We start from the raw sequence: 72,089 nt of genomic DNA, 5'->3' as shown, positions 1-72,089 counted from the left end.
TATCTTAATTTTGAATTCCGTAGCTCGAGTTATAAGTAATTTAGTGACTATGACTCAAATAGACAGCTTTGAATAAACTATAAATAATAATAGTAGAATTATAGAGAATGTTGCATATGAACATGAAATGTATTAAATTGATAATTAAATTTATTTATTTAGATCCAGAAGATTCAAATACTAAGCTAGATCGTGGAAATGAAAAAGTTCGGGATTAGTAGATTTTTTTTACAAACAAGTATCAAGGTAAGTTCGTGTAACTTGAATTATATTCTTAAATGCTTGAGATTGTATGTTATTGATGTGAATATGATTTGAATGTTCATTGTATGAAATTTATGAAACATTGATATATTTGATAAAATGGGAAGAAATCCCGGTTGAATGAAAGGAAAATTTGATGGATCTCTGAAAAGGAATTGACGGTAAATAGGATCTAGCCCGGATTGGTGATCCTATCTTGATATAGCCCTCTCGAAGAATATGTGTAAAATGGATTTAGCCCAGACGGGTAATTCGAATTAGGGTCTGAATTTAGCCTGGACTGGTAATTCAGATCCAAGCTCATTAGAGTAATTGTCGTTGTAGGATTTAGCCTCGACTGGTAATCCCGGCAATACTCTATGAGTTTATATTGCAGGGGATTTAGCCTGGATTGGTAATCCCGCTGCAAGGTTGAGGTTCGCGAGAGTGTGCTCTCTGAAATGGAAATGTGCGCACATGAATATGAATTGACGGACCCGGAATTGTACACTAAAAGTGTACCTTTAAAAATCCATCGAAATTCCAATAAATTCAACGGGATAAATATGGAAACATAACAAGGAAATTGAAATCATGGTATTGATGAGCTCATCAATCATGGTATATATTATTGGTACATGGAAATTATTGTAACAACCCGTTTTTAGGGTTAATCAGAACAGTGGTTTTGGGGCCACTAAATCCGATGAGTAGGTTTGTAAATATTATATTTAATATTTATGAGTTAATTGTGAGTTTAAAAAAGGTTTTTGATATTGTGATTTTTGTTTTATAAGCGATTTATTAAGCTCAAGTGGTATGACCCTAAGGTCAAGTGGGTTTAGAAAATGAGGTATCGAGACCTCATTTCTATAAACCGAGTCGTAAATATTTTTATAAATATTTACGGAGTGGCAATAAGATGATATTAAAGTTTCGTTGAAAAATTTTATTGTTTTGATAGTTAATTAAGCAAAAAGGACTAAATCGCGCAAAGCGTAAAAGTTGTGTTCTATAAGTTAAAGATATTAAATAGCTATGGAATTAAATAGTGGGAGTCCTTAAGTGGTAATTATTCCATAATTGTTGGTAGTGGAATTCCATGGCTTGGTATAATGGAAATTATTAATGTATATTAAGGTTAAATATGGTATTTGGTAATTATAATAAAATAAAATAAAACAAAAGCCAAATTACATGCTATCATCTTCATCAATAGCCGAATGTGAGAAAGAAAATAATGTTCTCAAAGCTTTGAAGGTTCGGCCATGGTTGTTCATGCATGTAAGTCCATGTCATCTCGGTTTTAATAATTTTTACGTTTTGAGATCGTTGCTTCGTAATCTAGTGGCCTGCACCTCTAATTTTAAAATTGTTAAAGTATTTGGATGATGCCATTATTGAATGTTTGAGTATCTTGTTGTTTGATGATGAGTAATAAATCTTTGATGTTTGATTTTCATGTTTGATTAAGTGATTTTTTGATAAAAATGTGTATTAAGGACTAAATTTAGAAATTTGTAAATTGAGGGGTCAAAATGTGAAATAAATAAAAGAAATGGGTTGCTAGAGACCTAAGGTAAATTCGCCTAACATGGGTTTGATGAAATTTTGAGTAATTTGTGTTATTTTGAAATAGGGATTAAATTGTAAAAAGTGAAATGTTAGGGATAAAATGCAAAATGCCCAAATTATGTGTCTTTAGATAAAATTTAATGAAATGTTGAATAAGTGAGTTAATTTTGATATTAATTAGATTGGAAAAAGTAGAATTCGGATTTGGATCGGGGGGGAAATCAAAATGGTCGATTAGTCGTCTCGTTCCGATTATCGTCTTCCGAGATAAGTCTTTAAGTAATTATATTTGATTTGCTGCGCGCTTAAGATTATATAATATGATAAGTAATTATTTGATGTTTACAAGTTCGAATTGCAATAAGTATATTGAATTTCGGCTATAAAGTCGAATATGAAATGGATGATTTATGTATATAATGTGGCCGAATGACTATTAAGTGATGATGTGAAAGTGTGTAATATGTGTATACAATTTTATTGTACTTGTTTGTATAAAGTCGAATGTGAATTGAATGGTATATATGTGGTGATGAATAGCTATTATGAAACAAAGTCAAAGAATGGGATATTTGTATAATAGATGAATTGTGACTATTGTTCCTACTTGATCGAGGTTGTGTGTGAAATAATTTGTGAGTATGGCATATAGTAGAATGGTTATTAAAAGTGAAACTAGGATAATGAAAAGATTATGTGTTCCTTGTGTATGATTATTGAACCGAAAGTTAAAAGGTAGGTGTACATTTTGTGCTTATATTGAATGAAGCAATTAAATTGCTAATGTGAAATGTTATGTGAAATGTGTTAACATGTGAATAAATATGCAAGACATCGAAAATGTATCCGGCTAAAGTCCCACAAAGCTTCGTCTTTGAAATGTATCCGGCTAAAGTCCCGCAGCTTTGTGTTGAAATATATCCGCCAAAGTCCCGTGAGGCTTCGGTTGAAATATATCCGCCAAAGTCCCGCAGCTTCGTCTTTGAAATATATCCGGCCAAAGTCCCATGAGCTTTGTGCTGGAAATATATCCAGGCCAAAGTCCCGCAGGCTTCATGCTGGAAATGTATCTGGACTAAAGTCCCGCAGGCTTCGTGCTGGAAATGTTTCCGGGCCAAAGTCCCGCAGCTTCGTCTTTGAAATGTATCAGGTTAAAGTCCCGCAGCTTTGTGCTGATAATATAATTTCGGTTTTATACCTAGTGGGCCAAGTGCCGATGAATTTGATAAAAGTATACAATTACAAGATCCTACACTAAGTTGACAAATTGAAAGTGCATTACATATTAAGTTGGCTGTATGTATCATGTACTCTGTATGCGATTTTGATTTGAATTAAATTATAAATATATAAAGTGATGCATCTGTGAATAAGTGTTATGACTATAAATGTGATTGTGATATATTCGGTAAATATGTGAAGTTATGTGAAGTGATTCTATGTTTATATTCAAATATAAACACTTGGTCCTTGTGGAAAGGTTTGTGGAAGTATATGATTTTATTTTTAGGTGATTACGATCTTGGAAAATTAAATGTGAATATGATATTGTATTTCATTCATTTCAATTGAACTAAAGCTGACAGTGAAGCATTTTAATGCCTATGTTATATGAGTTCGATCTTGAATGACATGATATACATGTTTAGATAATTTGAATGCAAGGAATGTGTGAAAGAGCAAATTTGTAATAAATCTGCTTAGGACAGCAACTGTAGCGTAATTTTGAAAAATCACCATAAATTGTGGAAACTGAATTAGAAGCTGAATAAATTATGAAATTAAAGCTTAATGAGTCTAGTTTCTTATAAAAGAAACCATGTAAGCAAAAGAATTTTATATAATGAGATATTTGAAGTGGAGTGAGACAAAGTCAAAATGACTTTGAAATCCCCTGTTCTGTCTTTAGAAAATCATTGGAAATTGTACAATGATGATTATAAAATAAAATTTATATTATTAGACTCCTTAATGAGTATAGTTTCAAATGAAGTAAACGATAACATATTTCGTATTCTGTATAATGAGAAAATTGATTTGTAGTGAAGAGTGGTCGGAATAGTCAAACAGTGAAACAGGGGAAACTTCAATAAAAATCTGGTATTGATTGGTCAAACCAAAAATTCTGAAAATTTTATGGATGGAAGATATATAAGTCTGTTTTCAGGAAAAATTAACGGAACTTTATTTGGAGTTTCTTATCTCCAGTTATAAATAATTTAGTGACTGTTGCTCAGGAAAACAGCTTGTAGTGAATTTGTGATTTTGTTGCAAACATGGTTAAAACTAGTTAATGAGATACTTTTCGAGTTCTTATGATCTTATTTGTGATTTCAATATTTGGTTTTAATTGAGTTCAGATTCAAGTGAGGTGAATTTGCTAAATATGCATTATGTTCATGGATACTTGGCCGAAATGGCAATTACCTAGGAATGATTTCTTGAAAATTTGAAATAATCGAGCTATAAGTAAATTAATTGTTTGCATTGCTTAAAACTTACTAAGCATTGAAGCTTACTCCGTGTTCTCTTTTCCATTCCTTATAGGTTTATCCTTTAGTTCGAGTTGGAAGAGCCGGAGATATCATCACACTATCGAGTCATTATGTGAGTTGAGAAGATGGTATATCATCATGATTTAAGGCATGTATAGGATAGACTATAGGTAGAATGATATTTTGTCTTTGTATACATTATAGCCATGCGAAGATGGCTCGCTTATTTTGTTTAGAGAAGCCTTATAATTGAACTAATGTGTTGAAATGTTTTAGTTATAACTTGATAGTAGTTAATTTGTTATTAGATATTCGGTTATGTTTTGATAGTTAGTCATTTTGGAAATTTATAAAAGCTCTTATGAAAAATCAATGAGACAGGTTGCATTGTTGATAATTTATGTCTGGTAAATATCTTTGACCTTATAGAAGTTTTGTTCAGTCAAGTAATACCTCATAACCTTATTCCGGCAACGGATACGGGTTAGGAGTGTTACAATTATTGTACTAACTTGAATGTTGAGTTTGTGCATATTAGGGTAATAATGCATTGAATGGATATATGAATGTTTATTATATTGTATTGAAAATATTAGGTAAGTATAATTCTTGTTACATGAGCTTATTAAGCACAAAGTGCTTACCCCGTTTCCTTTTTCCCTGTTTTGTAGTGTTAAGAGCTCGGAGGTCGGATTTGGTCGGAGACACATCACACTATCAACCTCAGGATTTCGATATATAAAGAAACTTTATTTTGGAAATAAATGGCATGTATAAGCTAATAAAGTAAATGATTCTGTGAAATGAATGTAGAGTTAGTCATTGGTATAGCTAACAAATCTTGGTTTTGGGTATGTGATGACGTTATTTTATAAATATGCATGAATTTATCTTGAAAATATGTTGAATTGGATTGGTTGATGTGGATTGTTTTTAGTTTAAAATTTCAGGAAAGATTAGATATCTATAAAGAGGTTATAATGAGTTAAAAAAAATTTAATTCGTAAACTCCGGTAATACATCGTACCCTATTCCGGCAATGAATACGGGTAGGGGTATTACAGCTTCTTTGCCTTTAGTTTTTTTTTTTTGGGAAATTTTTTAAATTTTTGTAATTTTTACTTAAAATTAGTAAAAAAATTAATTTCAACCCTGAATACTTTTTAATTTTGATTTTTTTATCTCTACCTCGATATAAAATTTAAGTTTATTAACCTTTCAATTGTGAGAAGTGTTACAAAATTGTTGGTGTTTGACATAAAGATGTTAAAGGGAGTTTATTTTTTTAATAATTGTTTTTATTTATTTATAATTTTAATAGTTTTGTACTAATTTAAAATGAATCTAGACAATAATTTATCCTGATTCATTTTAATCTAGACAATCAATTATTCCTATTCATTCTAAATGCATTTTATTAATTTTTATAATTTTTATGAGGCTTATATATAAAAAAGCCCATAAGAAAGTGCAAAAAAAAATCAATTAAGCCCTTGTATTAAATTCACTCAATTAAGCCATTGCCGTTAACTAAAATAATAAATTAAACCCTCTATTAATGGTTTCCGTCATTGACCATGTTGAATATTAAAAGAAATTGATGACCAATTAGATGGTGATACGTGGCGTTTATGGTTTAATATAATATTTTTCTTGAAAATCATAAAAATTATAAAAATAAAAAATAAAAATATATTAAATATTAAATATTAAATATTAAATATTAAAAAATTAAAATTTTAAATTGACATAAACTTATTAAAATTATAAAACTTATACATATTATAAAATCATAAAATAATATAAAAATTATAAATTTAATAAAATTTATTTAAAATATTTAAAATTAAAAAAACTTGTTAGAATTATTAAAAATAAAAAATATTAAAATTGATATAAACTTAGAAAATTATAATAAAAAATCAAAAAACTTGAAATGGACTAGCTAACCTGAAATCGAAAAAGGTATCGGTCCAGGGAAAGTTATTAGACCAATTGACCTAAAATTGGACAATTGAACCGATTTTTTATTTTTAATATTTTTATCAAACCAAAATTTCATCATCCAACTATTAACATATGTCAGATTAAAATATTCTAATCAAAGTTTTCAAAACTAAACCAGTGATAGAACCAATCAGCTTGTCGATTTGTCAGTTTGACTGATCCTTCTAGTTCAATTAAATAAAATTTTAAAATAAAAATTATATATTAAAAATTTTAAAAAATGGTTCAACTGTTTGGTTCTCATGTCAACCGTCTAATGACTTTCTTCAGATTGATACTCTTGTTGATTTTCATCTAATCAGTCCAACCGACTAATCTGGTCCAATTCATGTTTTTATGATTTTTTTTTTACTTTTATAAGTTTATATCAATTTTAATACTTTTTATAATTTTTTTATATTTTTATGATTTTTATAGAATTTTAATGGTTTTAAAATTTTAAATATGTTTTATTAATTTTATTTTTTAATTTATTAGATTCTTTTATATTTTTATAATATTTAGAATTTTTATATGTTTATATTAATTTTCATATTTTTAATTTTTTAATATTTAATCATTTGTATAACTTTTGATAATTTTTTCTAGTTTTTTTTTTACATTTTAATGACTTTTAAGAGAAAATATTAGATTAAACATAGGTCACACTTGGGATAATGAACACCTTGACCATCATGCTAGCACACAATGTTCAAGGCTTAATGCACTTTAATCTATCAAGTATACCATTTTTCTCGCTTTAGGATGTAAAGTGTTTTTTTCACCCACTTCAGCCTCTAATATTATTAATCATTTTCAATTTAGTCTGATGTTAAAAAAATAATGATTGAAATGTCAATTAATCATAAAAGTGTCCCGTGTTAAATTATGATGTCATCATTTGAAAAAAAATAATTTTTTTATAAAAAATTATGAAAAGTACAAAATGATATTTAAAATATTAAAAATTATAATAGAATAATAAAATAAAAATCATTAAAAAATATAATAGGAGCGTTCAACCAAAAGACAAACATAAACCAAACATGTAATGACAGAAGCAATGGTATGAGTTGGAGTCTCAGCCAAAAACCTTCCTTCCATCATCATCTTCTCCATTGTTTTTCTTGATTCAACCAAAAAAACTTGAACTTTCTCACTTCATGCCAACACCATTGTTCTAAAAAATGAAAGCTTTGCAGTGAAATTGACGAACCCAATTGGCAGAAAACGAAAGATCCAGAAAACAAGGAAGTAATTAATAAAAAAGATTAACAATAGGTCATTTAATTGTGTTGGAACATGGGGAGTTACTATTTATTTGTTTGTTGTTTGTGAATTTGCAAACTGACGCACCTTCGTTTCTGCATTGAAAATTGATTTTAGAATTGCAATTGTAATAATCTGATTTTTGCCTGAAAAAGATAGTTTCAGGATCAAATTTATTAAATTGAATCATCTGAAATTTTAATCGAGAAGTTACGAAACAAGAGACGAGAAATAAAATTTTCTTTTAATAATGAATTAGTAGAATACTAAATATAGAATAGGGACTAAATTACAGAGTGACCAAAACAAGTGGAAATTGATTTAGAATCTTGCAAGGCCTAAAGCAGCAATTGAACCAAAGATTAAATTGTGGGAATTATAGATGGATAGAATATATTATGAGGGACTTGACTTATATTTAACCAAGTACCTATATGATAATTAAACCATGGCCATATTATTCTAGGTGGAGAACCATGATTTCTACCGTAGATGTCCATTAGTAATTGCCATGTTATATGATGCCCATTGGTTTTAAAAATTAGAAAAAAAAAAAAAAGGAAAATGGGTAAAGGAAAAAGGAAAAGCTTCACATTTCTCCCATGGATGCCGTGTACTTCTAAGGGTTTTAGGTAAAGTTTTACTTCAAATTCTAGTTAAATTCTTAGCTTAGTATGCTAATTAATTATAGGCCAACACAGATTTTTAAATGGTCAAGTGTTGTTTATGTTATCACGATTTAACACTGAGAAAACCTAAAATTAGATTGAGTTTGAAATCATTCAATGTTTGGATGTTGAACTTGGTTCATGAGAAAAGCACGCTAGAGATGAATTGGGCTAAGTAGAAATAAAGATCAATCAAGTTATATGGTTAATGGTTGATTTTTAGAGACCTATTTGGAAAGGTGAAAATTTTTGGATTGAATTTTAATGGTTAATTTTGGTTTATGTAAAAGCATGCTAGTAGCTAGTGAACGTTGTTTAGATGGAATTTGACTAACCTTTATTTAAGGAAACCATTATTGTGTCATTAGGGACCAAATTGAAAACAGTGGAAGCTGTTGAAAGTAAATGTTATAGATTGATAGTTTGAGGTCCTCTAAGAATAAATATGAAGTCTAATTTTAATTCAATCTAGTAAATCATGAAACACGAGCATTTTGGACATTAAAGTTAAAAAAGGACTTAATTGAAAAGTGTACAATTATACTTGGTTATTGGTTAAGCCTTCATTGAATATGAACTAATGTTATTCTGTAAATGAATTAATGTACGTAGTTAACAGCGAGGCGGGAATTAAAATCATAATTGTGGAATTAAATATACTTTCAATGACTAGTTCGTTGATTAGGTAGTTGACATAGTCAAATGTGGAATTAAATATCAAGGTATCTACTTATATACTTAGAGGCTTTGAGATGACGAATTTGATATTGTGATTATATGAAATATGTTATAATTGATTGATACTCTTATATGTTTATACGTGCTTAAATCATAAATGATGACACTTTAATATTAACAATGATGATGTGCATTCTAGTATCGCATTAAAAACTTTGGTAAATGATGATAATTGATGATTTGTGTCTGATATGGTAAATAAAGATAAAAGGTAATTTTTTTTTATAAAGATTGGGCTGTAATTTTATTCAAATAAATCAAAAGTGTAAAAAAACAAAACAAAACTAAACAAAACTAAATGTATTGGCCTAGGCCAAAGAGCCCAAACCCGTCCTAAATAAATCAAGACCTAAACATTTAAAAAAATTATTTCAAAATAACCCCTAAAAAATCCGTCATCGCAGCCAGCCACCATTGCAGACGGTCTCCCTTCTTCTTTTTCGTTTCTTCTTTGCAGTGCTCCTTTAAGCAGACCATTATGATTCTTAATTTCTCATCCCTAGGAAAAGTACTTCCATGATAAGTGAGTTTTCTCACTATATTGGTCACTTCTCAATTGGATCGACACAGTTCTTTGAAATACCTTTCCATTTTTTACATCCATATTTCTTTAAAATTCCTGAACTCAATCCCTAATTTTTTCAAAGAGAAATAGCCATCCTCCATTCCTTCTACAAATTTCATCAGAGAAATATGCTTAATTAGTGCCTTGCTTATCAATTTCAATGGCCTTTGCAACCGCACTGGAGAAGCCAGAACTAAGACATGCGTTTTCATTTTCCTTTAAGCCTTCTTTTGCTAGTAGGTGAGCTACTTTATTCATTTGTTTCCTTGCATGTTGAAAATCACAAGTAACAAAGTTACTACATAATCGTTTAGCATCAACAATATACGTTCTAATTTATGATCCATCTTCCTCCCGACTTTTTAATTTTCTGATGACAATTAACGCATCACCCTCTACTTCAACTTGTAAGAATCCAGATTCTGCCCAAAATCGAACTGCCTGGACGCATGCGAGAGCTTCTGCTGCAAATGCTGTTGGTATGTGTTCGTTCTTATATATTTTTGTTTTTAATACTTGACCCAAATAATTTCTTATAACAATTCCTGTACACGATCTATTATTCTATTTTTCAAATGCATCGTCAAAATTGATTTTGACATTCGAACCGTTCTGTAACAGCCCGATTTTGGGCCTAGTTGGAACAGTGGTTTCGGGACCACAAATCTGACGAGGAAAAAAAATATTTTTATTATATTTTTATGGTTTATGGTTTCACGAAATGATTTCTTGAGACTTTCGTTCGAAAATTTCGACGTTTGGGCATTCAATTTAGTCAAAAGGACTAAATTGTAAAAAGTGCAAAAGTTGAGTTCTACATGTTAGAGTGTCCAATTGTTATGAAATTTTAAATTGGAGGTCCTTAAATGGTAATTAGACCATTGATTAATTTTTTGGACAAAAATGGACATGAAATATGTAACACCCCTTACCCATATCCGACGCCGGAACAGGGTACGAGACATTACCAGACTTAAACATACACATTCATGCAAAAATCGGGCCATAAAATCTCTTTTATTTCAAAACCTTTCAAACACATGCATGTCGTCCCTTATTTGGGTCTACGAAGCCTAAAAAATTCATCAGAATTAATTCGGGACTAAACCGAAAACTTTGAAAAGTTTCAGGAAAACTTAGGAAATTTTCCCATGAAACAAGGTCACACGCCCGTGTGCCTTTGGCACGCCCATGTCCTAAGACCGTGTAACTATTTGTTTATGACGTCAGCATATACATCGAACCACACGGCCGGGCCACACGCCCGTGTCTCTAGGCCGTGTCCCTCACACGGTTGAGACACACGGCCGTGTCTCAGCCCGTGTGGCCAACACTTAGGCTATTTTCCAAGCCTTCATGTTACCCATAATCTCTTACAACCTTATGCACATCAAAATCGCAAATCATGGCATCATTTTAGTGATTAAACACTCTTTATTAAGATATATCCTTAACATTAACAAGTCCTCTTACAAGTAATGCATCTACTCATGCAATACCAAGTCTAGATTCCTTACTTCACATTCATAAGACTGGTCATTTTGATGACCATTTTTACCATTATACTATGGTTACCAACTTATCCATCAAGCACTCATGTTCAATCATTATCACGTTGTGTATATAACGTGCAATTGCTACATGGCTATGACCACCTCAATTGGTCATAAAGCATACATCCAACACACATGTCATATTACTAACTATGCATGGCAAACAAACATAATCACATTATAAACATTAGACATGACATGAATAGCTATGTTTACAAACAATAATCAATATGAGCCGCATCTCATGGTCATATGCATATAACTCAATATAAGCCAACACATTTGGCCAAAGCAAAATAATGCATGTCAATCAAATAGATCCCTATACATGCCACTCGCTTGAAAATTTCTAATATATATACTTCATTTTTTTTCCAAAGGTTGTGACTTGATAGTGTGATGCTGCCTCTGACGATCTCCAACTCCGAGCTAACCTGAAAACACTAAAAGAAAGGAAGGGAGTAAGCTTTATAGCTTAGTAAGACCGTATGAAAATAATAAGTAACTTATCAACTTGCTTCTCATGGTAATACAACCCTATTTGCATTTTTACTCATGTTCCATTCAAGTTGTTTTCTCGTGTCACAGTCACTAAATTATTTATATCTGGAGCTACAGAACTCAAAATTAAGTTCCGATAATTTTCCCTAAAACTAGATTCACTTATCTTCTTACCATAGAATTTTTAGAATTTTTGGTTCATCCAATTAGTACATTTTATTCTTTAAAGTTACTATTTTTTTGCTGTCTGACAATTCTGACCCCTCTTCACTAAAAATTAACTATCTCATAATACGGGACTCGGATGATGTTCCCGTCTATTTTTCTTGAAAATAGACTCATTAATAATTATAATAATATAAATTATAACTCATAAATATTTTTGTAAAATTTTCAATGATTTTCTCAAATCAGAACAGGGGATTTCGAAGTCATTCTGACTCTGTCTCACAACAATTTAAATATTTCATAATATGAAACTCTTTTGCTTACACCGTTTCTTCTATGTGAAATTAGACTCATTAAGATTTAATTTCATATTTTATTAAGCCTATAAATCAATTTCTACAATTTTTTGTGGATTTTCAAAGTTGGACAATGGTTGCTGTCCAAAACAGTTTTAGTGTAAATTAACGATACTAAGTTTATCACAACATATTAATTCACTTTTACCACATTGGTAAGGTTACATATTCATATATCATAATTATAGACCTATAATCACAAGGTCATCACAAAATCATTCATAAGCATGAATTACCTATTTACATCTTCACTAAAGGTGCATCATAAACTAAAATCATTTCTCATGAGCTTGGCATACATACCTGTGTTACTCAACATGCTCATTTTTATTTCTTACTAATCATATAACATGAATTAAATTCATATCTCATCAATTTCATATAAGTACATGTACCACTCACAATATGGTCATAACCTTTCTCGTTTAGCTTAAACCATAACTCTCATCGTTGAACCATTCGGAAAGCTATCGGATATTCGTTAAGCCTCAAACATAGGGTATAATGCCAATGCCATGTCCCAGACATGGCCTTACACTGGCTCATCCATCAAGTCAATGCAATGTCTCAGACATGGTCTTTCACTAACTATCAAAATCGAGGCCGACGCCATGTCCCAGACATGGTCTTACACTAGCTCTCACATATCCGTGCCGATGCCATGTCCCAGACGTGGTCTTACACTAACACATCTCGTAGCTGATGCATATCCTAGACATGTCTTACACTGGCTTACATCTCGAGGCCGATGCATGTCCCAGACATGTCTTACACTAGCACTCATCTCAATGCCGATGCCATGTCCTAGACATGGTCTTACACTAGCCCACTATAACCCATACGTCATGGCATGAATATCCGATTTATTCTCTATGGTTCAAAAGGGAATTCTACAATCTCAATTATCATTATGCATTCTCATTTCCACAATCAAGCATTCATGCTATATCAATTCAGCACATAATAATAACAATGTAATTATATTATTTACATACGACTTACTCGTTTCAATGGAATATCATATTCCATCAAATCTCCAAGCATATTCAATCAACACATAAATATCATTTACATTTGACATCACTTTCTCCTATACAATATCATCAACATAAACTTTAATACAATCATGACAAGATAGATTTTCAAGTATAATAACAATAGCATAAATATCATGCTCATTAAATCACACGGACTTACCTCAAATGAAATTTCGGGTAATTATTCTCTTTTTATCTTTAACCACGCACTTTCTCGATTTAAGCCCAAATCTCAATTTTCTTGATCTAAAATAATAAAAATCACTCATTTAATTAATGTACTAATCATTTCAGACCTAAAACATATTTTGGCAAAATTCACATTTTTGCCCTTAAACTTTTGCATAATTACGAATTTACTCCAAGGCTCGAAAATTGAAATTTATTAGATTTCTATAAGATTGAAGACATGCTGAACATTTTTCTCTTCTATGGAAACCTCAAATTCTCACTATTTCATGCTTTTATAAACATTAACAACTTTTACTAATTAACCTGTTTTAACCATTTTCAACGAAAATCACTTAACAAAAATCGTTCTCCTAACCTCAACCATCCTTATTCTACCATTAAACATCAAAATGCACAATTATCTATCATGGGTCAATTTTTTTAAACTTCATTTTTCATGCAAATAAATGGTAGAAATAAAAAGGTTAAGCTTTTAGGATCTCAAAAATACGAAAAACATTAAAAACGGGGCTCAAATGCACTTACAATTGAGCTTTGAAAAGCTTGAAACCCTAGCCATTGAGTCATGTAAATTTTGGCAGCCAAATGAAGAAGATGAGCAGATTTTTGGGCTTTTATTTTGTCTTTTATGCCTTAAAACACCCAAATGACCAAAATGCCCTTTTTGCTAACCCTTCAATTTACCCTTCCATTTCTGGTTTTGTCCATACCAAAATATGATGGTCTATTAACATTTAAAGACCTCTAGTTTAAACCCCCATTTCAAACAAGTACTTATATTCTAGAACTCATATTTTGCAATTAATGCTATTTAATCCCAATAATAAAATTGGGCACTTTATCAATAAAATTTACTTAACAAAATTTGCACACAATCACTCAAACATATCATGGACTCTAAAATAGTCATAAAATAAATATTTTTACTTCAGATTTGTGGTCTCGTAACCACTGTTCCGACTAGGCCCTATTCAGGCTGTTACAAAATAGGTGAAATAGAATATTTTTAAGTTAAGGGCATTTTGGTCATTTAGTAATTAAAATGAATTAAAAACAAAATTAAAAACCAATTTTTGTCCATCTTCAAGCCCATGGCTGAATTTCACAACGGGAAACCATGGCTAGGGTTTTTCAAGCTTCCAAGCTCGATTGTAAGTCCGTTCTAGCCCCGTTTTTAACGATTTTTACATTTTTGAGATCCTCCTAACTCGGTTTAGCTATTTCTACCATTATCTTGAGCTAGGGTTTGTGTTTAAAATTTACCATGGATGAAATACATGTGTTTTGATGTTTTATGGAAGAATATGAAAATTTGGAGTGTGATAAACAACTTTTACTAAGTGATTTTTGATGAAATTTCATAAAAGGTCCTATTTGTAAAAGTTGTAAAATATGTGTAAGAAATGTGATTTAGTGAAAAAAATGGGCCTCTATAAGAGGGAATATGAATCGGCTAGGCTTGGGTATTGAGAAAAATGGATACATTTCATTTTATGAGCCTAGGGGAAAATTTGTAAATATGTGAAACTTTAGGGGCAAAAATGTAATTTTGTCATAATATGATTTTTGGACTGATTTGAATAGTATAATAATTTAATAAGTCAAATGTGATATTATAGATCAAGAAAAATGAAGTTCAGACTTAGAATAGGGGAAAAATGAGTATTGGACGATTTGGTCCTTTTCGCCATTTTAGGTCGAGGTAAGTTCGTATGTTAATAAAAGTTACTGATTTGTGTTAATTATGAAATATTATTATATATTTTATTAAATTTGGAAAATTAAAATAAACATTCGAATTGAGTAAAAACGCAGGATTGATCACGATCGTTGTGTAGTGAAATATGAATTGACAATAAAAGACCATGGTTAGACCATGGCAATGTGCTAAGTGAAATAAGTGATTCGCATGTAAGACCATATCTAGGATATGACATTGTGCTAAGTGAAATAAGACCATGGCATCTAAGTGAAATAAGTCCATGGCAATGTGCTAAGTGAAATAAGTCCATGACATCTAAGTGAAATAAGTCCACTGCATTGTGCTAAGTGAGAAATTTCCCGGTTGAACCTTAGGAATAAAATAGCTTTGGACACAAGGGTGGTACTATGTGAAGGCCACTTTGTGAATAAAATAGCTTTGGACACAAGTGTGCTACTATGTGAGGGCCACTTTGTGAATCAAATAGCTTTGGCTACAAGGGTGGTACTATGTGAAGGCCACCGTGTATCTGTTATTCTTCCGATGTGTTCAATGGGAAATGACTAAGTGTAAACGAATATGACTATGTGATGATTAAATGTGAAAGAATTATGAACCAATAATATTATTTGATGTTGAATTGAAATAATGTGTTTTCGTTGAGGTTTAAGTGTATCAACTAACATAGCCAAGATAAAAAAGAAAAGAAAAGAAAGTATAACTGATTTAAGCAATACAATACGTACGAAATCTATGTGAATGTTGAATAAAGTTAATACAAAGAAAACGTGAGAGAGTAAAATTAGCAATAAAACAATTTTGGACAGCAGTAGTTGTGTGATTTTGAAAAATCATAAAAAATGATGGAAATCGAATTAGAGGTTTAATAAGATATGAAATTAAAGCTTATTGAGTTTATTTTCACATAAAAGAAACGATGTAAGCAAAAGAATTTCATATTACGAGATTTTTGAATTTTTGTGAGACAGGGTTAGAATGATTTTGAAATCCCCTATTCTGATTTTGGAAAATCATTAAAAATTGTAAAAAAATAATTTTGGGTTTTAACTTATATTCTTAAAATCCTTAATGAGTCTATTTTCAAAAGAAACAAATGAGAACATCATTAAAATCCCTTATAAGGTGACAATTAATTTTTAGTGAAAAGGGGTTGGAACTATCAGACAGCGAAACAAGAGAGACTTTAAAGAATAAACTGTACTTATTGGCTAGACCAAAAATTCTAAAAATTTTATGGTAAGAAGATATGTGAGTCCAGTTTTAGGAAAAATTAGTGAAGCTTAATTTGGAGTTCTGTAACTCAAGATATAAATAATTTAGTGACTGTGACTTGAGTAGATAGCTTGAGATGAATAAGAGTAAATAGTGGAACTATGTGCAATTATGATTGTATTATCTTGAGAACATATTGTGAGAATTGGTAAAAGCATGTTAATAAATTTCTTATTATTTACATACAAACTTACTAAGTTATACAGCTTACTCCATTTATTTTCTGTGTTTATAATGTCCTCATGTTAGCTCGGGTTGGAAGTCGCCAAAGAACCTATTACACTATCAAACTAACAAATTGGGTATTGATAATTCTTATACTTAAGGTCATGGCATGTATAGGGGACTTGGTTATTTTTGTATGTGTCATAATTGTTTTGGTCTAAAATGTTGGCCTATGCTATTTGAAAGTTCATTGTTGTGTAAGGCCATTTGATGTTGGTATATTGGCTATATTATAAGTCCATGATGATGCATTTCAATGATGTGTATGCTTACATATGTGGATGAATGAGTGGTGATATCTATGTGTGACGTAAATTTGTTCGCAACGACAAGTCAGATTAGTGCATGGGCTAGGGACATGGCCATGCGAGCCACACGGTCGTGTCCTAATATCACACGGGAGTGTGCCTGTAACAACCCGATGTAGACCCTAGTCGAAATGGTGGTTTCAGGACCATAAATCTGAGTTAGAAAAATATTTAAAAATTATTTTCTGTGTTTATTTTGTGTGAATTTATATCTTTGAAATTCTCGTAATTTAATTTTGTCGTTTGAGTGTCTGATTAAATAAAAGAACTTAATCGCATAGAATGAAAATTTGATGGTTAATTATAAAAGGGCCAAAATGAATGTGTCTTTATAAAAATAAGTGTTTATGTTACAATTATGCCATTTATTTTGTGGGTAGACGACAATGGACATAAAATAAGTGATAATATAATGTTTAAACAAAGGTTAAATTTGTAATTATGTAAAATGATATTATAAGTTATAATATAACATAAAATAAAGTCATGTTCATTAATTTTCTCTTGGCCAAAACAAAAAGAAAAGAGAAAGAAATAGAGAAAGCTTGGGGTTCGGCACTTTTGGAGCTTGATTCAAGGTTCGTTTTTACTCGATTTTTGATAATTTTTACGTTTTTGAGATCGTTGCTTCGAGTACTAGTAAACCCATGTTTGAATTTTTGATTTTGGTGAATATTTTGAGTTATGCCATTGTTGAAAACTTGTGATTTTTGTTGTTTGATGATGAAATATGAAAGATATGTTTTGGGTTAACATATTTTGTATTGGATTTTTTGATGATTTTGAGTAATTAGGACTAAATCAAAAAAATAATAAATTGAGGGACTAATATGTGAAATAAATGAAATATATGGACTTGTATGGACACTAGGAACATTCGACCAAACATGGGTATATTGAAATTTTGCATATTTTGTGTTTTGTGCAAAAGGGACTAAATTGTAAAAAGTGTACTATGTTAGGGGTAAAATGGTAATTTTCCATTTATGTGTTTTTGGACTAAATTGAATGAAAATATGTTTGAATGAGTTTAATTTGAATATGTTTAGATTAAGAACCAAAGAAATCAGATTTAGATCGGGAGAAAACTAAAGTTGTTGACTAGTCGTCCCGTTCCGTTTTTCGTCGTCCGAGGTAAGTCTACAAGTAAATAAGTGTTAATAATTTTGAATATATATATATATATATGTTTTAAATGCTGAATTGGGTTTTATGATTTTATATACTTAATGACCGAATGTGTATATGCTTGAGAATTAAGTTTACGAGTTCGAATCGATCGAGTTACGACATCCGAAAGCCCCGTATGAACATTAAGAATAGCTAGGATACATATGTCATGACATAGGATTCCGATATGTGATGTGCGAGTAAGACCATGGCATCGATATGTGACTCCAATATATGTGTGCGAGTCAGACCCTATCTGGGACAATAGCATCGATATGTGATTACATGTAAGACCACGTCTCGGACGTTGGCATTGTACAATATATGTGTGATTATCCAAGTGTCCTATCGAATTCCGAATGGTTCATCCGGCATCGATAAGTTGTGATCGAATGTGCAAAAAAAAAAAGAGTTAAAATAATCAGGTATGAATTGGTTTATTACCTATTTGAAATAAAGTGAGTAAGTTATTTTATATTTGTTGCAAAACATGCTTGAATTAAAGTAAGAATATACGTGAATGTGAAAAATGTATTCGGCCTTGTGAATAAATAATATGAATATTATTGAAATGATTTTTGAATATATACAATTGATGGTATATTTGGCCATTGATATATATATATATATATATATAATTGTTATACTTTGACTTATGAGTATATGCATATAAGTGTATGTGTATTTGGTATGATAATGATGTTTTGGCTTAGCCATTGAATGATAGTTTGTCAATGTATCTTTATATAGGTAAGTGTTCATTCGGTCATTGCTTTGCTTATGCATAAGAAGCTATATTTTAATTCATGAGTATATGTATATGTGAATACATGTACGTGGTCACTTAATGATTGAGCTTTGAAATCGAAAGATGTTTTGATATATATATATATATATATATATATATATATATATATATGTACAGCCATAAATAAGTTATGTGTGAAAGTATAAGATAAATGTTAAATCATAAGATTGAAGTTTAATTTGATTATGATAGTATAATTTGGTATAGTTTAACTGTATAGATTATGTCCTTAAATAGTTTATTTGCTTATGACTTACTAAGCTATAAAAGTTTACTCTGTGTGTGTATGCTTGTTTTTGTTCTATAGATTTTGGATTCAAGTTATGAGCTCGGGAATTGTCAGAGAAACTTATCACATTATCGACTGTCTTCGGTATCTTTGAAGTGAACTTTCGAATCTGTGGCATGTTTAGGCTGGATTTTACTTTTGTGTTCGGTTGTGATTTTGGTGGTTCAGCCTTATATATTTTCATGTGAGCCAAGGTCGGATATAATGGTCATAAAATGAATTAAGGTATTTTATATATTAGTTACGTAAAAATCAAGATATGTACACGAAGTATATACGGTGTTCTTTCATGGTCAATATTAGTGATATATATATAATTTATGATTGGTTGTTATGGTTTAAGTTTATTTGGATATAATGTTATGTGTCAAGGATGGAAGGTATTTGTGATATGTGTTTCATAAATTGAATGCGGTTGACGACTTTGGATATGATTAGATTGAATTGGTCATGGTATATCTACAAATATGTTTTAAGCTTGATATGATATTTGTGGTTGAATGATTCGGATATAGTGCATGCATAGATAGACATGTATGTGATTTGGTACCTAAGATTAATTGGCTATATTTTAATGTAAATAAAATTTATTTTGGTTCAGGTAATATATGATATGTTTATATTTGAGAATGGTTTACTAAATTTGGCTTTGCATTGAAGTGAAATGATTATGATATGTATATATGTTTGAATGGTACTAGTTATTTAAATTCAGTGGCCATAGTACTATATAATCATATATACATATGTGCATAAGTCATAGTTATTATCCTAATGAATTGGCCAAGTAGAGACAAGTTGGATATGCTATTTAGACTTAGTTATATACTACTTTGTGGTTTGGAAAATGTGATTAAGATAGGTCAATATGCCACTTGTATGCTTGTGTTATAATTAGGGTTAAGTAATATGTATTATAAGGATTGGTAACATTTGATAAATGAAATGGACATTGTGATATATGTTATCTATATGAAGCAAAATGATGTATGATTTTATTAATTAAAGTTGGTGCGTATAAATTTTAAGTTGATAGATTAATTAGTATGTAAACCATTCATATACTTTTAATGTTAAGTTTGCATATATGATTTGAGTATGAAACAAATTATATTGGGTTATAAGCTAAGCATTTAATTTTTATGATTATTTATTTATATTGTATTAGCAATAATTTGAATAATTAGATAAACAAGATGATCGAAATAGGTAAATTTGTTTTTTTTAAATAAACTTATTAGATGGTTTACTTTGTAATGAAAGTCTATTCTAAATTGTCATATGAACGGTAATGCCTCGTAACCCCATTCTGGCAACAAATTCGTGTTAGAGGTGTTACAGTGCCCTTGTTTTTCGTGAAATTTTTCAAAGTTTTCTAAAGTTATCGGTTTGGTCCTGAACCATTTCCAAAGCATGATTTGGGCTTTGTAGGCCCTTATTAGGGACTTTAAGATGAAATGTGAAAAGTTTTAAATTTGAACGCAAATTCATGACCCGGTTTTATATGATTGCATGTGTTTATGTCCGGTAATGCCTCATACCCTATTTCGGTGTCGAACACGGGTAAGGGGTGTTACACGTTTGGTGGCCTCCAATTTTCATTAGCTATTATATTGACAAGTATCGTTCTATTTACCCCTTTGATTTCTTACATGTAGTCTAGAATAAATTGGGTAACTCTCTCTTCTGTTTGTGCCTTATTTTCATGAAGTAACTCATTTCTTGCTGACCATAAACCTTATATAGTACACACAATACTTCTTATTTGACTGTTTGATTTTTTGTCAAATAAATAGTACATCCAATCCTTAAATTGTACCATAAATAGTACATCCAGTCCTTAAATTGTACCTGATTTTGTTTTAGGGGCCATCCAATTCCTAGCCTTGTCCATACTCCTGCTGCAAAAAAAAAAAAAAGTCCTGAAAAACATTCTCTCTAGTTTTATCACTATTTCTGCATCTTGGACAAGTCGCAGAATCTCGTATCTTGTGTTGAAACAGATTAGAAAAAGTAGGAAGCAAATTATTAAGGTCTTCCATACTAGAATTCTTATTTTAGTCAGCAAGTTTACCTTCCATACTTCTTTGTACATAGGTTTGTAAAAAAATTGGTTTTGTTGTATATTTGTTGGTATTTCCTTTTGTATTAAATTTTTGTACCCACTTCGTACTGTGTAAACTCCCAAGGCCTGTCCTTGCCATATGGCTTTATCCAATTCTTTTTGGATGCAAAGAATCCTTGCTGCGTCATCTTGGTGGAAGGTACGCTGAATTAACTCTTTCTTCCAATGATTTGAGTCATGTTCAATTAGTTCAGAAACTAACACAAGATCTTGGGTACTACCTGGACATTGAATCTTGTAGTCAATCGAGCCCAGAACCCATGCATCATTCCAGATTTGTACAGATTTGTATTTGGGTTCCTGAGCCAACTCACCAGCCCATCCCTTTGTCAAGCAGTCCTTTTGCTGACCAAAGGCTTCGCCAGGTATATGTGGTAAGTTCCTTAATCGTGCATGCATAAAATCTGAGTTTGGATAGTATTTAGCTTTTAAAGATTTGTCTAATAATGAATTTGGGTAATAAATCAAACGCCAACTTTGTTTAGCACGCATAGCCACATAAATTTTGAAAGGTATTGGAATTCCATTCCCTCATCCTCTTTTAACTCACCTAGCTTACTCCATTTGCAGCAGTGGATGCCACATTTTTCATGAGCTTTTTGCCACCAAAATTGGCTTATTATATTTTCTAATTCTTTTCACAATGATTTTGGTAATAAAAAACATGGCATAGTGTAGGTTGGAATAGCCTGCAGTACTATTTTTACGAAAACCTCATTTCCCCCAATCGACAAGAATCTAGTACTCCACCCTCTAACCTTACGAATCATTATGTTCTTTAAAATTTGGAAAGATATTTTCTTATCCTTTCCAACCATATTTGGTAAGCCTAGATATTTCTCTAGATTTCTGGAGGTTTGAATTCCTAGCATGCTAGCAACTTGTTCCCGAATTTGCTCAGAGACATTTGTGCTAAAATATGCCATTGACTTTTCGAAGTTAATACATTGACTTGAGCATACTTCATACTATCGTAATACATCTTTAAGATTATTATCACCTTTAATTGTTGTGTCCCAAAAAAGAATGCAGTCGTCTGCAAACAATAAATGTGTAATTGAGGGACCTCTTCGACAAACCTTTGCTCCCTTTAGAGAGCCTTCCATAGTTGCAAGCCTCATCAAAGATGACAAGCCTTTACTACAAATTAAAAAAAGATATTGGTTTAAAGGATCACTTTGACACAAACCCTTCATTGGTTTTAAACGTTCACCCATCACGCCATTCAAACAAACTGAATAATTATACACATTTCATGATTAGAGACACATCTGCAAATCCCATTTTTTTGCATGACTTTTTCCAAATAAAACCACTCCACCCTATCATATGCCTTACTCATATCTAATTTTAGGGCTAAACTTCCATTATTGCTTATTCTTCTTTGTTTTAATGAATGCATTAATTCGTAAGCAAGTAGAATATTGTCTGTGATGATTCTACTTGGAACAAACACACTCTAGGCCTTATCAATATATTTATCAAGAACTTGTTGAAGCCTATTTGCCATTGTCTTAGAGACAATCTTGTACACAACTGTGCATCGACTAATAGGCCAAAAATTCTTGAGGTTAGTAGGGCTTGTCATTTTCGGTATAAGCATAATATTTGTTAAATTAATATCATCAATCGACCATCCTTCGTTTAAAATCTTGAGACAGAAATTGCCAAATTCTTTTCCAATAATATGCCAAAACCTTTGGAAAAATATAGTTGGAAAACCATCACATCCGGTTGCTTTTGTTGGTCCCATATTTTGAAGTGCTGAAAAAACTTCATCACTAGTAAAGTCTTTACTTAGAATGATATTCACAGAATCTGATATAGGCGTACCAATTCCTGACAATATGTATTCAAGACTACCAACAACTCCTAATGAAAACAAGTTTTCAAAATATCATTTAGCCACCTCTTCCATTGCTCTTTTGTTAGAAATTAACTGACCGTGTTCATTCTCTAGTTCTTCAATCCTATTTAATTTTCTTCTTTAGGAAGAAAAATTATGGAAAAATTTTGTATTCCTATCTCCTTCTTTCAACCAATTTAGCCTAATTCGTTACTCCAAATATTTTTCTTCTTTATCAATTTCCAAATTCAAGTGGATTTTAGCATCAATTAAGTCAGTCAAGTTTTCTACCGTCCTTTCCATTCCATCAAGATCTTCAAATCGGGCTAATAACTTTTTTGTCAATCCTGTTCTAAACTTTCTGGTTCCCATAGCCCATATTTGTAAACTTTTGCCTACCAATTTTAATTTCTCTATTACCCCTCCATTATACATAGTCCAAAGCCTTTTCACTTCCGTCTCACAAGAAGTTTCCATAGTCCACCATGCTTCAAATCTAAATTCTACCGTTCTTTTAAACATCCCTTCAATTTTGATTTGTAAAAATAGAGGGTAATGATCCGAGAAAAAATGAGGCAAATGTTACATTGTGAATTTAGGGAATAATTCTAACCATTTTTTGTTTGCAACCCCTCTTTCCAGTCATTCTTTAATATTTGTTGTTGGAAGATTACCACGTTTCCATGTAAACCACTTTCCAACATAACCCATGTCTTCCAGTTGACAATCACTAAGAATTGTTTGAAATTCTTCCATTCGACCTTCATCCCTTGGTAGGTCCCTTTCCTTTTCGAAAGCATATAAAATCTCATTAAGGTCACCACAAACCAACCAATTTAACTCATGTTCTCTCCCTAATCTCCTTAGAATATCCCAAGCCTCATTTCTTCCACGAGCCTCGGATGCACCATAGAAACCGATCAATATCCAATTTGCCCTAATTTTACTATCCTCAATATTGACGTCAATGTGATGTTTGGAGAAGCTTCTTAAATTGATCATTATATCACTTTTCCAACCAAGACTTAACACCCCTCTCATTCCCATTACTGGAACTTCAATACCATAATTAAATCTACACCGTTGCCGAACTCTTTCTATTCAAGAATTATTTAACTTTGTTTCCATAAATAAAAAAGTTTGAGAATTATAAATTTTCAGCATATGCTGAGGTTTTCTAACGCCCTGTGGACTCCCCAATCCACGGACGTTCCAACTTAAAATTTTCATTGTGTCCGGTCAGCTTACCTATCACCAATATCTGATTTTTATAACAAGGTTTTCTTTGTTCCCTTTGTCCATCTATAACTATATGGCTTCCTAACCTAAATCTCTTTTTCCCTTCTTCATTCTCTAATGGAATCTCTTCCATATCCTCTACATAACTTCTCTCTCTTCATCGCTTTGCCATATTATTCATTCTCCTTTTTCTTGCTGCTTCTCTCCTTTTAAATTAAGCCCCAAAGTTTGACTATTAAATCCCAATTCTTGTCACAAACCAAGATTATTATGAACATCTTCCTTACCAACCCCTTTCCCAAAAATACTTTCTCTATTATCTTCCCGTAACCAGGTGCTTAGATTAATACTCACCCTCCTAGGTTGTGCCCTAAGTGAAGAATCCCATCCATATTCCACTTCTTTCAATCCTATGTTAATTCTTTTCTGACAAAATTTGTCCCGCAAAAAAAGAAAAATAAAGACAATTTTTCATAGCAAAATCTCACAAATACCGGCTCTAAATGGGAAATCAAAATCTTCTTTTTCCTCTTAAGCGGATTTCTAATATCAATTTGAACTCTAATTCACGTGAAGTTTCTAAATCCTTGATTAAGCTTGTAACACCCCAAACCCAGCCTAGACGTTATGGCCGAATCTGGTGCGTCACATCAAACCATTTTTCAAATTTGATTTTTTCGGTAAAAATCCATTACTGAATCTAAATTTATTATTAAACCACAGTTCCTATCAAAATGTTTACCAATTTGTTTGCCTTTGGTATATTACTTCATTTAAAATCGTGAAAGCATTTTGAAAACTTTGTTGTTGGAAGCTCGTATTCCTTAGAAAATCATGCCATTTTGAAATCTCGAGTTTTCCTAGACTAGCAGTTTAGTATAAGAAATCACAATCCAAATTAAAACTTAAAACCCACCAACGGCCTTATTACATAAATTAAAAACCCAAAACGAAATCTAATTGCAATTAAAAGAAACAGAAACAGTAGTGTGGCCATCTCTGAGTCCTTCGCAACTCTAAACCATCTAAGCTTAGGGATTACGTACACAGTTAGAAACGGGGTGAGTTTACGAAAACTCGTGTGTAATCCCAATAAAAAAACAGTGAATAACAGTATCGGTACAATCGGGCCAAAGCGCTATTCATTCTCGACATATCTTGGTCAAGCCTTTCGTTTAACATTCTTCGGGTCAAGCCTTTTCATAAATCATATCATCGGGCGAAGCCTTTACTATAAATGGTATGGCCCATAGGCCCATTTCAATATCACATGAAATACCAATGAATGTATGCAAGCCCATTTGGGGAGACTACTCAACCCACCATCCGCTACTCTCTACCCGTACCAACCAAGCTCTCTATGTGGGGAATAACTCAACCCACCCAACCAAACTCTCCACTGGCAGCATAGCTGCTTTATTATATAACTGGAGGCCTAGCCTCTTTTAATAACTGGGGCAAAGCCCTTTTTGATAAACTGGGGCAAAGCCCTTTTCGGTATATTAGGGCATAGCCCTTTTAGCACTTCCTCCATTTATAAAACCCAACCCATGCAACATGTCATGTATGCAGAATGTCATGTCCATATTTGAATCAAACAATCACAGTCAAGTCATTCATATCACCAACATATATTCACAATCAAATCCGTCAACCACACAGTCCAAGTCAGTCACTTGCCCACAAGGGCAAAACAATCATTTAACACCCTAGGGGCAAAATGGTAATTTTACCCCATAAGGGTGTCTCAGTAATTCTACCCTATAGGGGTATTTCAGTATTTCTACCCTACAAGGGTATTTCGATAATTCTACCCTATAGGGGTATTTCAGTAATTTTACCCTATAGGGGTATTTCGGTAATTCTACCTTACAGGGGTATTTTAGTAATTCTACCCTACAGGGGTATTTCGATATTCTACAAATCGAGAGTATTTCGATAATTTCACAAATCAGGGGTATTTTGGTAATTTTACAAGCCAGGGGTATTTTGGTAATTTTACAAACCAGGGGTATTTTAGTAATTTTACAAACCAGGGGCATTTTGGTAATTTTACTGATCGAGGGTATTTTGGTAATTTTGTAAACCAAGGGTATTTCAATAATTTTGTAAATCGAGGGTAAAACGGTAATTCTGTAAATCGAGGGTAAGACGATAATTCTGTAAATCGAGGGTAAAATGGTAATTCTATAAATTGAGGGTAAAACTGTAATTCTGTAAATCGAGGGTAAAATAGTAATTCTATAAATCGAGGGTACTTCGGTAATTTTATAAATTGAGGGCATTTCAGTAATTTGCTAAACTAAGGTATTCTAAACAGGGATAACAATACGAATGGGCCTAAAGCATATTCTCGGTCCAAATGGGCCCACATGCTCGTGTGGCCCTTTTAGCCCAAATCTAGCCACAAATATGAGATTCACCTAGCCTATTCCAATATTTACTACACAATCAAACAACTTATCCAATTGGGCCCGTAGGCCCATTGGGCCCACATGGCCCCTTTCGACCCATCGCGGCCCGAAGTAGCCATCCTACAGCTAGAGTAGTGAGAAATACACACCTGATAGGAGACTGGAGTTAATCTGCGCTTCGAGCACTCTTAGCCGATGCCCAACCCAAACGAGCACGCCATAAAGCGAAAGGGATCAGCCAAGAAAGGTACCTTTATTCTCATCGTGGTTCTCTCTATTTAAAGCCAGCTTCGCATCCACTCTTATGTTAGCTTCCCGATGTGGGATTACTCCCAACCAATAGGAAAATTACTCATTTTTATGATCACTTCAACCACAGAGTTTCAGTCCAACTCCACCTCCTACGCCGCTCAAATAGCAAAATAAATACTCCATTGCGCATCCCAAGACTTGAACTTTAGACCTCACAGTTGCACAACATGCCACCTTGCCACTCCACCATAGGCTCTTTCTGTGTTAAAAACGTCCATAATTAACTTTAAGACATATGTGCCAGCGTCCAGATTCACTTAAGAGAAAAACCAAAATGAATTGTAAGAGCCAAGACTTGAACCCAGGCTCCCTTGCAACCTTAATGACGCCACAACTACTAGACTACATGCTTCCTTGTGTCATTTATTTAACATAATAATTTAAAAGGCCCTCATCCAAGCATCCAGGTTTTTTTTTCACTTAATACCAAAGTTTTTGCTAAAGCCCAGGTTTGAACCCAAGATTTCTCCAACACTTTTCAGACCCATTAACCACCAAAGCAGACATTTAATTGTGTCATTTCATTGCACAATTAAATACCTATATACAACCTCCTTACAGACCCACACTCAAGGCTCAATACTTCTAGGCCCAAATTCGAGGTGTTACAAAGCTGTTTTGTATCATGTTCCAAAATTTACCAATAATTGCACCACATGATCAGTAAAAGTACCCGGTGGAAGATTATGAATTTGCACCCAAAAATTGGAAAAAGAAAAACTAATGGAACAGAACTCGGATCCTCACTGATTTTTAATTTATAAAGGATAAGGAGATGATTATTAAAAGTCCAAGGTGTTTCACCTATCACCCGTTCTAAATCAACCTCATAGAAAAATCTGAACAAGTACATTTTTTCTCCAAGTTCAGAGATTTGAATCCCCCCAACGGGTGCCATAAATTAGCCATCGTGTTTTTCATGTCTAAAAAATTGACCACACTTTCTGTGAGGGCACATCCAACTAAACATAAATCATATACTGATTGTTGCGATCCTTCCTCTACTGCGAATTGAAGCCCTTCATCTTCTTCCTCATCAAGACTCAAGTTTGCCAAATCATTATCCACTAACGCCATCTCAATATGTGCGCTAGCTTTTCCAATCAAAAAGAAAAACCTAAAATTTATTATTGGCAAGGTAAAAAGCACTAAAAACTTAATCGAAAAAACTCAATTGAAACCCTAGACTTTGCTAGATAGAAGAATGTGCCATTTACTAGGCAGACTCTACAACTAAAGATAAGGTAAAATTACTTATACTTGAAATGTTTGAAATGGATTATATGAGATTATATTGTATGAAAATTGAATTATTGATTATGATATCTAGATGTTAGCTAATAGTTAATCAAAACCATGATAACCATTAAAAAGGGGAAATGGATTTATTATTGAAATCTTGTAATGTTTGGAATAAAGTCATGCTTACATGCAATTGAGTTATAGATTATGGTAGTATGAATTGAACTCATAGGTGATTGTGATTAAAATATGGCGTCGTGATGTTATATATATGAATTATAACATGTTATTTAATAATATTCTAACGATCTGAAATTCAATAGTATCGAAAAATGTGGTTTCTAAACCTCATTTTCGTAAACCGAGTCCGTAAATATAAAATAAAAATATTTACAGAGTTGTTATAAAAATATATATTGAAATTCGGTTAAATAATTTAGCCAAAATAGTGGTTGATTAAGGCTTACGGACTAATTGTAAAAGTCCAATCACTTTTGAGCTTTAATTAAGAAAAGGCTTAGGGACCTATATGGAAATTTTTTAAGGGACCAAAATGGTAAATAATCAATAGTAAATGGTGGATAGTGGATGATGATGTTGTATCGCACTTAGCTTAATTAATGAAAGATTATTAAGATTAAAACTTAATTAAACTAATTAAATAAAGTTAATTAACATATAATTTAAGAATAAATGGTGATGTTAGTGGGATGACAACAATTTGTCATCTTTCTCAAGCCACCATCGAAAATGGAAGAAGAAAAAATGGAGAGAAAAATGAGAAAGGAAAAGCGAAAGGGAAAGGAAAAGTAAGAGTCGTTGACGAGTGACGTGAGATTTATGATTTATATTTTTATAATTTAGGATAGATTTAATTGTTTGTATATACATGTTAATTGCATGATCGAAATCGAGGTGAATATATTATTATTGTATGAATTGACTTGTTGTGATTGTTGTTGAATGTTGTGATAATAGACTGGTCACACTCAGATTTCCTTTAAACATAGAAACTAAGGATAATTTAGGGGTTAAATTGAAAGATATCGTAAGCTGGCGGCCTTTATTTGGAAATAAGGTAAAGTCAAAAATGAAATTGGACAAGGTTGAAATTTGATTCTGGTTCAGTTGAATTTGAACCAGCCGATCATTTAGTGGCGGACAAAATGCTTATGGATGAATGGTTGTTATGTGGTGGGAGACTGCATATGCATGACTGTAAATAGCTGAGAGTTGAATCTTTAAAGGGGGATTCCTTTCAAATCTGTTTCATTCTTTTTCCCTTCTTCATCTTCTTCCTTGGTCACTTTAAGGAAGCAAGGATTAAAGAAAGCTCTACATTGACTGATGATCGTGAGGTTTAAGTTGAAAAAGTGGAGAATTAAGTAAGCTAGTAAAGTTCTTAGTCCTTCTATAAATGTAGGGATTAAGAGAATAAATATAAGGGTTTCCAAAACCATTTTTAGAGGTTCTGCATGTTTCTGAAAAACTGAGTTTTAAGTTGAAAATGTAGAAATTAACTTATGACCTTTGTTTTAATGCTTAGCTGCAGGAGAATGGAAGCTCTGGCAATTAGAAAAGCTAAGTTAAAGGGTTAAGAAAGCATTAGGTGAGTTTCTGCACTCAACCTTTGAAAAGCTAAGTATGATGCAAGTTTACATGGGTTTATGAATATCCGCTATCCTAGTTCAGTATGCATGATTCCATAGTGTTGATTCATAAATGCATATATTGCATACAAAATAAGGAAATGGGTCTTTGTCGGGTTAGGCAAAGTTAGGATGGAAAAAATGGGTGATTTTGTTAGATGTCGCCATATAGAGTTGTTGTGTGCACCCGTGATGAGCGAGGCTCCATGCCTTACGGAGGGGACACTACAGTGTTTAAGCTCAAGGTTAGGAATGGTGAAACAGAGGAATGGATGGAATGTAGTAAGAAAAGTAAATAGAAAGACCATGTCTATGCCATGGGTCTAATTGGAGGCTATGCGCCAAATATGAGTAAGACCATAGCTGAAAGATGTTATGACATCATAAATAAGTAAGAACATAGCTAAAAAATGTTATGGCATCATGATAGAAATGAGCAAGACCAAGTTGAAAGAAAATATGGCATCATGTGAAAGCTTGACAGAATGGAAAAATAGGATTAAGACCATGGCTAAAAGACGCTATGGCATCTTTTGATGGTCTACTGGGATAGTAAGCAGGGGGTTATATTGTGCAAGACCATAACTAAAAGACACTATGGCATCATAGTTAGTCTGACTAGTCTTTAAACATGAGATAGTCTAGCGAGAAGTTAAACACAGGATAGTCCTCTAGGACAATAAACACAAGGTATTCAGCCAGGACGATCAATATGGGATCTTAATGCGTATGACCATAGCTTGGCTGTGGCAGCATAAAGTAGTCCGTCGGGACAATAAAAATGGGTGATCAATCAGGACAATAATGAATGGAAGTTTTGCAAACAAGGAAAACTAGGGTAGAAGGAAATTGGAAGTATGGGCATACATTAGATAGCTAGAGGGACGAAGGAATCTTCCAATAAAAAGGGAAATCTAAAGTGGGAAAAGACTTCTAGAATAAAAGTTATGAAAGCTACTAAAGCATGTGGGAGGTAACCCAATAGGAATAGTCACGAAATTTGATGCACTAGCGGTGCTTGATGTAAAGGCGGGAAAAAGTGGTATAACCAAGGATCATAGATAAGGATCCGTTAGTAAGAGCTGCTAGGGGATGCTCAGAGTAACCCTATATGCTAGTGGGTTGTCCTGGGAATGCATGCTAGACCTTGAGGAAAAGATGGGCTAGATAGAACCCATTAATGAATAAGGATACATAGGATGACAAATATGTTTGTTAAGACTATTCCTTTTTAAGGGGAAACCATTGAAGAAGTATCAGCCAAATGGCGAGCCATGTGAGGATGCAATATGAAAAAGATATCATGAACTCATATGGCCATATAACAACATTTAGTTGAGTACTATAGGCCATAATAGGCCGTAGTAGAAGGGCGTGCTATACTTAAGGGTAAGGTCATGCGATTGAAGCAGATTACAAAGAATTAATCTGACATCTATTTAAACTAAATAGGATTTAGTTTGCCAAGGTGTCATGGGACCTTGTTAGTCATACCAACGGATAGAAGGTGAGCAAGTCATACGAGATTAAAATAAGGAAAGAGTCCACCACTGACTAACCAGATGGAGAATGCTCGCCAAAGGCCTTTAAGAGGGTAAGCCAGAAGGTCACGTTAATAGGGCATAATGGTGGAAAGAAGAAATCCACATTGGGGATAAATGGAAAAAAGAATTTAAGTAAAAGAAAGGAATTATTAAGGGGATTGTTAAGGTCGATTGAAGGCTGATAGTATGGCCGGAAGGAAATCACTCAACAATCTATCCACTCGTGGATTGGATAGGAAATTGTAGCACCCCTAACCCGTAACCGACATCAGATTAGGGTTACGAGGCATTACCAGACAGACAGAACATTTCAGACCAATTCAGAATTACAGATATTATCTAACATCATTTCATAAGCAATCATCTCTAAATATGGTCTACGAGACATAGAACATATGTTTAAGAACGGTTAGAGCTAAACTGAGCACATTCATAAAATTCAGAACATAGAAAATTTTTCCAATTCTGTTGAGGTCACACACCCGTGCGTCCAGGCTGTGTGCCTCACACGGGCATTAGACACACCCATGTAAACCAACCATGCCAAAAATAGATCCTATACTGACTTTTTCACATAACCAATAGGCACGCCCGTGTACTATGGCTGTGTGATACTTAGCTAGCTATTGACTTTAGCCCACGGCCATATAACACGCCCGTGTCCCCTGAACGTGTGGCACAATGTAGGCTTGGTTTAAGCCAATTTGCCACTTCTCTTTGGGCCAAACCTTCAAGCAATAATATACAACATTCATACCAAAATTTCCAACCAATTCCATGCTTAAGAATGACCAAAACACATTAGAACTTAGCACATTACAAACATACACCAAAACCATACACAAACTTATCATTTGTTAGCCAACTCTCATGGCATAATATATACACATCAAAGCTTATACATAGGCCTTCTAGCCTATACATGCCATACTTAAAAATATTTACACTTTCAAAAGTACCAAAATGAGATCGATAGTGTGGTGACTATCCTCGACTATCCCTAAGCCTTCAGTAGCTATAATAACAGTAAAACAGACAGTAATCACACAGAGTAAGCTACAAAGAGCTTAGTAAGCCAAATACAATTCAACCATATAATTCATAACCATTTCATAGAATAATTTATAAACTTAACCATGCTCCTTTGTTTGCATATATATCATGCTTCATTTCCATACATATTTCACAGAGACAGATTTTTTCATATTCAAAAATTTAGTACGATAAAAACGTACCTGCATAAGTTATACATTTCATATACTCAATCTCAGATTTCGTACGCTATCATCAGACGGGTCAGAAACGATATAGATGCTCATAAATAAATACAATGCCGACGTCCCGGACTTGGCCTTACATGTAATTCAATATCTATGCCTCTGTCCCAGACAAGGTCTTACATGAAATCAGATACGATGCTAATGTCCCAGACATTGTCTTATATGTAAATCTCAATCGAGGCCTGTGTCCTAGACACGGTCTTACACGATGTCTCAGACAGATGTCAACTTTGCTTAGGAACATACAGAGTTTTTCAGATATTAACATATTATTATACTTTACTCCAAAGATATACATTAGGCACTCAGGGCTATCCAATACAGATTACAGTTTATATGTGCAGAATTTATTTCAATTAGCATATAATTGTAATTTGACTTACCTTGGACGGATTTCGGATAAAACGAGTCGTCTATTCAACTATTTTGGACATCCCACGATCTAAGTTCGATTTTCTTTGTTCTTGATCTATTACAATACAAATTCAACCATTCAATCATTCATTTCATTCAATTTAATCCATATACACATATTTAGGGCACTTTACATTTTAGCCTTTACATTTTCACACTTTTACAATTTAGTCCATTTTTCACAAAATCACCAATATGCAAAATTTCTTTGCAACAAGGGCTAGCCGAATTTTCATGGCTTCTAAATAAGCCCATACAACATGTTCAATTCACAATTTAGTCGTTCCAAACCTCATTTTCAAAATTTAACCCAAATAGCTCAATTTCATAAAAAACTCAAAGACAGAACTTATGAACCATCTACCAAGCCTTCATAATTCATTCAAAAACATCATAAAACTCATGATATCAACAAAGGCATCTCATGAAATCTTTAACAAAAACAAAAATTCAGAAATGGATTTTGAAGAACACGAAGCAACGATCACAGAAACATAGAAATTATCAAAAACCGATCAAAAGAACGTACCTAATTGATGCTTGCAAGTGCCAAAACCCTAAAGCTCTTTTTCTTTTATTTTTCCTTTGATTTTCAGCAAACATCCCCCATTATGAACACATTTCATGTTTTATTTTTATTTAATTATACATTATAAACCATTTTCCAATTTTTCCCTTTAATTAACAAATAAAAATTCCATCCACTAATGTCCATACTTGTCCATGCATTAGTACAATGGTCCAATTGACATGCAATGACCTTTATTTTAAAAGCCAAACCAAATAAGTGCTTTAACATTTAGCACTCAACTTTTACACTTTACGCGATTTAATCTTTTTTCATAATTAAGCATAGAAACAGACAAATTAAATCACAAAAATTTCGCAGATATAAATTCATATATCACAGACACAAAAAATAATATTAAAATATTTTTTTCGAACTCGAATTTGTGGTCCCAAATCCACTATTCTGACTAGGGTCAAAATCAAACTGTTACAATTCTCCTCCTTAGGGATTTTCGTCCCCAAAAATCTTACCATTAAACAGATTCAGATATTGCTGTTTCATTACATCATCGGGCTCCCACGTAGCCTCTTTTACACCGTGACGATGCCATATCACTTTAACTAGAGGAATTTTCTTATTTCGTAACTCTTTAATCTCACGGGATAAAATACGGATCGGCTTTTCTTCGTAAGTCATATCAGACTGGATTTCAATATCAGAAGGGGATATCACATGAGACGGATCAGATCTATACCGTCGAAGCATCGATACATGAAATACATTATGAATCTTTTCTAACTCAGATGGTAGTCACAATCTATAAGCAACCGGCCCAATTCACTCGGTGATTTCATACGGTCCAATGAACCTCGAACTCAACTTCCCCTTTTTACCAAATTGGAACAGTTTTTTCCACGGAGATACTTTCAGAAACACTTTATCACCGACCTTAAATTCAATATCTTTTAGTTTTAAATTCGCATAAGATTTCTGACGATCAGAGGCACCTTTCAAACTATCTCGGATTACTTTCACTTTTTGTTCTGTTTCTTTTATCAAATCAATAACGTAAATCTTATTCTCACTAAGCTCAGTCCAATATAATGTAGTTCTACACTTTCTAACATATAAGGCTTCGTACGGTGCCATTTTAATGCTCGATTGAAAGCTATTATAATAAGCAAATTAAATCAAGGGTAAATATTGTTCCCACGTACTTTCAAACTCGAGAATGGAACATCTCAACATATCCTCGAGTATCTGAATAATCCGTTCTGATTGACCATTTGTGTGCGGATGAAAAGCGGTGCTAAAATGTAATTTAGTGCCCAGAGCATCTTGCAATTTCTTCCAGAATCGCGATGTAAATCTCAGGTCTCTATCAGACACTATTGACAATGGCACACCATGCAATCTCACAATATCAGAAATACAACTCGGGTAGCTTATCAAGGGAATAATCAAACCGAATCGGAATAAAATGAGCTGATTTCATCAAACGATCAACTACAACCCAAATTGCGTCTTTCTTTTTCGGAGACAGAGGCAAACCCAAAACAAAATCCATGGTCACTCGATCCCATTTCCACTCCGGAATCATAATCGGTTGTAATAACCCAGATGGCACCTGATGCTCAGCTTTAACTTGCTAACATATTAAACATATCTAAACAAAGTAAAAAAATATGTCTTTTCATTCCCGGCCACCAATATAGTTGTTTTAAATCGTTATACATTTTTGTACTTCCCTGATGTACAGAAAATCTACTACTATGAGCTTCACTCAAAATCATTTGAATTAAATCCGGATTTTTCGGAACACATATTCTATTTCTAAACCTCAGAAAATCATCATCATCAATTCGGAATTCAGAATTAGAATCAGGATTACACTGAGTTCATTTAGCCATAATCTCATTATCAACCTTCTGAGCTTCGATAATCTGTTATAAAAACAAATGTCTCACTTTTAATTCAGCTAAAATTGAACCATCATCAGACAGAACTAAATGAGCATCCATTGCAAATAATGATTTTCGACTCAAAGCATCAGCAACCACATTTGATTTTCCCGGGTGATAATCAATCACAAGTTTGTAGTCTTTTAGTAGTTCTAACCATCTTCTCTGTTGCAAATTCAAATCTTTCTGCGTCATTAACTATTTTAGACTTTTATGATCAGAAAATACGTGACATTTCTCACCAAACAGATAGTGACACCAGATCTTCAAAGCAAACACAATAGCAGCTAACTCGAGGTCGTGGGTCAGATAATTCTTTTCATGCGGCTTCAATTGTCTCGAAGCATAAGCAATAACTTTTCCTTCTTGCATTAAAACACAACCGAGTCCATTCAATGAAGCATCACTGTAAACAACAAATTCTTTACCAGACTCAGGTTGTACCAATACCGGAGCTTCAATTAATAGAGCTTTTAATCGATCAAAACTTTTCTGACATTGCTCAGACCATTCATATTTCACACCTTTCTGAAGTAATTTTGTCAACGGAGTTGCTATCACAAAGAAATCTTTTACAAATCGTCTGAAGTAACTGGCAAATCCCAGAAAACTGCGGATTTTAGATACATTCCTTGGAGGCTTCCAATCCATATTAGCTGAAATCTTGCTCTGATCAACTCGGATACCGGAAGCTGATACAATATGACCCAGAAAACCAACTTCTCGCAACCAGAATTCACATTTACTAAACTTTGCATACAACTGTTTATCTCGCAGAGTTTGTAGCACTATTTTCAGATGTTCAGCATGCTCAGATTCATCACGTGAATAAATCAATATATCTTCAATGAATACAACAAAAAATTGATCTAAATATGGTCTGAATATTCTATTCATCAAATCCATAAAGATAGCGGGTGCATTCGTCAATCCAAAAGCCATAACTAAAAATTCATAATGCCCGTACCTCGTTCTGAAAGCAGTTTTTGGAATATTAGAATCCTTTACTCGCAACTGGTAGTAACCCGATCTCAGATCTACCTTAGAAAACACAGTAGCACCTTTCAACTGATCGAACAAATCATCAATTCTAGGAAGAGGGTATTTGTTCTTTACAGTCACTTTATTAAGCTGTTGGTAATCAATACACATTCTCATTGTGCCATCTTTCTTTTTCACAAATAGAACAGGAGCACCCTATGGTGAAAAACTTAGTCTAGCAAACCCTCGATCGATCAATTCTTGCAATTGAGTTTTTAATTCCTTTAACTCTGTCGGAGCCATTCTATACGGAGCTATTGAAATAGGAGTAGTTCCAGGTACTAATTCAATTCCAAACTCAACTTCTCAAATCAGAGGCAAACCTGGTAGTTCTTCAGGAAACACATCAGAGAAGTCACAAACAACAGGCACTGATTCAACTTTCTTATCATTCACTTTCGAATCTAACACATAAGCTAAGTAGGTTTCATAGCCTTTCTTCACATATCTTTGTGCTTTCATTGTAGATATCACAGTTGGCAGTCCATTGAGATCACTAAACTCAATTCGAATTATCTCATCATTCTTACACCTTAGATCAATGACTTTTCATCTGCAATTCACTATAGCATCGTGCATGGTTAACCAGTCCATTCCCAGAATTATATCAAATTCATCAAAAGGTAAAAGCATCAGATTAGCAAGAAAGCAGATATCTCGAATCAATAACAAGCAATTCTTGTAGACTTTATCAACCAAAACACTTTTGCCTAAGGGGTTCGATACTCTAATTACGAATTCAGTAGACTCTACAGGCAAAGTTTTACTGTGCACTAATTTCATACAGATATAAGAATGCATTATCCAGGATCTATCAATGCAATCACAGAAGTATCATAGAGAATAAAAGTACCAGTAATCACGTCTGGAGATGAGGCTTCCTCACGAGCTCGGATAACGTAGGCTCTAGTAGGTGCTCTGGCCTTAGATCTAACAGTAGTATCCCCAGTAGCTCTTTGACCACCACTTGCATTTCTCGAAATTTTGGAAGGTCTACCTCTAGCTGAGGTATTACTCGATCTCGGATTCTGTATATTCTCTTGCTCAACAGGTTCAGAACAATCTCTTACAAAATGATCCAGAGATCTACATAGAAACAGGCTCGATCATTCAATCTACATTTTCCCAGATGTCTTTTACCACAGTGTTTACATTCAGGTCTCTCGGGTCGGACATTCGCGACACTTGTAACAGAAGTAGCAAGAATTCTGAAATTAGAATGCGATCTAGCTCGATCTCGATTCAAATGTCCTATATTAGCCTTTGAACGGCTATAATCATCCCGGAATTTCTTTGACATAGATTGAAATGATCTACTCGAAGATCTCTTTCTAGCATCTCTAGCTTCAAAATCAGCTTTTCTTTTCTCTTTACTTAATTCTTCAGCTTTACATGCTCGCTCAACGAGCACTACCATTTCTTTAATTTTCAAAATCCCAACTAACAGACAAATATCTTTTTTTAGACCATCTTCAAATCTTTTGCACATTATTGCTTCATTCGATACACATTCCCGAGCATACTGCTCAATCTCACAAATTCATGTTCGTATTCAGTAACAGACATACGGCCCTGTTTAAGCTCGAGAAACTCTTTACGTTTCTGATCAATGAATCTCTAACTGATATATTTCTTTTAGAATTTAGATTGAAAGAAATCCCACGTAACTCGTTCACTCGGGACTACAGATATTAAAGTTTTCCACCAATGATACATCGTATCTCTTAGAAGTGAAATGACACATTTAACACATTCCTCAGGACTCAGAGACATTTTATCAAACACTCGTATTGTATTGTCTAACTAGAATTCAACTCTTTCAGCATCATCATTCATTGTAGCTTAGAACTCTTTAGCCTCTTACTTTCTAATCTTATCAACCGGTGGTCTACTCAACTGTACCAGATTCACTCGTGGCATATCAGGAGTTTGAGAAGGATTAACTGGGGGTGGAGGTTGTTGTACAGCCAGATTGGTTCTAATATATTGGGTGAACCAATCATTCATCATCTGATAGAAGGTTTCTTAGCCTCACCATCACGGCTACTCGTAGCCGGTCTAGATTCAGCTTGCACCATCCCTTGCGCGGGAGCAGGCGCATTACTTTCAACATCATCAGCTACAGCTCTATCGGGATCCATTTGCTATATAAAAACACATTTCAATGTCAAGAGTCATCACACTATCACAAATTCAGATATATGGTATGTATAGCTAGACTCACATACGCTATGGTAGTCCTAGAACCGACTAAACCATAGCTCTGATACCAATGAAATGTAACACCCTTAACCCGTAACCGACATTGAATTAGGGTTACGAGGCATTACCAGACAGACAGAACATTTTCGACCAATTCAGAATTACCGATATTATTTAACATCATTTCATAAGCAATCATCTCTAAATATGGTCTACGAGACATAAAACATATGTTTAAGAACGGTTAGAGCTAAACCGAACACGTTCATAAAATTTAGAACATAGAAAATTTTTCCAATTTTGTTGAGGTCACACGCCCGTGCGTCTAGGCCGTGTGACTTACACGGGTATTAGACACACCCATGTAAACCAACCGTGCCAAAAATAGATCCTATACTGACTTTTTCACACGGTCAATAGGCATGCCCGTGTACTATGGCTGTGTGATACTTAGCTAGCTACTGACTTTAGCCCAAGGCCATATAACACGTCCGTGTCCCCTGACCGTGTGGCACAATGCAGGCTTGGTTTAAGCCAATTTGCCACTTCTCTTTGGGCCAAACCTTCAAGCAATAATATACAACATTCATACCAAAATTTCCAACCAATTCCATGCTTAAGAATGACCAAAACATATTAGAACTTAGCACATTACAAACATACACCAAAACCATACACAAATTTATCATTTGTTAGCCAACTCTCATGGCATAATATATACACATCAAAGCTTATACATAGACCTTCCAGCCTATACATTCCATACTTAAAAATATTTACACTTTCAAAAGTACCAAAATGAGATCGATAGTGTGGTGACGATCCTCGACTATCCCCGAGCCTTCAGTAGCTACAATAACTGTAAAACAGACAGTAATCACACAGAGTAAGCTACAAAGAGCTTAGTAAGCCAAATACAATTCAACCATATAGTTCATAACCATTTCATAGAATAATTCATAAACTTAACCATGCTCATTTGTCTGCATATATGTCATGCTTCATTTCCATACACATTTCACAAAGATAGTACGATAAAAATGTACCTACATAAGTTATACATTTCATATACTCAATCTCAAATTTCGTATGCTATCATCAGACGGGTCAGAAATGATATAGATGCTCATAAACAAGTACAATGCCGACGTCCCAGACGTGGTCTTACATGTAATTCAATATCGATGCCTCTGTCCCAGACAGGGTCTTACACGAAATCAGATATGATGCCGATGTCCCAGACATGATCTTATATGTAAATCTCAATCGAGGCCTGTGTCCCAGACACGGTCTTACACGATGTCTCAGATAGATGTCAACTTTGCTTAGGAACATATAGAGTTTTTCAGATATTAACATATTATTTTACTTTACTCCAAAGATATACATCAGGCACTCAAGGCCATCCAATACAGATTACAGTTTATATGTGTAGAATTTATTTCAATTAACACATAATTGTAATTTGACTTACCTTGGACGGATTTCGAATAAAACGAGTCGTCTATTCAACTATTTTGGACTTCTCCCGATCTAAGTCCGATTTTCTTTGTTCTTGATCTATTACAATACAAATTTAACCATTCAGTCATTCATTTCATTCAATTTAATCCATATACACATATTTAGGACACTTTACATTTTAGCCCTTACATTTTCACGGTTTAACAATTTAGTCCATTTTTCACAAAATCACCAATATGCAAAATTTCTTTGCAACAAGGGCTAGCCGAATTTTCATGGCTTCTATATAAGCCCATACAACATGTTCAATTTACATTTTAGTCGTTCTAAACCTCATTTTCAAAATTTAACCCAAATAGCTCAATTTCATCAAAAACTCAAAGACAAAACTTATGAACCATCTACCAAGCCTTCATAATTCATTCAAAAACATCACAAAACTCATGATATCAACAATGGCATCTCATGAAATCTTTAACAGAAACAAAAATTCAGACATGGGTTTTGAAGAACACGAAGCAACGATCATAGAAACATAGAAATTATCAAAAACCGATCGAAAGAACATACCTAATTGATGCTTGCAAGTTCCAAACCCTAAAGCTCTTTTTCTTTTATTTTTCCTTTGATTTTCAGCAAACATCCCCATTATGAACACATTTCATGTTTTATTTTTATTTAATTATACATTATAAACCATTTTCCAATTTTTCGCTTTAATTAACAAATAAAAATTTCATCCACTAATGTCCATACTTGTCCATGCATTAGTACAATGGTCCAATTGACATGCAAGGACCTTTATTTTAAAATCCAAACCAAATAAGTGCTTTAACATTTAGCACTCAACTTTTACACTTTACACGATTTAATCATTTTTCATAATTAAGCACAGAAACAGACAAATTAAATCACAGAAATTTCGCAGATATAAATTAACATATCACAGACACAAAAAATAATATTAAAATATTTTTTTCGAACTCAAATTTGTGGTCCAGAAACCATTATTCTTACTAGGGTCAAAATCGGAATGTAACTGTAATAGCCCGATTTTGGGTCTAGTCGGAACAGTGGTTTCGGGACCTAAACCCAACGAAAAAAAAATTTTATTATATTTTATAGTCTATAAATTTATGAAAATATTTCGTAAAAATTTCATTCGAAAATTTTGACGTTTGAGCACTCAATTTAGTCAAAAGGACTAAATTGTAAAAAGTGCAAAAGTTGAGTTCTTTATATATGAGGTGCCTAATTGTTATGAGTTTTAAATTGAAAGTCCTTATGTGACAATTATTCCTTTAATAAGTTAGTGAATGGATATTTGTTTGGTATTTTTGAAATTTGGTTGAAATAAAAGGGTAATTTTGTAAATTAATTAAAATAACCTAATAAGACAAATGATAAAAGCTATCATTTTTTTCATTCTTTCTTCTTCAACCGTGGGAAAGAACAGAAAATAGCAGCCATGGATGAGCTCCATTCGCCAAGCTTTTATGGCTTATATAGGTACGCTTTTGTCCGTTTTTAATGATTTTCGTATTTTTGAGATCCCGAAGCTTAAATTTTCTATTTCTACCAATTGATTGAAGAGAAATTAGAGTTTAAAATTTACCCATTCATGATATGGTTGTGTTTTGATGATTTATAGTGGATAATGAATGTTTGATGTGTTAAATATGAGTTTTATTCAATGAATTTCGGTAAAAATGTCAAAAAGGGGTTAAATTGTGAAAGTTACAAATTGGTCATAAGTGTGTGAATTAGTGAAAATTTGGAGTTTCCATAGAAGAGAAAAATGTTCAGCATGTCCTAAACCTTATAGAAATTGAATAAAAATTAATTTACGAGCATTGGGGAAAAAGTGCAAATATGCAAAAGTTTAGGGGTCAAAATGAAAATTTGTAAAAATATGATTTTTAGACCCATATGAATATTGTGACTGATTGGTAGGCTAAATGTGATGTTATAGATGATGAAAATTGAGACTTGGACCTAGAACGGAAAGAAATCGATTTATGGACGAGTATGTCCTTTTCACATTTATGGTATCGAGGTAAGTTCGTATGTAAACAATACCATGCTATACATGTATTTAAATGTTATCATTGCATGAATTGTACAGATATTAATGTGTATGTAATTAATAGAAATATGATAAGACAAAGCCTTAATAGACGAGGAAAAATCCCGTTTGAACCTTAGGAATAGAATAGGATACGAGTGACATGTCACTAGGAATTATGAGCCTAGATGACTAGCTCGAGAGTGAGCATTGAAATGTCATGAGATATGAGGTAGCTTTAGCTACAATTGAGGCACTTATGTGCAAAGGCTTTTCCAGTATCTAATTAATATTCCAAGTGTTCAACGGGCAATCCAAGGAAAGAGTTAATGATGGTCTCAATGAGGTAAGTCATTGGTGAGTATGCACTCGAGTTATGTTACGAGTTGTGCAAGTATGTATACTAATCCTATGAGAATGCCTTGATATGTGATGATCTATGATGCATAATATGTGTTCTTACCATGATGGATAAAATGGTGTTGTATTAATATTATGAACAATGATCATGAATGAGTAATTTAGCCTTGACAGATTTGAGTTACTGCAGTAGTGTAACTTTGAAAATACACTAAAAATAGTGGAAAATGAGTTAGAGGCAGAATAAAATATGGGATTAAAGCTTAATGAGTCTATTTTCACATGAAAGAAACAGAGGAAGAAAAAGAATTCCATATTGTTTGATATTTGAATTCTTGTGAAACAGGGTCTGAATGAATTCGAGATCCCCTGTTCTAACTTTAGAAATTCACCAAAAATTGTAAAAAAATTATTAAGATTTATACCTTACATGAATGGATTCCTTATTGAGTCTATTTTTATGGGAAATAAACGGAATGGTTGTTGGAATTTTGTATAGGGAGAAATTCGGTTTGTAGTGCACAGGGGTCAGAGTGGTCATACCCTGAAACAGGGGAGACTTTAACTAATAAACTGTACTATTTGGCTTAACCAAAAATTCTGGAAATTATATGGAAGAAAGGAAAATAAGTCTAGTTTCAGGAAAAATTAACGGAACTTAATTCGGAGTTTCTTAGCTCCAGATATAAATAATTTAGTGACCATTGCTCAGAAAGACAGCTTGTAGTGAACTTGAAAATATGTTGTAAACATTGATAAAACAAGTTAATGAGTTGCTTATTGTTTTCATATGAACTTACTAAGCGAAAGCTTACCCCCCTTCTTTCCCATGTTTTCTAGAGTTTCCAGGTTAGCTCGGGTTGGAGGCTGTCAGAGATATTATCACCCTATCGAGTTAACGTTATCGGAGTAAGTAAACTCAAGTGATTCGAGTCTATGGCATGTATAGGGTTTTAATGTGAGTATGTAATATTATGATTTAGCCAAATTCATTGGCTTGTTATTAAGGTAGTATTAGTCATGTAAATTGGCCTATGTCGGCTAATGACATTATGGGCCCATATGATTATTCTTATGCATGTATGTTATTATCTCTTGTGATGTGGCTTACAACATGTATGCCTAGAGATTGAATTGAGATTCATTGATGAGCTAGTAACTAATGCAGGATTAAGTGATTGGTAAATAGTTAATAATGCTTCATGAATGGTTTGTGATGTAATGATAGTTATGTCTAGTATGTGGTAATGATATGGGCAAATTCTATAATATTTATTGCATAAGAAAATAACTTGAGCATAACATGTTTGTAGATGTTTAAGAGCTCATTTATGCCACGTTGTATGTTATTGGATAAGTATGTATCTATGCATGTGGTGTGAGAGTGACAAAAGGCTTGATAATTAGACTATTTCTGGCCACACGGCCTGAGCACATAGGCGTGTGAAGCCTTAACGCAAGAGATTTTTCTAAGTTTTTCATGAGTTCTCGATTGGGTCCCGAACCGCCCCGAATGCATGTATTGGGCCTCGTAAGCTCGCATAAGGGACAAATTGCATGTGAAAAGAAAAGTTTTTAATTATTTGAGATTTCATGGCCCTGTTTAGTATGGAAGTGTTAGTAAAAGTCAGGTAGCACCTCGAACCCCGTCCCGGCATCGGATGCAGGCGAGGGGTGTTACAGTAACAGAAATAGGATAAAATTCGTTACAACGACTCAAGAGAAATGTTCCCAACGGATAATGAGTTTGTTGTATGTATTATTATTATTTATCAGAATCCTCGACAATGTGGGGTATGTTTTGTGTATTGAAGAAACTCACTAAATTCATTTGAATTTACAAGGTTTGACTTGTGATTGCAGGATTCGCAAGATAAAGAACTTGAGGAGGGACAAACCTAGATCATGTGGAATCAAAGATGCACTTGAGTAGAGTCATGCATATAAGAGGGGGTACCTGATTGCCTATAAATGTGTTATCATTAATAGTTAAATATCACACCAAAAATATATTGAATTAAATTGGCGGTGTGCGCAAACATACGAGTCAAATTGTAATATGGTAAAGTTTACAATGAAACATTAGTAAGTATTCCGAGGATCGTGCCCAAAGGATTTCAGATTTGAGAAACTATTAATAAATTAATTACAGAAAACAATTACTAATCTAATTGAGTCACGAATTAGTTGTGTTTGTCCAAATCAATAGATTTATTAAAGTAATTAAATTACTTAACCTAAGACTTTCTTATTCTCATTGTCAACAACGCGAGCCTCTAGCATATGATCGATTAAATCCCTAATTATGTAATTAAATAATTAATTATCCTCGATTAAGTTATTTATCACTCTTATCTAAGACTACCCTCCCAGTTCATCTTCACTAAGGATTACCACCTAAGTCACCCTTCCGGTCTCTTCCTAGGCATACAAATACCCTTCCAATCTCACCATTTGACACAAGTTATACATGACAGGATACCCTTCCGATCTCACCTATCTTGATATTCTATTTTGGGCGTCACTCCCTAATATACTAAGTACCCTTGAATAAATAATCAATTTTAGATAAATAATTATTTAACAAATGAATTAGTTTATTAATCGAATTATACAAAATATAAATAAAGCACAATAATCTATTCTAATATTTATATTATGAGTAATCGATAGAACTAACGAAATTCAAATAAAAGAGTAGAAAAGAAGAGATAAGAGAATACTCATTGATATTATATTAAGGCACACATTTGGAGCAATGTCTGCTTGCCATTGTTTTCACATTAGAATAGAAAATTTTTGACTAAGCAAACATAAAAAGAAAATAAAACTAAAACTGAATAGAAAACTGTTTGTCTCGGTCTGCTTACAATTCCAGTGACCTTAAGATTGCTTATATAGGCAACGACCTACTTGGTGACCATTCAACCCAAGATACACTTAAATACCAGTAAATAAAATATTATGCTTAAAGCTAGGGTCCAAATATGGAAATATCCAAAAAGTGTTGTCCAAGGAAATCTGCTTCATTTTGGCCTACCATATTCATGTCGTCGGGACGTGGAATTGCTTTTCATAACGACGTTGCCATTGTGAAATTCTTTCCATTTCTTCATCTCGTCGTAGTGATGAGAAGAAGCTCCTCGTCACGACATCGAGAGTCCTTCGGGCCTTTGACAACTTTGTTAGCTTATCGAGCTTCTTGTCTCATGGGCCGGTCATCTTTTGTTGTATTCTTGGACTTAAATTGGCCTCCTACACATTTGAATAACTCATTAGTCACTCATGAGGCTCGAGTTGGCTTTATAGGTCATTGAAATATCAAAAAATACATAAAATGCTTATTTTATTAATATTTTATTCCTAACCTACTAATATTGAAAATGAAATAATTAATTATAAAATGCCAAGAAAACAAGCTCGTTAAGTGAAGAATTGACCTAAAATAACTACTACAAGTGACATCAGGTCACTTACCCCCACACTTATATGTAGAACTTATCTTTAAAATATAACTTCAAAAACTTGACTTGAAAACTTATCTTCAAAACAGAATGTCAGAACTTAAAAACAATGTTTTTAGAAAATCTTCTTGAAGCTTAGTTTGAAAACCTTAAGTTTTAGAAAAACATAACAATTTGCACACACATGATAATTCATAACCACTCACTGATTTTACTGAAAAACTAAACAAGTTTGGCTTTTCCTTTGTCCTTACTGGTAGATGGTCAGGTTGGTTCGTAATATACATAAGCATATGAATCACTTAAACAAACAAAGATTACAGAATTCACACATGCAAGAGAACCTAACTTTCTAGACAATCAACCCTAACAGAACAGAGGCTTACCTTGGTTGCTACAAACTTGGTTTAGAATAGAGACTTGACAACAAAATATTGATGAGAGAATTCTTATAGAATAAGGATTGTATTTATAGGCTTAAGTGTCCTGGAAATCATAGCGTACCCTTCTTGACTTAGAAACCCTAGTCAGTTTAGGAGAAGGTTACTTGCACGAAAAGTATTCCTAGATACACAATATCTTTGTTTCCTAATTTGAGTCTGACTTTGACTGGCAATCCTTAGTTCACCATAACATGACTTTCAATGAATCTGATGAACCCCCTTACCGCATCTTTTTGCGTATATTGCAACATTGAAAGATTGGCAAACTCCTTATTGATTTTCTTTTGGTGAACTTTTCAATTTTATGAAACAGTGGCGAACTCTCACTTGCGAGGCCAAAACATCCAGAATCGGTCTCGGAATGTTACACACACGGTCGTGTGTCACACATGGGTAAGTGGCATGGTCGTGTGTTTTGTTTGATTTTGGTTACTTTAGGTATACATGGCCACAATTTGTTATATAGCTTAGCGACACAGCCATGAGACTCTTTTATACACAACATCAGTTTGTTGCATGGTTTGGGGAAACAACTGTGTGATATTGTACCACACGACCTCAGCCTGTCACAAGGCCTGACTATATGACCATGTGACCCCTATTTTTTTGAAACACCCCTAACTCATATTCCTCACCGGAATAAGGTTATGAAGCATTACCGTACAAACCAATCATTTAAACATAAATTTCATACATTATCATAATCATATCATAAACCAATCATTCACATACATATAGTCCAGAAATCGATCCTTCGAGGCCCTAGAAATACTATAGAAGAAATTCGGGACTAATCTGGAATCGTTTGAAAAATCTAGGAAAAAGTTATAAAAATTTGGATATAGGGGTCACACAACCGTGTGCCTTACAGGGCTAAGATACACGCTCGTGTCTCAGGCTGTGTAACCTTTAAACTAGGGACACACGGCCATGTACCAGCCTATGTCCTCACCCATGTAACTCTCTGAGTAGGGTCACATGGCCGTGTGTCACACACGGTTAAGTCACACGCCCGTGTCTCGGGCTATGTGGATTTAACCTAAAACAAGCCATTCCTAACAACAATTCATGCATATACATATGAGTCATTTGTTCACACTTTCAAACCATCACATCATAACTAAACATGTATATAATTGCCACTCCAAAGTCCTAATTCAACTAACCAATATGCCATTTTAAGGCACTTCAAATTCACATAATAACACTTACCTAAACATACATATTTTGCCACATTTCATTCATCAATTACTACTTCCAAAACTTACCAAATAGGCCACAACTTGACCATAACTATTCCGTCACAAAACATGCCATTTGAGTGATTCGAAAGCGTACATCATAAGATAGTTATAACAACATAATCTAGCAAGCATCAAATGGTATCAACCAAGACAAATTATACATACCAAATCATCAACTAAACATTCAACTAAATACCATTACAAGTCCACCTATACATGCCATTATAAACTTGGCCAAAACATAAAAAACTACCAATATTTATGTTGGATGGTGTGATAGATTTTCAACGAGCTTCCAAATCGATCGAGCTTCTGATAATCTATAAAACATAGGAAAGAAACTACGTAAGCACATAATGCTTAGAAAGTTCGTATAACATACACACAACTTACCATTTCATTAGTAAAATATAAATAGCATAATTACCACACCAACTAATACCATAAGCTTGGCACAATGCCTATACAACATCACCAAATACACAAGTTAGTAAATTTATATATGGTTCAAATGAATTCATCCATAACAAGTAACTTACACATTTTTTCATCTCATTTAGGTTACCATTTCCTTTCCATGAGTACATGATACATTCCATTTGAACACTTACCATTTCCTTTCCTTTTTATACCTGTTGAACCATCTAGAATATCATTGGATTCTCAAGAAAATTGACACGAAGTATGCTTAAACATATAGCCATAACCTTTCCTTTACATCGTTGCTCACACGAGTTATGAAATGGGCCTGCTCACATGAGCTGTGGGTCAAAATGTAAGGTACACGATGCTGCTCACACAAGCTGTGGAGCATCCGCAACAATTGCAGGACCTCAGCCATCGAAAGAACATTCAAGACCAGCACCCAAAACATGGAATCCCTAATGACAAGTCATTTGTATCCTACAAATTCGTAAGGTTAATCAGAACTCAATAACCATCATAACATCGATTTGGATATACATCATTCAATTACATTTTGAATACATGACAACATACATTTGAATAACATAAATATAACAACCGTTCATATGAACTTACCTCAACAACAAGGGACGTGAAGATAAACAAGCTAGTCTGAAGCTTGAGCTTTGCCTCAATCTAAGTCCGTACATGGTCTATCTTGATCTAAATAGATTTCAATCAATTTAATACTTCTATTTTTCAATTCAATCCACATTTCATATTTATGCAAAATTATTATTTTACCTCTAATATTTTAATTTTTCACAATTTAGTCTTTAAGCTCAAAAATTAAAATCTAAGCATTTTAATCCCCCATTCAAGCTAACTGAATTTACAAGGGACTTATATAAACCCATACCAATCATCATTTCATAAATTTAACATGAACTTTTACTATTTTTACAAATTAATCCCTATATATATATTTCATCAAAAAGCACTTTACAAAACTTGTTTATTTATCAACAAGAACTCATAATCGACCATTAAACATCAAGAATCATACAAGAACATTCATGGCATAACCCTCAATCTTTAATAGTTTTACAAATTGATCTCTAAGCTAGCTAGATTAAGCTAAAACAAAATCAAAAACTTAAAAATCATTAAAAACGGGGCTTGAAAACACTTACATACAAGAGAGAAAGTGTAACACCCCAGACCCGGCCTAGAGTTATGGCCGAATCCGACAATGTCACATGAGAGTGTTTTCTTAGAAACTGTTTTGAATCAACAAAACCATTCAAATTGTTATCCTTTTCGTAGTCGATATCGTGTAACAGTCAAATTGTTTGAAAACATTACTTTATCGCGGAAGCTTTTGAAACCAATTTATTGTTTATTTCGAAAACTCTTGGTTTGTTTTAGGAAAGCCATACTTGTGTGTTGTAGCTTATAATCCATGTTCACAGTTCAAAAACCCAAATTAAAACCAAAAGTCTAAGTCCAAAATTTACATCAAAATATTCCCAAAATAATGAATAAAACAAAAGTAGTAAGTCTATAAACCAAATGTATGTCAGTGTGGTCACCGTCAAGTCCTCCACTGTATCGATCCGCCTACTGCTGAAGATTACCTAAATAGATAAAACAATTAAGGGTGAGTTTTCGCAAACTCAGTGTGTACATCCCCACAGTTCAACATGCATACAAGTAAATATCAGAATATAGTCATAACTTGAGCCTAAACCCTTTTACAGAATCGGTGTGGGTTTTGGCCCACTAAGAAACAGAATCAGATACAAACTTAGGGCTTTAGGCCATATCAGATATAACATGCATAACAGATCAAATAATAGAACATACCCACCAACCCTGCACACCAGCTCCGTCCAACCCAACACACCATGTGGGGATAAAATCGACCCACCCATCTTTGCATACCAAATATGGGGATAAAATCGACCCATCCAACCCTACACACCATAAAGTACTGTAATGCAACACATGTCATAAATACACAGCTTAACTGTAAGATAACAGGCTTATAAAGCCTTCAGATACTTCCTTCTCTTCATCAATCCTACCTCGATGTAATGCATTATGTAATATGGCATGCTATAATGTAGATAAACAGATCATACATTTATATTCAAAACAGTATAGATATACATGCTGGGTGTAACATAGTAACACATACATCACAATATCATATCACAGAACAGGGGTCTAAGTATTACTTATCGACCCTTCGATATGTCACAGTCGACTTGGGCGACCCGTGCAACCTTACAGAACATTTTAAAAAAATGGGCTCACACGCCCAGGTGGCCTGCCCGTGTGGGCCCACACGCCCGTGTGGCCTACATGGCCCAATTGGTGGAGCCCGTGTCTCACACACGGCCTCGTCAACCTTCACAAGGCTATGTCTGTCATGTCGTGTCGCGCGCGCATGGCCTAGTTTGTCGACCATACGCCCGTGTACTTCCAAACGGCCTACCATACGGGCGTGTCGATAGAATCATTTTTGGCTTTCACCAGTTCTCATTTTCTACGCAGTCGGGGTACACACCTGGTATCGTTTTGAAGCTAATGCAACCACGGGCACTCCAGAACCTAATATCAAATAGCACGTCACTTAGTTAGTCACCTAAACCAAGTCACAAAGAATAGGTAACTCCCAAAAGTTAACGACAACCTTACCTCTAACCAACAATGGCAGTTCCTTGCTGATTAGAGCGCCATTTTAGTAATCCAAAGCACCTTGATTGCCTTCTAAACAAAAGACAGCCTCTTAACAACCCAACAATCATAAAATGAATCTAAACGCACCCTTTTCCTTACCGTATTTACGCTAAACGTAGAGATGAGTAGAGATGATGGAAAAGGGCCAAAAACTAATAATAGAAATAAGGAAAATCGGCAGCAAATAGAGAATTCCATTTGGAAGGAAAGAAAGAAAATAAATAAAGAAAATAAATGTGGAGAAGGGGAAAATTGCAGAGAAATTTGGTAGAGAGGGAAAGGCAGAGTATTTGGGTTACTCCTAAATCCCTTGTTTTGCTAACACTAAATCTCAATTGTAGCAAATACTCAGAATCCCAAGCCAACTCAAACACTCCCACGGCATTAGCAGCAAAAATACTGCCTCCACTCAGACTCGAACCCAAGACCTCCTTCACACCAACACTTCACTTATCCTCCAGACCAACAGGCCCATTCTTGCATATTTTAATAAACAAATACTTATAAGCCTAACAACCAAAGACAAGGCCTTATTCAAATAAAAACCAAAATTTTTCCCAAGCTAGGGCTTGAACTCAAGACTTTTCAGACACTTCCAGAACACTTAACCACTGAAGCAGATACATAGTTGTGTCATATTCTAATAGAATTAGAAATATAAATTTTGGGGCGTTACAACTCTACCCTCCTAAAAGAAAATTTCATCCTCGAAATTTAACTGATCAGAAAAGGTGAGGATACTGCCGACGCATCGAATCCTCCGGTTCCCAAGTAGCCTCCTCAGTGCTATGATTCTGCCACAGCACCTTCACTAAGAGGATAAATTTCCTACGCAGAACCTTAACGTCGTAGTCTAGGATTTGAACCGGCTTCTCTTTGAATGTTAGATTTGGTCTAACCTCAATCTCCTCTACAGGCACAATATGCTTGGGATTAGAGCGATAGCGCTTCAATATAGAGACGTGGAATACATCGTGAATGCGATCTAACTCTGGTGGTAACTCTAACTGATAAGCGAACGGTCTGGTCCCACTCGTTTTAGAATTTTGCACGGCCCGATAAACTGAGGGCTCAGCTTACCCTTGCGACTGAATCTTAGAACCTTCTTCCATGGCGAGACCCTAAGGAAAACCATGTCCCCCACAAAATACTCGATGTCCTTCATCTTCAAATTCGCATAGTACTTTTGTCTATTAGAAGCCGCCTTCAGATAATCTCAAATCAAATAGACTTTATCCTTAGTCTCTGATACCAACTCCGAACCCAAAACACATTGCTTACCCAAATTAGTCCAGCATAAGGGAGTGTGACACTTATGTCCATACAATGCCTCGTAAGGTGCCATCTGTATACTAGACTGATACCTGTTGTTGTAAGCGAACTCTGCTAATGGCAAGTACTCCTCCCAACTACCTCGAAAGTTTATAATGCAACCCCTCAACATGCCCTCCAGAACTTGAATCTCCCTCTTCGACTGACCATTTGTCTGATATAAAAAGTAGTACTAAAGTCTAATCTTAAACCCAAAGCCTCATGAAGCTTCTGCCAGAACAGAGACGTAAAACGAGGATCCCTATCAGAAATGATTGACATAGGTACCCCATGTAGCCTCACTATCTCAGAAATGTAAAGTTTGGCCAAATTCTATAGGGAGAAGTCTACTCTAACCGGAATGAAATGTGCAGCCTTGGTCAATCGATTCACGATGACCCAAATAGAATCCTTCTTAGTGGGTGTTAGGGGTAACCCACTAACAAAGTCCATCGTTACTCGCTCTCATTTCCATAACGGTATCTTAACAGGCTGCAGCAAACCCGAAGGTAACTGATGCTCAGCCTTAACCTATTGACAAGTCAAACAACGAGCAACAAAGTTGGTAAACTCACGTTTCAACCCTGGCCACCAGTACAGCATAAGTGCTACTATGCACCTCCCTCAGTATCGACTACCTTAGATCCTCATCATTTGGTACACATATCCGCCCTTGGAAACACAATACCCCATCATCATTAATCCCAAAATCTAAAGTAACCCCACTTTCAATCTGCCAAAACCTCAACGCAAGATACTTATCTCCCATCTGTTTATCCCTGATCTGATCAATCCATTTTGGTCTTGCTTGCAGCTCAGCCAATAGACTCCCATCATCGAATAAATTGAGTCGAGCAAACATCGCTCTGAAATCGGTCATAGCCCTACGGCTTAAAGCATCAGCCACCATATTGGCTTTTCCAGGATGGTACTCGATATTGCAGTCATAATCCTTAGGCAGTTCAACTCATCGACGCTGTCTAAGGTTCAACTCCTTTTGAGTGAGGAGATATTTGAGGCTCTTGTGATAAGTGTAGATGGTACACTTCTCACCATACAGATAGTGCCTCCAGATTTTAAGATAAAAAATTACTGTTGCTAACTTCAAATCGTGCGTCAGATAATTAGCCTTATGAATCTTGAGTAGTCGAGATGCATAAGCAACAACTTTACCGTCTTGCATCAGAATACAACCTAGACCCACATGTGACGCATCACTGTAAACCACGAAGTCCTTATCGAATTTAGGCTGAATAAGAATAGGTGCCTGAGTTAGCACGGTCTTGAGCTTCTCAAAGGTTTCCTGCTGTGCATCAGTCCACACGAAAAGAACTCCCTTACACAGTAGCTTAGTCATCGAAGCTGCGATCAAAGAGAACCCTTTTACGAATCGTCGATAATATCCTGCCAGACCCAGAAAGTTGCGGATTCTGACACATTCCTCAGCTGTTTCCAACTCAACATAGCCTCAATCTTACAAGGATCCACACGAATCCCCTCAACAGAAATCATATGCCTCAATCTTACAAGCATACAACTGTTTCTCACGCAGAGTCTGCAGAACTACTTTGAGATGCTCATCGTGCTTGCCCTTTGACTTAGAACATACCAAGATGTCGTAGATGAAGACCACCAAAAATTGGTCCAAATAGGGTTGGAACACTCGGTTCATCAAATTCATGAATGCTGCTGGTGCATTATTCAACCCAAAGGGCATAACTAGGAACTCGTAATGTCCGTACCGAGTCCTAAATGTCATCTTATGCACATAGGCATCCTTAACTCTTAACGATGATAACCCAAATGCAGATCGATCTTAGAGAACACTGAAGCCCCTCTGAACTGATCAAATAAGTTATCTATCCTCGAAAGCAGATACTTATTCTTGATTGTCAACTTATTCAATTGACGGTAGTCAACACACATCCTCATTGTCCCATCTTTTTTATTCACAAATAGAACAGGTGCTCCCCACAGAGACACACTGGGGCAAATAAATCCATGCTCTAAAAGCTCCTACAATTGAGCCTTAAGCTCTGTTAGCTCTTCTGGTGGCATTCGATAAGGGGCGTTAGTCATTAGAGCTAAACCCTACATCAACTTGATACCAAATTCTACCTCACGACTCGGAGGCAATCTCGGTAATTCTTCTAGAAAAACATCTGGAAAGTCCCTTACAGTTCGGATGTCCTAAACTGAAGAGTCCACAGAATCAACAACATTAATGAAAGCCAAGAATGCCTCACACCCCTTCCTTACTAACTTCTCTACCCTCAATGTAGATATCACATTAGTCAAATAATCTCGGTGTTCCCCAATCACAACCTCCTTATTATCTCAGAACGACCCTTTTCGTATCACAGTCCAGACTCACTCGATGTTTGACCAGCCAGTCCATGCCTAAAATCAAGTCAAACTCCTCAAAAGGAAGCTCCATCAGATCAGCCAGAAATACAGTCTCTTGGACCTCTAACGGAACGTCTCTAAATAGTTTACTGACTCCAAAAGACTGCTCCAACAGACTCCCCACTGTTATCTCACTAGAAGTGCTCTCAAACGGCAACCCCAAGGTCTCAGACACCGTACTAGCTATGTAAGAGTGTGTAGAGCCTATGTCTATCAATACAAAGTAAGGTACATTAAAAATTAGAAACATAACCATGATGACATCCGGAGCATCTCGATCCTCACAGTGATGTGCAGCATAAACCAGTGCAGGCTACCTCACCTTAGTCGGTCCAACACCTCTACCCGGTGCTCTCTGTCCTCTGCCCCTACCATTACCACCCCTGGCCTATCCTCGGCCCTTAAGTGGCTGTGCATTCTCAATAGTTAGAGCTTGCATCTGATTAGTCCTCAGTGGACAGTCTTTCACACGGTGCTCAGTAGACCCACACCTCAAACAAGCTCCAGTAGCCCTCCAACCTCGCCTGGATGGCATCTATTACAGTACTAATAGATCGTCACCCCAGTAGGTGCAATAGTAGGCCCAACTCTCACAGGCCAATTAGACTTGGCCTTTTTCCTAGGCCTCATCATAGAATTCGAAGGCTCTGCATCCCTCTTAGCTTTCCAGCTGTCTTGGTTTTGATGCTCAGTGCAATTTACTTCCTTGGCGATCTTCGCCTTTTCATCCAATGCAGAGAAATCCCGTTCCCTCTGAGGAGCTATCAGAACCCGTAAACTGTCCTGGAGAACATCCTCAAAATGGACACAACACTCATACTCTGTCGCCACCATGCCCTTGCATAATGACTCAGTCTCAGAAACTCAACCTCATACTCAGCCACTGAACGATCTCCCTGAGTAAGATTAACAAACTCCCGCCTCCGAGTGTCCATATAACTAGCCTCTACATACTTACTCTAGAAAGCTGTCTTAAACAAATTCCATGTCAATCGGTCGGCCTGAGTGCCCTCCTTAACCGTCAACCGCCACTGATACGCTTCATTGTGAAGCACTGAGACAGCTTCCTTGAGCTTCTACTCAGCAGCAAAATCCAGATCGTCCATGATGCATTCTGTGGCCTCCATCCAATACTCGGCCACATTAGGAGCAACTATCGCGATGCCCTTGAATAACTCTGCCCCATTGGACCGGAGTCATTCCGTAATTGACCCACGGCCCCTAGAACTAGTGTTGGGCCTAGTGACCCTCTCCAAAATTCGTAGCATGGCTTGGGACATTGCGTCGTCCCTAGTCGCACGATTATGAGACCCAGTCCCAGATCCAGTCTCAGTAACAGGGGACTTTAGCATCTCACTAGTGACCAGATTTTAAATCGTATCAGATACGAATGACTCAACTCGAGCCCCTCTATGACCCTTACTTTGGCCTCTAGTACCCCGTCCACGAGTACCACGTGTGCTTATCGTAATTTTGAATTAATCTATATTAACATTTTTATGCAAACCAGTTTATAGTTTCGATATTTATTAACAAATATTTTATTTAGTAAAGTTATCAGAGTATTTAGAGTCTGTTATCGCAAGTCGCAGTTTACTACATTTTTCAATTTGCACTACCTAGAGTGTTTCAAAAGAGCCCACTACCTACAGTAGCTTCATAGCCTACAATAGTATTTTCAAGCAAATCAAAACAACATTTCAATATATTCTAAGCATGCTTTCAGAAAATTCTAAATAAAGTTTTAGAAACTTACAGGATTGGCGCCGGAGACTCAGTGTACCACAGTTTATCAAAAATGTTTCAAATTGTTTTACACATTATTTCTCAAAAACCATTCTTTTACAACACAAATCCATAGCTGAGTTTTGCAACCTGACTCTGATACCACTAATGTAATACCTCAGACCCGGTCTAGACGTTATGGCCAAATCCAAAAATGTCACATGTAACGCCCCCTTACCCGAGACCGTCGCCGGAGTCGAGCATGAGACATTACTAAACTTATTTTAGCATTTAAACAAGTTCAAACAATTCTCGTAGTAAACTATCCATCTGTGTCATAGTCGCTAAAAAAATCAAATCTCGAGTTACAAAACTTGAAATCAAATTTTGTAAATTTTCCCTGAAACTAAACTCATATATATAATTACTAATTTTTTTCTAGAACTTTTGGTAAGGCCAATTAGTACAGTTTATTAGTTAAAATTTCCCCTGTTTCAGTGTTCGACTACTCTAACCTTTGTTTACTACAAATCACTTTTCTCTTTGTATAGAATTCAGATGACTATGATGTTTGTTTCTATTAAAGGTAGACTCAATAAGGAACCTATACGTATAAAGTTTGAGTCATAAATATTTTTACACAATTTATGGTGAATTTATAAATTCAAAATAGGGGATCCAAAAATTGCTCTGACCCTATTTCACCAAAACGTAAATATCTCATAAAATACAAATCTTTTACCTATTTTGTTTCTTCCATATGAAAAAAGTTTCATTAATCTTCAATTCCATATTTTATTCATTATCTAATCCTATCTCTACTATTTTTAGTGATTTTTCAAACTCACATAACTGCTGCTGTGTGATTCTATTTTATAGCCAATTTCACCATTTTATGGATATCCATAGATTAGTTAGCACATAAAGCATACGTGTTATCAAATATAATCTTGATTAGCCACTCCAATAGCTAATCATTCTCAAACATTTCCATGCCATCCATGAGCCATATCATAAGATGATTATATACACAAAATGATTATAATGCTATACATGCCATATTCCCAAAATATACAAGTCATTATACCGAAATAGTTTGTTGATAGTGTGAGCGCGCCTCCGACCGTTCCCAATCTCCTAGCTGGCTTGACAATACTACAAAGAATAGAGAGGAGGGAGTAAGCATAATTGCTTAGTAAGTTCACATGTAAATAGCAAGTAACATAACCATGCAATAATACGAAATCCACATTTGCATAATATCACCAAAGCATTCATATCATATTTCTCATTCATGATCCTACCATATTATTGTTATATTGAAGTCTCAACCCAAGGGTTAAGTACATACCTATACAAATTTTCTCATTCACCACACTTTCCAACATGTCACCTTCGTTTTAGATACTCACCTTATCCACTTAAGATTTACCCGTTGAACACATCGGAATATGATTCGAATACACGGATTTCATGCACATAAGTGCCATACCCGCAGCTAGACAAACTCAATAGCTTGCGAAAATTATGTAGCCAAGCTACCATGTAACCCGCCCATAAGTAAACTCGAACTCAACTCAACGAGCTCGAGCGTTCGTATCCATAAGTGAACTCGGACTCAACTCAACGAGCTCAGAACTCAAATATCCTAGTGACATGTCACTTGTATTCTAATCTATTCCCAAGGTTCAAACAGGCTTTTTCCTCGATCACACATCTTTTCAGTCTTCCATGGAATATCGAAACCGATACTCGATAGTAATTCATATTTAACAAGTAGAACACATAATTTGCATATTACTCAATAATAACCACAAAGCATAATATTTCATGATATTAATCATCATATCATATAAATAACATTAAATTACTTAAAATGAAAATTATGTTACTACATTTACACCTGAACTTACCTCGGTACAAAATAAAGAAATTTTGCAATTTAGTCCACGATCTTTTCCTTTCCCCGATCAAGGTCGATTCCACGTCTTTCTTGGTCTAAAATAACACATTTATCTGATTTAATACTCACATTTATCGAAATAGTCCTTAACTTTAACTTTTAAAAAATTATGATTTTGCGCCTAAACTTTTGCATATTTACACTTTTGCCCCAAGCTCAAAAATTATTTTTTTTCCAAAATTCTTATGTTTTATGACATGCTGATCATTTTTCCCTTCTATGGAAACATCAAATTCTCACTGTAACATGTAGCTATAAACATTAGGTATTTTTACCGATTATGCCATTTTACTCGTTTTCACGTAAAATCGTTTAGCAAAAGTTGTTTAACACAATTTAAAGCTTCATATTCTACCATAAAACATCAAAATAAACACATTTCACCTATGGGTATTTTTCCAAATATAAACCCTAGGTTAAATTATTGCTAGAATAAGCTAAATCAAGTTACCGGGACTCCAAAAGCGTAAAGAACATTAAAAACGGGGCTTGGAATCACTTACTCTGGAGCTTGGAAGCTTGAAACAAACCCTAGCTATGGAGAACCCTTGAAATTTTGTCCTAATGAAGAAGATGGACATATTTTTCCATCTTTTTCCTTTTTTTAATCTTTTAATTACCAAATGACTAAAATACCCTTCATTAAAAACTTTGGTTATTTCTACCTATGTATGTCCATTTTTGTCCATGAAAACCTAATGGTATAATTACCATTTAAGGACCTCCACTTCAATTATGCTCTTCAATTAAATCCTTTAACATCTAAAACTCATATTTATCAACTTTTGCAATTAAGTCCTAATAGGCAAATTAGACATGCAATTCATGAAATTTTTCTATTGATATTCTAACACATGCATCTAATCACTCAATAAATTATAAAAATTAATCAGAATAATTTTTTCTACTTCAGAATTGTGGTTTCGAAACCACTATTCCGTTTAGGCCCTAATTTGGGATATCACAGTCACATGAGAGTGTTTTCTTAGAAATCGTTTCGAATCAGGAAAATCGTTCAAATTGTTATCCTTTTCATAGTCGATATCGTGTAACAGTCAAATTGTTTGAAAACATTACTTTATCGCGGAAGCTTTTGACAACAATTTTTTATTTCGAAAACTCTTGGCTTGTTTTAGGAAAACCATACTTGTGTGTTGTAGCTTATAATCCATGTTCACAGTTAAAAAACCCAAATTAAAACCAAAAGTCTAAGTCCAAAATTTACATCAAAATATTCCCAAAATAATGAATAAAACAAAAGCAGTAAGTCTATAAACCAAATGTATGTTAGCATGGTCACTGTCGAGTCCTCCACTACACCGATCCGCCTACTACTGAGGATTACCTGAACAAATAAAACAATTAAGGGTGAGTTTTCTCAAACTCTGTGTGTACATCCCCACAGCTCAGCATGCATATAGACAGATATCAGAATATAGTCATAACTCGGGCCTAAACCTTTTATACAGAATCAGTGTGGGCCTTGGCCCACTCAGAAACAGAATCAGATACAAATTAGGGCATTAGGCCATCTCAAATAAAGCATGCATAACAGATCAGAATAACAGAACATGCCCACCAACCCTACACACCAACTCCGTCTAACCCAACACACCATGTGGGGAAAAAATCAACCCACCCATCCCTGCACACCAAATATGGGGATAAAATTAACCCATCCAACCCTACACACCATAAAGTATTGTAATGCGACACATGTCATAAATACGCAGCTTAGTTTCCAGATAACAGGCTTATGAAGCCTTCAGATACTTCCTTCTCTTCATCAAACCCACCCCAATGCAATGCATTATACAATATGACATGCTATAATGCAGATAAATAGATCATACATTTATATCCAAAACAGTATAGATATACATGCTAGGTGTAACATGGTAACACATACATCACAATGTCACATCACAGAACAGGGGTTTAAGTATTGCTTACCGACCCTTCGACAGGTCACAGTCGACTTGGGCGACCCGTGCAACCTTACAGAACATTTCAGAAAAATGGGCTCACACGCCCATGTGGCTTGCCCGTGTGGGCCACACGACCCAAATTGGCCTTGGCAGTGTGGATCACACGGCCTGGCCCAAATTTCCACACGCTCGTGCAGTTCACTCATCTAGGCCCACACGCCCGTGTGGCCCACATGACACAATTGGCCGAGCTCGTGTCTCACACACGACCTCGCCAGCCTCAACACAGCTATGTCCATCGTGCCCGTGTCACGCGCGCACGGCCTGGTTCGTCGACCACACGCCCGTGTACTCCGTGTGGCGTCAATAGAATCGTTTTTGGCTTTCACCGATTCTCTTTTTTATGCAGTCGGGGTACACACTTAGTATTGTTTCGAAGCTAACGTAACCACGAGCACTCTAGAACCTAATATCAAACAGCGCGTCACTTAGTTAGTCACCTAAACCAAGTCACAAAGAATAGGCAACTCCTGAAAGTTAACGACGACCTTACCTCTAATGAACAGTGACAGTTCCTCGCTGATTAGAGCGTCGTTTTAGCAATCCACAGCACCTTGATTTCCTCCTAAATAGAAGACAACCTCTTAACAACCCAACAATCATAAAATGAAACTAAAGGCACCCTTACGCTTACCGTATTTGCGCCAAACACAGAGATGAGCAGAGATGATGGAAAAGGGCCAAAAACTAATAATAGAAAGAAGTAAAATTGGCAGCAAATAGGGAATTTCGGCTAGAAGAAAAGAAAGAAAATAAATATAGAGAAGGGGAAAATTGTAGAGAAATTCGACAGAGAGGGAAAAGCAGAGTATTTGGGTAACTCCCAAATCCCTTGTTTTGCTCTTACTAAACCTCAACAGTAGCAAATACTTAGAATCGCAAGCCAACTCAAACACTCCCACGACACTAGCAGCAAAAATATTGCCTCCACTTAGACTCGAACCTAAGACCTCCCTCACACCAACACTCCACTTATCCACCAAACTAGCAGACCCATTCTTGCATATTTTAATAAACAAATACTTATAAGCCTAGCAACCAAAGACAAGGCCTTATTGAAATAAAAACCAAAATTTTTCCCAAGCTAACTCAAGACTTCTCAGACACTTCCTGAACACTTAACCACTGAAGCAGATACACGGTTGTGTCATATTCTAACAGAATCAGAAATATAAATTTTGGGGCGTTATAAAAAGCCAACCGAATGTTTAAACCCTAAAATGGCTTCTTTTCCTTCAATATTTCAGTGGAAATTAACATGAATAAGATGATACCATCTTTTCTTTACTTTAATTTTAAGCTTAATTACCAAATTACAATTTTACCCTTTTAAAACTATCAAAATTTCCATAAAACCTTGCCATGAATATCCACTAACTATTCAAATTGCCTAATTACCATTTAAGTCCTTTCAGTTTAAAATGTCATAGCCATTTGTCCCTTTTAGCTAATGGAACTTTACTTTTACACTTTTTACGATTATGTTCTTTTTACTTAATTAATTATACAAACATTAAAATTTCTTAACGAAACTTTAATACGACCTTACTAATATCTCATAAACATTAAAATAATAATAAAATAAAAATTTACTCATCGGATTCATGGTCTTGAAACCACTGTTCCGATTTCACTAAAAATAGGCTATTACAACTCTCCCCAAATCTTACCAAAAAATAGGTTTGAGTATTGCACTTTCATAGCTTTTTCTGGTTCCCAGGTAGTCTCTGCTATTCTTTGTCACTGCCAGAGAACTTTAGCTAAAGCTATGCTTTTATTTCTCAATTCTGTAACTTTCCGAGCTAGAATTCTGATGGGCTCTTCACTGTACGTCATATTAGACTAAATCTCAACATCAACTAGGGATATCACGTGTGAAGGATCTGATCGATACTATCGTAACATCGATCCATGGAAGACAATATGAATCTTTTCTAACTCTGACAGCAAAGCCAATCTGTAAGCTACTTGCCCAATCCTTACAATGATTTCGAGCGGTCTGATAAGACACAAACTAAGATTTCCTTTTTGGCCAAATCAAAGAACTTTCTTCCGAGGTGATACTTTCAAAAATAACTTGTCGCCGATTTGAAATTCAATGTCTTTTCTTTTCAAATCTGCATAAGATTTCTATCTATCAAAAGCCGCTTTCAAACTGTCACGTATCACTCTGACCTTTTCTTCGATTTTTGGAATCAATAAACATCAAATAACTTTTTCTCGCTCAGCTCAGTCTAGTATAACGGAGTTCGACACTTTTGACCATACAAAGCTTCGTATGGTGTCATTTTAATGCTCAATTGATAACTGTTATTGTATGCAAATTTAACCAATAGCAAAAATCTCTTCCAACTACCTTCGAACTCTAAAACCAACATCGAAGCATATCTTGGAGTATCTGGATTACTTGCTCAGACTGACCATTAGTCTGTGGATGAAACGCTATACAAAAATAATGTTGAGTACCAAGAGCTTCATGTAACTTGCTCTAGAATCGAGACGTAAACCATGGATCTGTGTCAGAGATAATAGAAACTGGCATATTGTGCAATCTAACAATCTTAGCAACATACAACTCTACCAATCTCTCAAGTGAAAAATCCGTACACACTGGAATGAAATGCGTGGATTTCATCAAACGATCTTTAATGACCTACACAACATTTTTTTTCTTGGAGATAGAGGCAATCCCGACACGAAATCCATCATAACACGTCCTCATTTCCACTCTGGAATCATCATAAGTTGTAATAAACCAGAAGGTATCTGATGCTTAGCTTTAACTTGCTGACAAATTCTTATTTCATACCTGGCCACTAGTACATTTGTTTCAAATCGTCGTACATTTTATTACTACCAGGATTAATTGATAAGCTACTACTGTGAGCTTCCTGTAAAATCTTCTGAATGAGATCAAAATTTATCGGAACACAAATTCTGTCTTTAAAGTACAAACTGTCATCTGAACCAACATGATAATCTGAATCAGAGGTCGACTTAATATGTTTTCGTTTAGCGATATATTCAGCATCAGTTTTCTAAGCTTTGCAAATCCGTTGTAAAAACGTCAGTCTAGCTTTCAGTTCAGCTAAAATTGAACCATCACAAATCAATGTCAACCATGTGTTCAATGTTCGTAAAGCAAATAGATATTTTCTACTCAGTGCATCAGCAACGACATTACCCTTCCCAAGATGATAATCAATGATCAAGTTGTATAACTCAAGCCATCTACGTTGTCTCATGTTCAAATCTTTCTGTGACATCAAATACTTCAGGCTTTTATGATTCATGAAGATGTGACATTTTTCTCTGTCCAAATGGTTTCACCAAAATTTTAAAGCAAATACAATAGCTGCAAGCTCTAAATCATGAGTCGGATAATTCTTTTTTTTACGGTTTTAATTTTTCGAAAATCATACGCTATCACTTTTCCTTCTTACACCAAAAACGACCAAAGCCATTCAATGAAACATCACTATAAATGATAAATTCTTTACCAGAATTTGGCTGAATCAACACAAGTGCCTCGGTTAACAACACTTTCAACTAATTAAAACTTTGTTGACATTTCTCAAACCATTTGAATTTAACATCTTTTTGCAACAGTTTTGTTAACAGTGTAGCAATCATCGAAAATCCATTGACAAATCTTCTGTAATATTTGGCTAAACCCAGAAAACTTCTGACTTCAGATACATTTCTTAGAGATTTCTAGTCCACCATAGTTTAGATTTTACTAGATCAACTCTAATACCTTCTGCCGACACTACATGTCCCAAAAATCTGACTTCTTGGAGCCAGAACTCACATTTGCTAAACTTAGTAAACAATTATTTTTCATGTAGAATTTGTAAAACAATTCTCAAATGCTGGGCATGCTCTGTCTCATCTCGTGAATAGATCAGAATGTTATTAATGAATACAACAACAAATTTGTCTAAGTACGGTCTGAAAATTTTGTTCATCAAGTCCATAAACACAACATGTGCATTAGTCAAACCAAATGGCATCACAAGAAACTCATAATGTCCATACCTGGTTCTGAACACAATTTTCAACACATTAGAATCTTTAAATTGTAGCTGATAATAACCAAAATGAAGATCGATCTTTGAAAACATTGTTGCACCTTTCAGCTGATCAAAAAAATCATCGATACATGGCAATGAATACTTATTCTTGATAACAACTTTATTGAGCTATCAATAATCACATTGACCCATCTTTTTTCTTAACAAACAAACAAGAGCATCCCCAGGAGAAGCAAAACCCCTATCTGTCAACTCTTGCAATTGTGTTTTAACTATTTTCATTCTATAAATGCTATTTTATATGGTGCTATCGATATTAGAGATGTTCCCGACATCAATTCAATAGGAAACTCAACCTCTCTAATTGGTGGTAACCCTGGTAATTCCTCTAGAAATACATCTGTGAACTCACACACAATCGAAACTAATTCTAACTTCAATTCTAAAACCCTAGAATCAAATATATAAGAGAGATACTCTTCACATCCCTTTTTAACATATTTTTGTGCCGACATAGCTGAAATAACATTAGATGCACTATCCAGTCTGTCTGATTCAATTCAAAGCTTTTCACCATTCTGACACTTTAACACAATATGCTTTCATCTACAGTTTACAATAGCATCATGCAGAGTTAACCAATCTATACCCAGAATCACATCAAACTCATCAAAGGATAATAACATCAAATTAGTTAGAAAGTTGCAACCCCGAATCATCAAAGGACAATTTTTACAGGCTTTATCGACTAATACATACTGACCTAAAGGGTTCGTTACTTTAATTACAAACTCAATAGACTCAAAAGGTATTTTTTTATCTGACTGTAAAGTTATGCATACATATAAGCGTGTTGACCTCGAGTCAATCAAAACATTAACATTAGTATCAAAGATAGAAAATGTACAGGTGATCACATCATGTGTTAAAGCTTTCTCTCGAGGGCAAATCACGTAAGCTCTAGCTAGTGCCCCTACCTCAGATCTTATAGCAGAATCTTTTGACCCACTACAAATGTTACTCGTATTTCCAATGTTCCAAGGTGGTCTCCCTCTCGTAGCTATATTACTCAGTCGAGTAGTCTGAGCCCTTTATTTATCAAACCTTTTAGGGATATCTTTAAGATAATGATCATATGAACCACATTTAAAAAATGACCTATATTTCAGTCTGCATTCACCAAAGTGTCATCTATTACATTGCTGACATTCAAGCTTGTTGTTTCTAACACTGCCTACACTCGCTATGGATGTAGCCTGAGGTTTCAAGCTCAAATGCTATTTTCCTCTATCTCTCACAGAATAACCCATCGAAGCTGATGAACGACTACGATATTCTTTTGACTTCTTCAATGGAGACAAGAATGACTTTCCCATAGGTCTTTGTCCCAAATCACGAGCCTCAAAATCATCTTTTCTTTTCACTTTGCTAAGTTCCTCAGCCTTGTGTGCTCTATCAACTAGAATCACGAATTCTTTCAGCTCAAGAATCCCAACTATCAAATCATTTAGACCGTCTTCAAATCGAGTGCACATAGCAACCTCTGTTGGTAAACATTCCCGGGCATACTTATTAAGTCGCACAAATTCTCTCTTGTACTCAACTACTGACATATGACCTTGCTTCAATTCAAAAAGCTTTTTGCATTTCTTATCGAGGAATCTTTGACTCAGATATATCTTTCTGAACTTTATTCAGAAGAATTCCCAATTTACTCGATCCTTCGGTACAACCACAATCAAAGTGTTCCACCACTGATAAGTCGAGTCTTTCAACAGAGAAACAACACATTTCAAGCATTCAATCGATGTACAAGACAATTCATCAAAAACTCTCACTGTGTTTTTAATCAGAACTCGGCTCTTTCTGGGTCATTTTCAGTCGTACCTCAAAACTCTTTATTCCCATACTTTTGGATTTGATCAACCGGAGGCTTACTCACTCGTACTAGTTTCAAAATCTAAGGAACTACGAAACCCGCTTGGGGTACGAGTGAGGGTGGAGGTCATTGAGCCATTGGGTTTGTTCACACAAACTCTGAAAACCATTCAGAAATCATCTAGAAGAATGTGTTGCTTCTGAAGCTTAGGATTCATAGTGGCAAGCATAAGACATCCAACATCTACCATATCATCAAGATGCTTCTTGTAAACATCTCTATCAACCCTAGAGGCACTAATAGGTGGTTCATTAGGAAGGGGTTGTTCAATGACATATAATTTATAGTCTTGTTTGAGGACAATCCTCAAGTTACAGAACCAGTCAAGGAAATTCAAACCATTCAATTTGTCCTTCTCAAGGACCGATCCCAATGAAAGTAAATTTGTGCTTATAGCCATAATATATCTACAACAATTAAATATGTGAGTGAGTAAATTTACTAATTTTTTATTAATCATTAAAATGACTTTATTAAATGATTTTCCTACTATTTTATTCAAAATTAATAACCCCCATATTTTAATTTCGGAAAAACTTTCTCAAAATTTTTTGTAGTGGGTAAGGATCCATATTTCACCTTCTCTTAAGCAGCTTTGGTTTTGCTCTCAAGATTATGGTTATTTAGGTAAGCAACACTTGCTAATTATAACACATGTAACTCCTAAATCTTGGGTGAACAATTCTTGTTCTAATCATCTTATGATTTATCCAAATAACTTACCTCTAGGTTTCTAATCCTATTAGAGTAAGCTAGTTAAGTCATTAACCAATGTTTTAACCAATGAATATCACTTGCTTATTCTTTGCATTTAACCAAGATAGATACTAGTATTTTACTTTAGGAGAGCCTACATAGTATCGATTGAGGCCTTAAAGAGGGCAATGATTGGAATGCAATGTTGACTTAATATTTTGATTAAGGGAATTTTATTAAGGTTACATCTCACCAATTATGGTCTACTTTAGTCCTTTAATTGATCTCATCAACTAATCTTGTTTATAGTTATCAAATTTTAACATACTTAAAATTTGGCATGTTTTAGACATTTATAGCGTCTCATACATGAATAAATAAAGCAGTAAGTAAATGCAACAGTTATAGCCCATAAACTAAGGTGGTTCCTCCCAAGCCAATGGGAGAACCAAAAGGAAACCTATAGGTGTAAGCCGCTTCACAAGCTTCTTGTCTACTTTAGTTTGCCCGTTTTTCATTTTGTCTGCCCACAGCAAATCATGCAATTTACAATTTGTAAAAACTCATTTTACATATGAAGGAGTGAGATGAGAAGAGAAATACAAGAGAAAAATAGTAAGGTACGACATGCAGGTCGTATTTATAAGATTTACAATCTTTTTTAAATAATAAAATAAAAAGGTTATTGAGCTATAACCGTGCAAATCAACCATAACATACAACATACAACATACTTGTAAAATAAAGTATGTTATGTTTTATTCTTTAGTTGATTATTAAAAATAGAACAATAGTAAATCTGGGGAACAGTGGTACGGACCTTGACGCACAAGTAAAATTCCAAATAGGATTACTGGAAAAACTATTGTTCCTTGTCGAAAATTCCAATAAGCTAACTGTTAACTTCAATGAAAACCCCACTGCTCCTAAACATATTCGCCCCTAATAAGTTAACAGTGGTAGGGCGTTGTCACACAAGTAAAATTTCGAATAGGATTATTGGAAAAACTATTATTCCCTATCGAAAATTCCAAAAAGTTAAATGTTAACTTCAATGAAAACCTCACTGCTCCTAAACATATTCGTTAACCCCTAACAAACAGTGTATTAATCAACCGTAATTTTTTTAAATAGACTACATGCCTCAAATATATATATAATAGATTGAACAAATTGAAACGAACAGCATGCATATTATACGATTGCATCAACCATTGAATTTAATCCTGAACCTGTCTTGTACAAGTGGCTTTGATACCACTGTTACGTTGTCGGGACATCCCGTGGTGTAACAAAAAAAATTATTCCTGTGATCCAAACCAGGAATCCATGCATGAGGAACAAATTAGGAAGAAAAGGTTTAAAAAAATACCTTCCGTACTCTGAAAATTAGGAAAGAACCATTGATGTTTTAATCCCCTTCGCACGTTGCTAATCCAAAGCAGCAACAAGATTGTCTTGGCCTCTACGTAGTCCACCTTGTTGTGAATGAATGAATAAATACTTTCACTGAATGTTTCATAGAGTTTTTCCGAAAAGAAATGTGGCTACTAGACCTAGTTTTTTTTTCTTTTGTGGTTAATTTTGGTTAACACTTTTCTGCACCATAGGGTTTTATTTTATGATTTCTTTCCTTCTATTTAATATCCCCTGAAAAACAAAAACGAAAACCCTTTTTTGGTGCCAGAATATATATGAAACTATCATATTAAAATATTCTTACCAAAAGATATTAATTTCCATATATATTTTATGTCCGATCGAAATTAATTATTATAGTACTTTATTTTTATAATTTCGATAAACAAATCATAATCAATATTTTATATGAATCAAATTCATATTTTTATTTTAATTATGTTCTCTATTCTTGTACAATGAATTTGTACATATATTGTGTTTATTATTTAACTGTCAAATTAAATTAATTCAATAATTAATATAATTCTCATGATGCTTAAATTTAATGCCAACTATGTTTAGATTTTGTTCGTTTCAACCATAAGGTGTAACCCTGTAGGCTATTGTAACATTGTTAGTAATACTAGAACACTTCTAACGTTACAAGCAATTAGTGGCATCTGGAAGTGCATCATCGCTACCTAAGTTATAAGAAGTCGTGGTTTAACATAACCTTTCTGTGATAATTTTTCATGTATTATATCCTTTTTTCTTTTATATCTCGATTGGATACAAGTCATGGAATAGTCACACTTGCAAAGTCCAATCTCATGTTTCTTGATACCCAAAGTATACTATAATAAACAAATAAGTGTAATATATCATATTAACTTATTTGAGAATGGCCATGCATTTCTAGTCTCACTTCATCAAGTGGCCTAAGATATTGCCCCCATTATGTAGGAGGGACAAATCCTATCTTGATCAATCATATCCCACTACATAGATTGTGGCATACCCAACACCAGTCTTTATAGTACAACCTATTAAAGTAAATGTTTGATTGTATCAAAATATAGTACTCACTATATTGGAACAATGATGATCTCATGTCTAAGGATCGTATACATAGGTATCACTATGAGTAGTGTTGTGACTATTACATAATAATATAAGAAACATACTCATAGTGGGTCAGTCCAATATGTTGTTCTCTAACATATACTCATGTATTGATTTTAACATCCCTATGTCAATGACAATACTTTGTCATCAATCAACTACATTTTAGTCTTAATGCATTATTATTGTCCAAGCCCACAATAATACTCCACTAAGGACTAGTTAAGAATAATCATATTATTCTTAGGACATTATTATAAAATAGTTTATTTATATACACAGAAAAGAAACTGAAATAATAACGGCAATGCCTTATATTAATAAATGAGGTAAAATGAGTATGTTATTACAATCATCTCATGATTGGTCTTTGGGCATACTCTAACACTAGGGTCGTCTAGCCTAGGTTTAAGTTCTTCCTCTCTCAAACACCTGATTTGCTAAGAAATTCTGTCCTTCAATCAATTAATAAGATTAGAACAAATGAAACTTGTGAGATATGTATAAAGCTTAAATTTATTCTAATCTTTACACACATCTTCAATTAAACAATGTTAAAGAAAGAGATATAAAGAATAGAATAAAAGAAAAGAGATGCTTATGGATTTATTAATGAAAGCGTGGCTCTGGAACAATTTCCACTTGCAAAAGTCTCACTTTGGAATAGAATCTTCCGATTACAAGAACATAAAATACCCTAAGTGAAAACTAAAAACAAAATAAAAACCTATGAATAAATTTCGTCTCCCCAAAATTGTGTTGTTTAAGCTGATTATAATGGCCTTTATATAAGCTAAAATCAGAATTTTAAAGTGCTTCAATTGTTTGACTAGGATAATTCCTATTTTCCCTCAAAAACACAATTATCCCATGCAGGGAGTTTTTGGGTTGTGCAAGGGTGGTGTTAAACATAGGCCTGCAGTGTTGCAACATCAAGGGCAGTTTCACTCCAGGACTTGTTTTTTCTTTTGTCTTCAATGTTGCGACATCGATGTCTTGGTGTTGCGACATAGGCATTAGTTTTGGCCTGAAAGTGCATCTTTAGTTCCCAAATTGTCCTACAAGACCATGAATCTTTATTTAGATATATAAAATGTAATAAATACTACTAAAAAAATTACTAATTTAAGCTTGAAAACCTAAATATATACTAAGATCCTTTGATTTAACCTTTAAACAAGCTAAAACTATGTGTAAAAAAGATGTAAATAATAGTGTAATCCGTGGCAGGTCACTCTCCCACACTTAACTTGTTGCTTGTCCTCAAGCAACCAAAACACATATTTGGGAATAAAAAAATTACAAAAATGACTTGATTTCTTTCCTTAAACAAGCTAGAGTTAGTGAAGATGGATTTAAATAAAAACTCACACCTAAACTCCAACACACTGAACTTTTTGCTTATCCTCAAGCAAACCAATTCTAGACACATAGCATGAAGTATGAAGGCGTCCCTTGGATTTTATCACTACTATAAACATGGTTGTCAAATATTAAAGATATAACAATTCTTATTGCACATGTAATGTAATCTTGATAGTTTGATGCCTTGAAATTTTTTCAAGTAAATTAGGATTAGTTTACAAAATTACATTACTAACAAATTAGAAATAATTCTCATGACCAAATGTTTAACAATATCACCATAAATCAAACAGATATATAGCAAAAACAATATCACCAAATGTTTAAATAAAATTGTTAGCAATTCCAAAATATTATGCACAGAGAATGCTCAACTCACATTAGTCTTCTAGGCTTGTAATGTTCTGAGGCTGAGGACGATTGAGTTCAAACAAATATATGGCTCAAAATGATTCAAACACTAGAAATAGTTAGGCACATGACATTGTTTCCTCTCTTCCCCTTTAATGTCCCATCTAAGCTCATCGTCTTTTGTCTCCCTCTCTCACTTACCTTATCTCTCTGTAACACCCCTTACCCGAGTCTGAGGCCGGGACTGGGCACCAGGCATATCCATACTTAACCACTTGTATACAATCATTTCCGAGTCACCAAGACTTGATCAAATTTAAAACTTTTTCTAACCTTCTTTAAACTCCTTAATGTGGGCCTACGAGGCCTCAAACTCTCATTGGAAACCATTCGAACCAACTCGGGTCCTTAAACCGACTTAATAAAAATGACCCTTGAGACAGGGCACACACTTGTGTGGAAGGGTAACACGCCCGTGTGGTCGTCATAACACGACTGTGCTGATGACCCGTGTGACACACACGGCCTAGGCATCCAGGGACACGCCCGTGTCCCATACCCATGTGAATTAAATTCTAAATTCGAACCTACAAGGGTTTTCACACGGCCTTACACACACCCATGTCTATGGCCCGTGCCTCTCACATGGCCATGACACACCTGTGTCCTGGGCCGTG

General features: G+C 34.4%; 1 long non-coding RNA gene across 1 annotated transcript; it reads left to right on the top strand.

Moving 5' to 3' along the window:
• Positions 1-42,011: 42,011 nt before the first annotated feature.
• LOC128291814 (uncharacterized) lies at positions 42,012-44,111 on the top strand. The gene is made up of 2 exons (XR_008281739.1): positions 42,012-42,441; positions 43,651-44,111. It is a non-coding gene; the product is annotated as an uncharacterized LOC128291814 (long non-coding RNA).
• Positions 44,112-72,089: the final 27,978 nt, after the last annotated feature.

Source organism: Gossypium arboreum, chromosome 4, assembly GCF_025698485.1.
Source record: "Gossypium arboreum isolate Shixiya-1 chromosome 4, ASM2569848v2, whole genome shotgun sequence".
NCBI lineage: Eukaryota > Viridiplantae > Streptophyta > Magnoliopsida > Malvales > Malvaceae > Gossypium > Gossypium arboreum.
This window is presented reverse-complemented; position numbering and strand designations above follow the sequence as displayed.